This window comes from Choloepus didactylus, chromosome 23 (genome assembly GCF_015220235.1).
Source record: "Choloepus didactylus isolate mChoDid1 chromosome 23, mChoDid1.pri, whole genome shotgun sequence".
Taxonomy (NCBI): Eukaryota; Metazoa; Chordata; class Mammalia; order Pilosa; family Megalonychidae; genus Choloepus; species Choloepus didactylus.
Window position 1 is genome coordinate 27,906,157 of NC_051329.1, and position 63,035 is coordinate 27,969,191.

Consider the following 63,035-nt stretch of genomic DNA (forward strand, 5'->3'; position numbering starts at 1 on the left):
GGGCTGGGTGCACCCATTGCCCAGAGGGGGAAGCTGAGGCTGTGCACAGCAGATGGAGGTGGGGGGGGTGTGAACTCATTTTGCTTAGCTCTAAAATACTTTCTCATTGCTCTCTAAAGAGAAAAAAAATCACATTAAACGTGATGGACAAGAATCTGTTTTGTGGCTCAGATGTGACTTTTGTCTCTCTAACCCAACTTGCCAAATAGATTCATTATCCTCCCCCCTACATGGGACATGAGTCCCAGGGGAGTCACTTTCCCTGGTGACGTGGGACACGACTCCCAGGAATGAGCCTGGCCCTGGCATCGAGGGGTTAAAAATGCCTTCTTGAACAAAATGGGGAAAAGAAAGGTAATAAAATAAGGTTACGGTGGCTAAGAGATCTCAAATAGAGTAGAGAGGCTATCCTAGAGGTTTCTGTTATGCAAACTCCAGCTAGATATCCCAAATGGCCACGGTATGCCAAGTCTTAACCAATATCAGTCCCAAAATACCTAGGTCCCTATCTGAGATTCTATAAAAGGTTCATTCACTAAGTTTATCTCTCATAAACTTAACACCAGAGTATTCCTATGTCAGATAATGCCTAAAACCCAGAGATAACAGCCTCTTTAAGAACAACAAACAGGTGCAGCCCCCTTCCCCATAATTTTGACACCCCTCTTCAATATGAACTAGTTAGGGTCGTCTCTGCCCAGACACCCCTGAAGATGGAGAAAGAGATTAAACGAGAGGAAGAGGTAGCAACAGACAACATAGGATTCAACAAAGGATTTCGAATACTGAATCTTTATATAAATATATTTTTTTAGATGCTGGAGTATTGGAATAGCTAGAAGGAAATAACTGAAATTGTGGAAATGTAACCCATAACATTCTTTGAAATTTGCTCTCTGACTACGTGTTAAATCATATTTTGAAAGTTATCACTGTTATGTATATATGTTAAAGTTCACAATAAAAAAGTATTAAAAAACAAAACAAAACAAAAAACTGGTGGACAGCAAAGGGGCTGAGACTTTGGAGGCTGAAGAAAGAGGCTGAAAGTTCTGTCACTTCTGAGCTAAGAGCTTATTAAATAAAAAATGAAGCTTTGGTCATGGCGATGGCAGCAAAACCTTGTCAATGTGATTCAGACTGCTGAATGATATACTGAAAGTCGTTAAATATGATGTATATATGTTACCACAACAGAAATTTTTTAAAAAAGATGATGCTTGGCACAAAGCTGAAAAAAAAAAAAAAAAAAATGGGGTTGCCAGATTCTATACTCTGTCCTTTTTCCTCTGCAGTGTCCCTGCCCTCTGGGTCTTCTGTCTACTGTCTAGGGGACTTTCACCCTCTGCCTGTTACATGCAGCATTGGCTGAGGGGCTGGGCTGTTTCCTTGAAAATCCTGGAAAAGGACAGCCAGCTCCCTGTGGCTTTGGCGGAGGGCCACACCAAGGGACCCCTTGGTCCTGCTGAGCCTGGTGCCAGCTCCTCTTGGCACGTGGCTGCTTTGCCTCTCAGCAGAGGGTTGTGCAGTTTATTTTGAGACTCTGGGGGAAAGTTGCTTTACATGTTCCCAGTTTGCACCGCAGCAGACAAGCAATTGCTACCAGGAGCCCGTTTGGCTGCGTTTCCCAGTCGGTGGTCATGTAGACCCCGATGACAAAGACATCCATGCCTCTTGTGTGCTATGGTGGGACAGGACTGACCACATGTGGGCCCCTCTGCCTGTGGCTGGAACGGACTGGAAAGGGCCCCCTGCAAGCCGCCCACAGCCTCAGGAAGCACCACGGGCTCTGCGGGCCCTCAAGAAGGGACAAGCCCCTCTGGGTGGGAGTCGAGGGGCAGGTGGCATCAGGGCCAGACCTTTAGCATGCAGGGACGTGATGGGGGGCAGGGCAGGGCAAACACTGGGGAGGTGCATTGGGGAACCCTCTGGAGTGTGGCAAGAAGGCAGGGATGGAGTAGCAGAGAAGGCTGGGGTGGAGAGCAGGGGGCCTTGAATGCTGGGATGAGGAGCTGGGGACAGTTGCCGTGGGCAGTAGGACAAGTCAGGTCCATCGCAGGTCTGTAAGCTGGAGAGGAATGACAAGAGTGAGGTTTCAGATTGAATAATCGGGCCCGGGTGCCAGAAGCCGGTGGGTGGTGGAAAGAGGAGGAAGGGCTGCAACTGATGGATGTTGGAGAAACCACAGGATTTAGTGAGCAGTGGGGAGAGGAGAGGCTGGGATTCTGGAACTTCATGGGGAGGCAAAGAGGAAGCAGAAAGCTGGTGTGGGGTTTGGGGGGGTCGGGCACGGTGGCTTTGGCTTTGAGGTACCGAGAGGGCTCAAAGCAGACATGCCCGGGGTGTGGGAGGGGGCCTGGATTGGAGCTGGCAGTTTGGGGTTCCTGCAGTTGTGGGCTCATCAGGAGACAGTGCAGGGATAACAGGTCCTCAAAGATGGGGGGCAATGGGATCCCTTTCCCCACCTCACCCCAGAGTCTGGAGCTGCCTTCTCTGGCTTCCTGGGGAGTGGGTGCCATCCCAGATCAAAGCCAGCCTCAGACACCTCTCCTGGGGCTTATCGACAGAAGAGGAGGCTGGAGAGGGCCCAGTCGGGGATTTGGGGTGCAGACAGCCACGACTGGGCTCCCCAGCTCTTCCTCCACAGACTGACCTCTGCCCTCTCCGTGGGCAATCTCTGCGCTAGCCACAGTGCCAGCTGCCCTTCCACTCCGGGGACCTGAGCGTGCCCAGCTTTCGGTGTCTGCCACCTCCCACCCACAGCTTCCTAGCAGCCCAGCTGAGGAAACCCCCCAGACGCTGAGGCGGGCAGAAATGAGTGAGCACGGGCCCCTTGCCGTCGGCTGGGTCTGGAGCAGGAAAGCTGGCACTGGTGGCACTGGTTTCTGGACCCGGCTCCCGGCTGTCCGCTCCCCAGCCTTTACTCCCCTCCTCAACACACTTGCCTCTGCCTTCCCCTCCAGGCTGGGGTACGGAGGAGCTGCTGGGGCTGGTCTGCCCTGCTCTTTACTGAGCTCCAACTGTGTGCCTGGCACTCTACTGTGTGCTGGGATACCAGGAAGCAAAGCAGATGCACATCCGTCCTCAGCAGCTCCAAGCTGATGGAGCAGACATTAATCCAAACACCACACTGACGAGGCACAAGGATGAACCCAGAGTGGGGGCCCCCTCCCCCATCTTGAGAGAACTTATTATCAAGTTGTTGAACATAGAGCTCAGGCAGGTAGGGAGGAATTGCTGAGGATGAGTCCTTTAGCTGAGATCTGACAGGGAGGGGGAGTGAGTTAACCTGGCCAAAAGGACAGGGAACAGCATTCCAGGCAGAGGGAACAGCATAACAAAGGCCTTCCAGGAGGAGGGAGCTCTGGGCACTGTGGAAGCCAAAAGGTGGCCAGTGGGGCAGGAGCCCAGAGAGCAAGGGGGAGGGCAGCAGGGGACAGCAAATGACCTTTACTAGATCTTTAGTAAATATCCTGAAAGATAGTGGGCAGCTGCCTGGAACCCTCTGGTTGGGAATTGGGGGCCTGGAGTTCTAGCTAGAGCCCTTTTTTGATTAATATCGTCCATGCCCTCACTATGTTTAGACCCTTGAACACCCTGAGCCTCTGCTTTAGCTTTCTGCCACCTGGAGTCTCTGCCCCTTCTCCAGCAGTCATTTGGGCCTCAGCTCCGACAGACGGACGTCACCTCTTCCAGCAGCGGCCCTGACCACCCACATTGCCTGACTCTTATTACATCACCCTGGCTTTATTTTTGCCGCCTCTCCCTGCAATCTCAGATGCTCCTTTCGGTTCTTTGGCTGCTCTGTGGTCTGTCCGCCCCCTCGGCCGGCAGCTCTGGGCCCACAGGGACTCATGAAATTGCCAGCCAAGTTACAGGGGTGGAGGGATAATGGGAAGATGCACCCCCCACCCCGAGCCCAACATGTCTGCATTCAAACTGCTTCCCCACCTCCACCAAGTTATCCATTAGGGAGTGGAGGGGCTCTAACAGCTGCACCTCACAGGAGACACCTGGGGGGCAATGCTTCACTCACTGGGAGGGGTCTGGGAGCATTTGGCTTCAGCTGCTTTTATATGTACCACTTGCCCCGCAACTGGCCTCCCGTGAGAGATTCTGGTCCCAGACTAGCTGGGCTAGCCTGGGCTGCGTCTCCAGGGTGGACAGGTAGCTCCACAACACATGCAGTCAACACCCTCACCCCCACCCTTGCCCTAATTATCAAGCTCCTGGACAGTGGATAAGAGGGGTGGGGAAAGGAGGGCCCACCCATACTCCCAGAAAAGCCATCCTAGAATGTCAGGCCCAGTTCACTGATGGGGAAACTGAGGCACACCCCAAGAGAGGAAGGTGCTTGTCCGAAGACTCAGAGCTAGGCCTGAATGGGGGCCCCTGACTCCCTGAATCCCTTGCTAACCCCCCACCCCCAAGCCACTTCCATTTGATGTCACATAGTTACCAAGTGGTCGCTAAGTGCTCCTACTAGCCTTTTGGGGCCTCCCTGTTCCTTGGGGAACCCCGTGGTGGGTCCCCCCCTGCCTCCTCTCCCCGCCACCCCTCCATGCTGTGATTCTACCCTTCTGGGGCCCCAGGCCCAAGGGCTGGAGAAGGTGAGTGGGTCACGGTGGCCTTTGACTCCTCCCAAAATACCCCATGTGGGGCTGTCCTCCACCCCGGACACCGAGGCCTGAGCCCACCTCAGCCCCCCAATCCCAGGAAGTGCGGGTGACCAGGGACCGATGGAGGTTGAGTTCATCAGCCTCCAGTGGCCCTTTCTTTGCAGCTGCTGCTGCAATTGTCTCAACCTGTAGGGCCTCTCCAGAGGAGGGACCCTGGGATCTGTCACCGTCTAGTCCATTTCACAGATGTGGAAACCAAGGCTCAGAGATGTTAAGGAACTTGCCTCAGGTCACCCAGACAGATGGGCTGGGGCACAGTTGGGAGTTTGCACCCAGCCGGGCGTGTCTGACTCAAAGTGCTAGAAGCCCTGTGTGTCGCTCTGTGCACGCAGTGTGTGTGTTCCCAAGTGAGCATTTGCTGCGTGCCCACTGAGGGCCGGGCAGCGTGCTGGGGCAGCGGCGTGGTGGTGAGCTCACAGACAGATTCACTCCACAAGTGCTCAGTGCACCAGAAACGCCCGTGGCCCTCCAGGATGAAACACGAACATATCCACACACAAATGCACACTGGAATTACACACACACACAATGCTCTCAGATACTCTCAAACATAAGCCCTCGTGGGGACACTCAAATCCAGACTTCAAGATAAGGTGAGAGAGTTTTACAGGCAACACATATCAACACATCAACACGCACACTTACCCCAGCTGCCACCCTCAAGGGCCTACAAGCAACCCACACCCACCAGCATCCCTTCCTGGACAAGGTGAGGCTCTCCAGCCCCGAACCCCGTGTCGTGGATGCTCGAGGCCTTGCCACCCAGGGACACCCCCTCCCAAAAGGCCGTGTTCCCCCCAAATCCCCTCCCACAAGGCAACAGTGACACAGGGACTTCAGAAACCAGGCAAGTTTTAAATACATGTTGACACAATATTAATGTTAAATACACATCATAAATAAGCCTTATAAATATGGAACAGATAAAAACTGACAATAATCCATAAATTAGTCATCCCTCCAAGGGACGGCCCCCTCCAGGAGGGCACGTTTCAGCACGAGGAAATTCCACGGCGCACCACCAGGCGGAGCCACTGGCGACGGGGACCCAATCCCGCATCCCTCCCGGTGGGGGTGGGTCTCGCTCACCCGGAATCTCGATTTACAGAGGGAAATGTGATGTCCACGCTATGTCACGGAGTCCCAGCAAGTGACGGGCCGAGGGGGCCTTCCGTGATCCCCAACCTACTCGCTGCACAAAGAAGTCCAGAGAGGTAAAGCAACCTGCCTGAGGTCACACAGCGCATCAGCAGCCCTGAGTCCCGTTCTCCGGACCCCCAGATCAGTGCTCCTTCCAGGACCCTCTGGCCCTGCCACAGCTGCCCAAAGTGAGGTCATCCAAACTCTCAGGTGTCCAGCCTGAGACTTGCGATGAGGCAAAGAGGGCCAGCTCAGGTCCTGACCTCCCCGTTGGAACCAAGCCACCACGGAAAGGAGGAAGTCTGGGGACAATAGCACTGCAAGTCATGAGAGGGAAGGGCCCGGCAGGCCTCCGGGGAGCGGAGCAGGGGTGGGGGGTGGGGGGGGTGGCAGTCAGCTTGGCCGTGAGTCAGCCTGTGTCATCAGATCCCTGAATCAATGGAAAGTCGGCCCCGCGTGCCCCAGCCCAGCCACCCCACCAGAGCTGGGGAACTCCGGGGCTGGGGGTGCCTGATGGCTTGACTTGTACCCCCCCACCCCAGCCCGGAGGAGGTAGAAGGGGTCTGTCCTGCTCCCACCCCTTAAAGTGCACTTCTGAGTGGTGAAGGATGGAGGGGAGCAGGTTTGGAGACCCCGGGGAGCCCTTTCCCCAACCCACCCCCATCCTGCACCAGCTCCTCCCATCCAGAAAGCATCCTTCACCACCTGCAAGGGTTGCTCCTCAGGCTACCGAGGTAGCATCCTTCTGCCCCTTCTGGAGGGTCTTGTCCTGTGGCCCCATTTCCACGGGGCCCGGCGGGGGCTGTGCCTCCGGCTCCGGCGCGGCCTCTCCTCCCACTCGCCCAAGACCTGCCCCACGGAGCGCATGAAGCGGTGGTAGCCCTGCAGGAACTTGCAGCCCTCTATCTTGCGCTGAAAGGCATCTGGGGAGGGGGTGAGGGGCAGCGAGTTCCCTGGGCTGGCCTGCGTGGGCTCCGCCGTATCCGAGGAGTTGGTAAGGAGCCGGGACATGCAGTAGATGTTGTTCTTGATGCCGTGGATGAACGGCTTCACCATGTGCAGCTCCGCAACATCCCGGGCCTCCGATGTCTCCAGCTGGAAGGCAGCCAGTCTGTGCAGGACCTGGTCTTGGATGGCATCGAGGATCTGCAGGAAGTCCTGCTTGCTGAGCCCCCGCAGGGCATCCTCGCTGGGGAAGGTCCCTGGGCGCTCCTTGCAGTGCTTTTGAAGCCCTGGCACCTCCAAACCTTGAATGTGAATCTGGGGGTGGGGTGGGGGGTGGGAAAGGAGCATCAGGGGCTGAGCCCTGGAGCCACTTCCCTGCTGCCTCCCCCATGAAGATGGTCTGCTCTGGTCAGTCTTGAAATGTGAGGCCTCCTGGACCACCCTAGCCAATCCTCCCATTGCACAGATCTGGAAACTGAGGTCCTGGGTGGGGAGAGGACTCCCAGGTCCCTGTGGGAAGGGTTGGAGAGGTGCTGAGTGTAGAAATTATGTTGTTAGGGAGGCAACTGGGCTTCATCTCTGTTTAAGTCACTACCTGCCCCGGTGCCTAGAAAAAGCTCGTGGACAGCGCGTAATAAACATATGCTGGACAAACGGACAAAGGCAGCAGGGAAGTGGGAGGCACGCGCCAGGCTGATGGAGCGAGGAAAGCTCGTTGCCCCCTTAGCTTCTTGGGATGAGGGCTGGGATGGTCCACATGGGCCCGGAATGACACGGTGACTCAGTTTCCCCACTCACCCCATACGGAGTGTGTTGGGCAGGTGGGGGGTGGGCTCGATCCTCCCCGGGGCCCCTCCTGTCCTAACCCTCTTGGTTCCCTGCGACTTGGGTGCCACGAGGGGCGGGCCTCACATAGTGGTCCAGGAGCTTGGTGCTGTTGCCCATGATGTCCGCCTGTGCCCGGAGCTGGCCGAGGAGGGCTTGGTACTTGCCTGAGCAGCCACCCATGGCCGCCGTGCTCAGGAACAGGAGTCCAAGGACCACACCTGGGCAGAGAAAGGGGGTGTCACCTGCCTTGTTGGGGAAGCCTTGGGCGGTTCTCTAAGAGGAGAGTTTCAGAGGCTCCATCCCTTTCATCCCAGACTTTGGGTGAGTGAGCACCTGCTGGGGCCACCGCCACCTCCTCAGGACCCGAAATGGGGTGGGAGGGATGGAACGATGGCTACAATTCACCAAGGAGACCAGGAGTGCCTGGACTCGCCAACCCCTGGTGCTAATCTCAGGTGCCAATCCCAGTGGCCCATGTGGGCTGAAGGGTGGTCCCCCAAGATCAGCCACCCCGAGCCCCCATAACAGACCCCACCCTCTGTGCTGGTGGGTGGAGACCTCTGGAGCAGCCTGGCACCTGCAGAGAGCTTTCCACCCAAAGCTTCAGCCTGAAGTGGCTGTTCGAGATCATTGCATGCACATCCCCGTTTTACAGAAGAAAGGGTCACACAAGGTCACACCCCTCACCACCTCCCTCCCCTCTCTCCATAAGTGGTCACTTTGGTCAGGTCCACCGGCGATGCTGGGGGCCTCTCGGAACGTTCCAGGCAAGCCCAGTTACCGCTAGCCCGACCCCCCCTTGCCCACCCACCGGACACCGGCAGCCACATGGTCGGAAGGGGCAGTGGCGCAATGCCCGGAAGGCAGTGACACCATCGTGCCCTTCCTAAGAACTGTCCGGCCCCTCGGAGAAGGCTGGCTGGAGAGGCCCGAGGAGCTGGGCGTCCAGGGGCGGTGACTGCAGGGGACCCCTTGCTGCTGCCCCTGGTGTCTGAGCAGGAGGGTCTGTGTGGGCGATGGCGTGTGATTGTGGGTCTGTGGGTGCCTGCAGGGTGTGTGTCCCGATCCGTGTGCAGGGCCAGGTAGAAGCTGCCGACACGCAGGCCTGGTGCCCGCTAACCGTGGGGCCTGGGTCTGCACGTGGGGCTTCCCGGGTGGTGAGACTGAGGGCCAAGACGACGTCGTCTGGCGCTGTGGGTGGCGCCGTGTGGGCGTGGCTAGCGTGATCCTGTGGGTTCAGGGTCCCCGGGCCTGGCTCACTGCTGGTTCCCATCCCAGACCCACCAGCTTGGGGAAGAAGGAGGCGGAAGCTCACCTGGGCAGAGGAGGCCCCCGCAGCCCCTCGAGACATTACACCATTTCCCTGTCCGGCATCTGCAGCTTCCTCCTCTGCCCAGTGCATATGCCGCTGCCTGCTTCCCCATCCTGTCCCCAGAGCACCCCCTTCCCTCCCTTCCACTGCTGGGTTCTTGGTGGACTCCGCTCTCGGCCTGACCTCCTGGCTCTCTCCCCACTGCAGCATCTTTCAGCCCGGTAGCCGGGCCCCCAGCCTCTGGAGGGCAGAGGGTGCCTGCCCGCTCCCCGCCAGAGCCAGTCAGGGGAGGAAGGAAGTACTTACTGGGCAGCGTCCTCTGCGTGAGCTGCGCCCGCATGCTGGGTGCCCGCGCTCTGGCCCGCGCCTGTTGGGGGTGACACCTCCCGGCTGGGAGCCCGGCGGGCCGGCTGCCACTTTATGCCCGCCGGGGCGATTGGCCAACACCTCGTGAGGTGGGTGGGGAGGGGGAGGGGGAAGGGCAGGCCTTCTGGGAACATGACCCCAAAAACCAAAGTCTCCCCGGGCGGCCAATGGGTGCCGGGTGCGGCGACGTGCCCGCTCCTCCTCCTGTTTTCTTCGAATTCGTTCTTCGAGGTCAGCCCCACGCCCAAGGATGATGCAAACCGCAGCCTCAGCCTTTCTGGGGCGAGCGGGGTGCAGGGGGTCTGCGCCATCTGGAGGGGACTATGCCCCAGGATAGTGGGGAGTATCTGGGAGCCGGGCCCCCAAAGGGCTCCCCTGCCAGGCTTGGTCCAGCAGCCATCAGCCTCCCCAGGACATCCTGGTTCCGGATGAGGGGTGCAAGACGTCTTCCTTCTTGAGCACCAGCCCGCCCTCCCACAGGGGCTGTTGGGACATCTGTAGGCAGAAACCACCGGGCCCTGGGCACAGAGCCAGACCCAGACTGGCAGCCCCGAGATTGTGGGTCTGGCGACAGGACCAGCATCCCCCAGCCCCAGGCTCCTGGTGGTGTCCTACTCCCACCGTGCACCCACGCCACGCAGCCAGCCTTCCCCATCCCAGCCGTTTCTCTGTGGATGGGAGAGAGCCAGCCACTGGGAGCAAGAGAAATGGGAGACCAGGGTTTGAGCCCACCAACATGCTGTGTGACCTGGAGCAAGTCACTTAACCTCTCTGGGCCTCAGAGGCCCCACCTGTAAACTGGGGAGGGAAAAAGCACTTCCCGCTCACCTCACAAGGCCGTTGCTGTCATGGACATAAAAGGCAAAGCCCTTTGAAGGAAAAAGAAAAGATGAAAGTCTTCTTCCAAGTATTGGTTGTTAGGGGTGGCGAGGTTGGGGGCGGAGGAGACAGGGAAGCTGTGAGCTCAGAGGGGAAGCCGGGGAGGGGGAGTTGCCGCGGTGACGGTTGGGGACCAGGTTTCGCTTTCTCTGAAAGATAACAATCGTGGGTCGGTCCTCTGCTTCTCGCAGACTTCTCTGAACGTCGGCATCAGCGTGGAGAGGCCCTGGAGAGGAGATGGTGCCTCCCCAGTCAACCTGCTACTTCACTGTAGGGTAAACTGAGGCCCAGGCAGGAGCAGATAAGGAGGCAGGAGTCTGGCCCAGGCCTGCAGGTCATGCCTGGTGGCCTCAGCACATCCCCAGGCCAGGAAGAGGGTCTTGTCCTGTGCCCTCAGGAACCTGGCTGGGAAGAGGGCCTCAGAGTGCTGGGGAGCGAGGGTGTGAACCTCCAGGGAGGGCTGAGCTGCTCCAGCTACATTGAGTCTGCAGAGCCTGGACCGGGAAAGTCCACCGTTGCCCATCCCCACCCTAGGGCCCAACATGACCCCCAAAGCTGTTGCCCGGCTCTGCACCACGGTAAACACATCCGCCATCGCTCATTTATTCATTCAAGAAACTTCGTTTGGCCCTGCTCTGTGCTGGCCACTCCCAGGGGCTAAAGACCCAGAAGTAGGCTGCCCTTCACCCCCATCTACTTGCTGTTACCCCAACTTGGAGCTCACCGCAACAGGCCCAATCTCCCCATCATCGCCACCCCCATGGCCCAGTTCTTGATTCTTAGCTCAAGACTGACAAGGCCACCAAATTCCTCGACTCGGCACCCACCCCCGCGACGCCGTTTCCTGGGGCTCACGCCAAGCCCGTATCCTTCTCAATTTCACATCCTTGATCTCATCTGAGCCTTGCAATAGCCCCAGGAGGGAGCGCGGCGGGGCAGGGAAGCCTTCGCTAGTTCTAATGAGGAAACAGAGGTGCAGAGAAGTTCAGGGTCTGCTCAAAGCAGGAAAGCCAGATGGCCAAAGAGCTTCTTGGCCCTCGGCTGCAGCCAGCTCCACCAAAACACCCGGCTGGCTCCAGATGGGGCGGCCGGGCTGGACGCATAGCTGGGATCTGTATTCATTTCCTAGGCTGCCGTAGCAAAGCTCCACAAATGGGGGGCTTAAAACAACAGAGGTTTATTCTCTCACAGCTCTGGAGGCCAGGAGTCTGAAATCCAGGGGCCTCAGACCACTGCTCATTTCAAAGGCCCTAGGGGAGAATCCTTCCTTGCCCCTTGTCTTAGTTTGCCCAAGCTGCTATGACAAGTACTACCGAATGTGTCGACTGAAACTGCAAGCATTTATTGTCCCGTGATTTTGAAGGCTAGAACTCCAACATCAAGATGTTGGCAAGGCCATGCTTTCTCCGCAGAGTCTGCAGTGTTCTTGTGCTGGCTCACTGCAGTCTTTGGGGTTCCTTGACTTGCATTTCTGCCTCCGTCACAAGGCAATATCCTCGGTCTCCTCCTGTGCCTTCCTCTGACTTCTGGCTTCTCTTTATAAGGCCTCCAGACCCAACCCCAATTCACATTTAAATAAGACCTTCGATGATCCTATTACAAATGGGTCCTCACCTGACTCACCTTAACATTTTCAAAAACACTGTTTACAAATAGGTTCGAACCCAAAGGAATGGCAATTAAGAATGAAGACCGTGTCTTTTATTGGGGAACACTGTTCAAGCTGCCATACCTCTTCCAGCTTCTGGGGCCCCAGGCACTGCTTGGCTTGTGGCTGCCTCATCCCACTTCCAGCTTCCATTTTCACCTGGCCTTCTCCGCATCTGAGAGTCCTTTCCTCTTATAAGGACACCAAGTCATTGTAGCCAGGTGCCACCCGAAACCAGTACATTCCCATCTCGATCCTTATCTAATTACAATTGCAAAGACCCTGTTTCCAAATAAGGTCACATTCTGAGGTTCCAGATGGACATGAATTTTTTTCGGAGTGTGGTGAGACACTGTTTAACCCATGGCAGGACCTGAAGTCCAGGTGACCTCAAATTGCTTTTAGCCAAGTTGGATACATCCTAACCGCTTGTGACTACACTCAAGGAAATTTGGGGTAGATGGTGCATCTGCAGGAATGGTGCACCGTCAGGACCTACTGCTGGTTTTCAGCTGGGCAAGGGCCAGGCTGGCTGCAGGGGTGCCTCCAGATGGGCTGTGATGCAACCCCCATCTTGCCCACCTGCGACAGTGTAAGTCACTATGGCGATGTCCCCAGTCCACTCTAGTTTACAAATAATAGTAAATCAGACACCACAATCCATAGTAATAATTTCAGCTACTGTTGACCGATCTCCATGCTGGGGGAGGGCAGGCAAGAGCCTTTACCTTATTCTATCCTCCCAGCAATCCTGGAAGGCCATGTTGCCTCCTCAGTTTAAAGACAACACCAAGGGTGCAGGAGGGGAGGTTGCATTGCCTGAGGTCACCCTGGGAGGAGTTAGGAGGAGAGGAGCATGATTTGAAAGACCACGCTCATAGCACTTGCCTAATCGGGGTGGCGGACACGGGGACCGGATTACCAAAGTCAGGGAAGGTTTTGCAAGAGGGCACAGCCAGAGGGTTGCAAGAGGTGAAGGTGTTCAAGGAGGGTCCAGAGTGAGCGGGATGGGGTCCAGCCCCCAAGGTGAGGAGGCCTGGCCAACCCTCTGAGCAGAGTGAGGAGAAGATGCGTCAGTGTTTCTGGTGATGTCAGCACCCAGTGACGTCTACCTCACCACCAGGAAAAGCTTGCAACACGGCCCAGCCGGTATAAATAGGCCCGACCACAGGGCCCGCTGTTCTCCTCTTCCCGCGCCACGTCAGCCTCGTCCGCGTGATTCGTGAGAGGAAGAGAGGCCCAATCTTCTTGGTTCCTCAGAACTGCTGTTTCTGTGCCTTTCTGGCCCACCCTCTGGCTGCTGGGGGCCCTGCCCCTTTAAATGCAAGGACAAGCCCCAGGTGGGCCAGGGAGGCCCATCAAAACTGGGTGACCCCAGGTTGCTGGGCAGGAGGCAGGAGACTAACCCAGGTTCCATCTCAATGCCCCTGTGACCCCAGTGTTCTTGGCCCAGTTGTATCCCCTTTCTGAGCCTCGGTTTCCCCTCTGTAAAATGCAGTGACACAGCTCAAAAATGAAAAGACAAACAACTCGCTTTAAAAATGGGCAAAGGTACCCCACTTCAGTGGTTGCTAACATGACCACAGACATAGGGAACTGGTGGTTTGATGGGTTGAGCCCTCTACCGTAGGTTTTACCCTTGGGAAGACGGTTGCTGCAAAGGAGAGGCTAGGCCTCCCTATGGTTGTGCCTAAGAGCCTCCTCCCGAATGCCTCTTTGTTGCTCAGATGTGGCCCTCTCTCTCTAGCTAAGCCAACTTGAAAGGTGACATCACTGCCCTCCCCTCTACGTGGGATCAGACACCCAGGGGAGTGAATCTCCCTGGCAACGTGGAATATGACTCCCGGGGAGGAATGTAGACCTGGCATCGTGGGACAGAGAACATCTTCTTGACCAAAAGGGGGATGTGAAAGGAAATGAACTAAGCTTCAGTGGCAGAGAGATTCCAAAAGGAGCCGAGAGGTCACTCTGGTGGGCACTCTTATGCACACTTTAGACAACCCTTTTTAGGTTCTAAAGAATTGGGGTAGCTGGTGGTGGATACCTGAAACTATCAAACTACAACCCAGAACCCATGAATCTCGAAGACAGTTGTATAAAAATGTAGCTTTATGAGGGGTGACAATGGGATTGGGAAAGCCATAAGGACCACACTCCCCTTTGTCTAGTTTATGGATGGATGAGTAGAAAAATAGGGGAAGGAAACAAACAAACAAACAGACAAAGGTACCCAGTGTTCTTTTTTACTTCAATTGCTCTTTTTTACTTTAATTATTATTCTTGTTATTTTTGTGTGTGTGCTAATGAAGGTATCAGGGATTGATTTAGGTGATGAATGTACAACTACGTAATGGTACTGTGAACAATCGAATGTACTATTTGTTTTGTATGACTGCATGGTATGTGAATATATCTCAATAAAATGAAGATTTAAAAAAAAAAAAAATGGGCAAAGGGCTCCCCACTACATGGGACATGACTCCCAGAGATGAGCTGGGTCCCGGCATCTTGGGATTGAGAACATCTTCTTGACCAAAAGGGGGAAGAGAAATGAAACAAAATAAAGTTTCAGCGGCTGAGAGATCTCAAATGGAGTCGAGAGGTCTCTCTGGAGGGTATTCTTATGCACTACATAGATATCCCTTTTTAGTTTTCAGTGTATTGGAATAGCTAGAGGAAATACGTGAAATTGTTGAACTGCAACCCAGTAGCCTTGATTTTTGAAGATGATCATATAACTATGTGGCTTACACGGTGTGACTATGTGATTGTGAAAACCTTGTGGCTCACATTCCCTTTATGCGGTGTACGGACAGATGAGTAGAAAAATGGGGACAAAAATTAAATGAAAATTAGGGTGGGATGGGGGAGATGGAATGTTTTGGGGGTTCTTTTTTACTTTTATTTTTATTCTTTTTATTGATTTTTTTGGGGGGGGAGAGTAAGAAAATTGTTCAAAAAGTGATTGCGGTGATGAATGCACCACTATATAATGATACTGTGAACAACTGACTATACACTGGATGATTGTATGGTATGTGAATATATCTCAATAAAACTGAATTTTTAAAAAATGGGCAAAAGACTTAAATAGACTTCTCTCCAAAGAAGATATACAGTGGTCAACAAGCCCATGAAAAGATGTTCAACATCATTAGTTATAAGGGAAAAATGCAAATCGAAAGCACAATGAGGTACCACTTTGCACCCTTGAGGATGGCTAATATCAAAAAGACAGGCAAGATGCAACATGAGACGAAACAGTTTCAGTGGCTGAGAGATTCCAAATGGAGTCGAGAGGTCACTCTGGTGGACATTTTTATGCACTATATAGATAACACCTCTTAGGTTTTAATGTATGGAATAGCCAGAAGTAAATACCTGAAACTACCAAACTCCAACCCAGCAGTCTGGACTCCTGAAGACAATTATATAATAATGCAGATTACAAGGGGTGACAGTGTGATTGTGAAGACCTTGTGGATCACGCCCCCTTTATCTAGTGTATGGATGAGTAGAAAAATGGGGATAAAAACTAAAGGACAAATGGGGTGGGATGGGGGGATGATTTGGGTGTTCTTTTTTCACTTTTATTTTTTATTCTTGTTCTGGTTCTTTCTGACGTAAGGAAAATGTTCAGAGATAGATTGTGGTGATGAGCGCATAACTATGTTATCATACTGTGGACAGTTGATTGTATACCATGGATGACTGTATGGTGTGTGAATGCATTTCAATAAAACTGAATTTAATAAAAAAAATATATAAGGTATAATTAAAAAAAAAAAAAAAGACAGGCAAACCTAATTGAAAAATAGGGTGGGATGGGGGGCGGTGATTTGGTTGTTCTTTTTTTATTTTTATTTTTTATTCTGATTCTGATTCTTTCTGGAGTAAGCAAAATGTTCAAAAATAGATTGGGGTGATGAATGCACAAGTATAAGATAGTATTGTGAACAGTTGATTGTACAGCATGGATGATTTTATGGTATGTGAATATATCTCAATAAAACAGACAAAAAAAAAAAGACAGGCAATAAGTGTTGGGATGAAGTAGGTATATTGGAACTCCCATACACTACTGGTAGGAATGTAAAATGGGGCAGCCTGTTTGGAAAACAGTTTGGCAGTTACTCAAAGAGTTAAAAATAGATTTACCATATGATCCAGCAATTCCACCCCTAGGTAAAGACCCGTGAGAAATGAAAACATATGTCCACGCCAATGCTTGCACAGACATGTTCATGCCAGCACTATTTACGACAGTAAAAAAATGGAAACAGCCCAAATGTCCATCAACAGATGGATGGATAAACAAAATGCAAACATTATGCTAAGCCAGGCATAAAAGGCCACATAGTGTATGATTTCATTTTATGAAATGGCCAGAACAGGCAAATCCACAGAGACGGAAAGCAAATCAGGGGTTGCCAGGGGCTGGAGAGTGACGGCTATAGGGTATGGGGTTTCTTGTTGGGGTGATGAAAATGTTCTAAAAGCGATAGTTGCACAACCTTGTGAATATACTAAAATCTGCTGAATTATACACTTTTAAAAGGTGAATTTTACAGTGTGTGAGTGATATCTCAATAAAAAGGGATGCAGCAGCCAAAGCTCCCTCACAGGGAGGTCAGGGTGACTCAGGAGCTAAGGCACGTGAGGGCCTGGCCCGTAGCAGGAGCTCGGTGACCCCATCGCCTGACCCCCAGTCACCAGGACACACAGAGACACACACTTGCTTATGTCACAGGGCGGCTTTGAGGGCAATTGGGAAACACAGTGTTACATAAACCCGGGGTGAGTGAGCCCAAATCTACAGGCATGCTCCCCAGGAGGTCAGCGGGGCCACCCCCTGCCCCGGGGATCCTGTGGCTTGCAACCCCTGGGGCAGCAGCTTCAGCCTGCCCCTGGGTTCTTCTGGGTCCTGAAATGTCCACAGGTGTAGGAATCCATGTCCTCCTGTGCCCAGTGACTCCCCAAAACTGGGTCCATAGGCCCAAACCCCCATTCAGGGAAGTGCAGGAGAGAGAGAGAAAACTCACTTCTGTTCAATAAGCTCTTCTGTCTGCTTTACCCCATCTCAGGCAAAGCCATGCTGCAGGGAACCCCCAAACCACAGGGGTGGCAGGTGGGGGCTGATGCATCTACTCTGACTGGGTTGACAACAGCCACACCAACCTGGTTACAGCAGGTAAGGCGCACACCTGGCCCTGCTGTCCACTCCCAGGTGGGCCCAAAATGACCCCTCGCCCTCTCTGAGCCCAGATCCTCATCTGTGAGGTGAGGGTGGGTGATATAACCACTGAGGGCCCCACCACCCTACAGAGCCAGGTGGAGTTGCTTGGTGACCCCAAGCACTAAAATGTCACTTGAAACAAAAGAAATGCCAAACAGCAAACGGGCATAAGGAAATCCAATTGAGCGCCAACCCTCTTCCTGATGACAGCATACCATGTCTATTTTGAAACTTCAGTTCTTGCCAAAAACAACGTTTGGAGCCCCAGGTACAGGCTGTCTGCCCAATGGTGATAGTGGCACAGGTTTCTACGTGTGCAAGCTCGGTTGTAAGCATTTCACGGGGACTATGTTGCCACATCCTTGTGCATCTCAGGAGGATGAGGTCCTGTAAGTCTCTGTCCTGTAGGTGGGGAAACTGAGGCCCGGCAACGCCCAGTCATTTGCTGAAGGACATGCAGCTTGGGTGGGGATCAAAGGCAAGTCTGAGCCTGGGAGGCCCTGCTGGAGCACACAAGATTGGCCCAGTGCAGCTTCCAGAACTGATGCCACCACGTGGCTCAACAAAAGCGTGAGCAAACAGCTGTTATTGTGGGAGCCTGGCCGGGCATGGGGGAGGCACGGCCAGCTGGTGGAGGAGGTTTTGGTATTTCTGCAGGATTGGGAAGAAAAGGCCAATTTTTATTGGTAGAGGTGGAGAAAAGAGATGCTGCAAATTCCGTACAAAGAGAACCTCGTGAGCTGACGTGGAAGTGGGGCTGTGGCACAAGAGTTTAGAGAACGGTGACCATGGTGTAGTGCAGGGAGGAGGTCAGGGACACAGGAAGGGAAGGAGGCAGGGGGCGAACAAGCTTCCACTGCAGCCGCTCTGGAGGGGCTTGTATAACACAGGCTGGTCCTGCGGCCCCACCCCCTTGCTTAAGTCACTCCCCTGGTTTCCCACTGCCATTCAGAAAACGCCAGAGTCAGGGCCATGGCACTAGGCCCTGCCCACCTTCCCAGTGTGGCCCAAACCTTGCTGACCCTCTGTCTTCTCTGACCTTCCTCAGTCCCTCAAGGAAGCAAAGCTCTCGCCCCAGGAGCTTTGCACACACTGTACCCTCTGCCTATGGAACTGCCACCTGCCGTCCACAGCCAATCCAAACTTCACCTTTTCAAGATGGACCATCCCCCCACCACAGGCTGGTAAGCCCCCACACCGAGATCCTCTCCAAGTACCAGATACCCTTCTTTGTACATTTTTACAACCGCGGAGTTGTCTCCCTGGCCAGACCAAATTCTGAGAGGGTGTGCACTTTGGTTGTGGCTTCCCCTCATCTCTCCAGGGCACGGCACAGGCACAGAAGGTAGTATGTGCTCAAAAAATCCTTGGTGAATGGATGAATGAATGACCATACAAATGAGGCCAAGCGCTGAAGCCCTAGGACAGGTGGGCAGGAGATCTCAGACGTGTCCCCACCCGATACCAGGAGAGCCTGCAGCCAGCTGTCTGGAGGGTGGGGGCCACCTCTCCACTGGCCGCTGGGTGGGAGCGGGTCCCCCCCTAGAGTCTTTTCCATGCACTGTCCCGGGCCCCTTTCCCCCAAGTGGATCAGAATTCTATCATTCACAATACACAGAAGCATATGATCATCTTTTTGGGAAGTCTCAGTTTGAAAGATGCTGACTTATTCCTTTATGGTAATTTTTAAAAAGCAAATTGAAAATCTTCTCTTTTACCCTCTGCGGATTTCAACATTTTCCTGGAAAACGAACTGAAAAAAGAAAAAGAAGAAGGAAAAAAAAAAAAAGCCACGGCATTTCTCCTGCTTCCTTAAATAATTCATTTCAGAATGAATGCCATATAAGCCGCACCGGATGGCCGCATAGAACTGGGCGGGGACGGTCCTATATTTTGCTAAAACAAGCAAAACACAAACAAAAACAAAAACAAAAATCATGGTGGCTTTTCCTTCCCTCATACAGCCTATATATTTAAGCACCCCTTCGTGTCAAGCAGCAGGCAAGAAATCTGAAAAACAAGTCAGCAAGAAAAGCATCGCTTACAGTCGAGTGAACCTACTTTTATATCCAGGTTTTGACGGGCGACGACGCCCACGCACGCACGCAAGGCACGCAACGCAGCCCACGTGCACGCACGCCGACGCACACACGCAAGGCACGCCCACGCACGCCCACAGCCGCAGAGGGATACGGAAGACCCGTTTGTCAAGCTGTGCGTTTCTCACCCCAGGCTCCAAAAGCGGGTGCCCCACTCAGCCTGACCTTCTAGGTATCCTGGGGTTTAGCAATGAACCTGTGTCCTCAGCAGCACTGATCAAGATCTGTCTGGGTTTGCCAGGGCTACTGGGACAAATTCTATAAAGAGTAGGAACTTACTGACTCACGGTCTGGGATGCTAGAAGTCCAAAATCAAGGTCTCGACAGGCCACGCCTTTTCCCAGGGTCTGTAGCGATCTGGTGCTGGCTTGGCGGCGTCTTCCGTCACGCAATGGTCTCATTCTCCTTCTCTGGCTTATCCTAACGGAATGTGTCGGACAGTCTTCTGCTTGCAAGGACTCCAGCCACACTGTATGGAGGCCTGACCTCATACACTTTGACCACCCTTAACCGATAACATCTTCAAAGTTCCAGTTTACAAATGGATCTGCACCCAATGGACCAGAAGTTAGGACTTGAATGTGTCTTGTGTGGGGACGTGATTCAGTTTCCAGCAGAATCCTGCCCTGGGACTGACACTGGACCCTGGAGACATGCCTCCCTCTCGTTGCTGGAGTTTGGGAGACAGGATGATGCCATCTTCCGCACTCGCACGGGGCGGGGGTGGGGGTCGTGCTGAGGGGATGAGAAGGTGTTGACACAGTCAGAAGGCCCAGCCATCTCCCGGAGCCCCTCGACCCTGCCTGATACCAGCTCCTATTGCTTGGTAATTCCCAGCCCCACGGAAAAAGGCACGAGATTCTTCTTTGCTCGTTGAGCTGGTTTCCTGGCACTGGCAGTTGGGAATCCTGAGTCCTGCAAAACGTGAGAGACAGGCAGGAGTCGGGGTGGGGGTGGGGGTGGAAGGAGGAAGTGGGATGGGCACGGAGCCTTCGCCTGGAGCTGGCTGCCACGGGCATGCTCGGTGCCAAAGGCAGTTAATCGGTGCCCTCGGCAAAGGGTCAGGATCTTTGCTCAACAGAGAAGGCAACTGGAAGAAAATGGGGGGACCAGGCCAGGGTCCCAGGGGGGTTGTCTCCAAATGACAGCACGGGTCCCAGTGGGAAGCCTTGGGCACAGACACTTGCAGGGGTGCTGGTCACAGGCCCCTAAGAAATTACCTGCACCGGGGGCTGTGGCAAAGTTTCCTTTTTCCCCTCGTGGACAGGGAGGCTCTGAGGAAACCCTGGGCATTTATCTTGAGATGAAAAAAGGAAGCACATCTTGCCATTTCAAGGGGAGAAAAAGCCAGGCACACTTGTTCTGTCCAAGTGCCTGCAGAAGTCAGATCAGCCCATCCAAAGAGTGTGTAAGGGACAATTCTTGCTGGAAGGAAGAGAAGTGGAACAACAGGGCATTAAACTTAAGCAAATGCTGGGCACCTCCACAGCCTAGAAGGCAGAGCTTAAAAACATGCAATCCCAGGAAAATCGACTGGGCTGGAAGACAGCTAGGCAGATGGCAAGGGGGCAAGAGAAAGTCCAAAGGGTCCCCCTGGTTTTCTGCCTGTTTGGGAGTCATCCAAAGGGTCTTATTTGCAGATGTAGAAAAGGCTGAATTAAATTAAAACGACCAGGGAGTGCAGCTCAGGACAGGGAGAGGCTCCCAGCCCAGGGAGAGAGAGCAAGCACATGTTGAGGCACCTGGTGGCAGGGCCATTGGACAGATTGGTGCAAGCTGGTGGGGGAAGGGGAAGGGAAGATGGGTGATCAGGGAGGGAGGGGACACGCTATGGGTTTGCGGAGGGGGGCGATCACTTGTATTGGGTGGGAAACTGAGGCAGAGAGACTAGTGGGAAGGCTGGGGCTGTTTATGGTGGGGCAGAAAGCAGGGGTAGGCTTGCCACAGGCTGCAGCCAGAATAAGTGGGATAGGGAAGGAGTGAGTGGAGAGGTAGAAGGAAAACTGGAGAGGCTGCAGCTGAGGCAGGGGGTGGAGCCTGATGGGGGGCACCAGCACAGCCCACCACTCTCCTGGGGACTGCATGGGAGCTGGGCTTTCTAAGAATGGGGCCAGGACTAGGAGAGGTGGCAAGAGCCAGCCAGTCCCTGGCAGACCCCTGATCAGGGAGAGGCAGGGAGACTGGGGGGTGGGGGTGGGGTGGGGCTGTCAGTCCAGGGAAGGGGGGTGAATGGGCGGGCACCCCCAGGCACACATGTGGACACAGGAACATGAAAGACACAGACGCACACACTGACACGCACAGCCCCAGCCCCATACAAAACCAGACATGCAGAAACACAGCTCCAAATGCTAGCATGTGCAGAAGCACACTTGCCCAGATGCACATGTCAGCCATGCACACAGAGGCACACGTGCAGACTCAAATACACAGAGACAAGTACACAGCCACACAGGACACACTGTCACACACACACAAACACACACTTTGCTGCCAAAACAGACTCCCCTGCAGAGATGCCTACACGGAGCCCTCTGTAACTGCAAATGTAGTTCTGTGCTCAGACACCCTAGCAGTACATGCGTCCACTCGGAGTTGGAGCCAGCACCCCCATGTGAGGCAGCTGGGGTTCTGGGAAAAGTGAGATACACACCATGGCCACTGCCCAACAGACCCACCCCACCCAGCCCGGGGTCAGGGAAGAACCGTGGCCAGGCCTCGCGTGCCTGCCCACTCACCCGTTGCCACTGGCAGCAGACACCCGGCCGCAGACGCGACGGCTGAGAGGGCGCGGGATCTTGCAAAATCATTCCTGTCCCTCAGAGTTCAGCTCAAGTGTCCCTTACCCCAGGGAAATTCCCCAGGCCCCTGTGGGCACAGTTAACCTTCTTTTGTAAATCCTGCATCTGCTATGCTGTGTGACCTTGGGCAAATCACTTTGCCTCTCTGTGCTTCTTTTCCCCCTCTGTAAAATGGGATAATAATACAGTGTTTTGAATACATGAATTAACAGGGCATACCACTCTCATGTGACAGATAGTGACACGGAGGCAGACAAGGGAAGCAGTTACCTGTGAACACACTGTCAGTCTGGCTCCCCCTTTGTTCTCCTGCTTCCTGCTGGGACCCTTTCCACCAGGCAGGATCCTGGGGCTGACGACCACCAAGAGATCATGCAGTTTATTCCAATTTATTCCACTTCAGCTTTAGGGCAACTAGGCAAGTCTGGAGCTAGGTGGCCTAGACTGGCAGGGGTAGGCTGAAGACTTTAAATTTCTGCTTGAATGACTTTGAGGAGGACTTATGAGGTCACTTCCTCTGTGTTGGCATGAGGGTCAGAGAGGGTGCAAGCGAGTGGCTGCCTCTCACTGTCCGAGGTTTCCTCATCTCCCGTCCCTTCCCACACAAGAGCTCCCAACGCTGGCAGAAGCCAGACATTGGGCTGATGGTCAGAGGGTTTAGACCGCCTTCCCCTCCCTCCAAAGCTCCCAGGCACCAGGTTCCCATCTTGATGGGGATGAGCAGTCAGTTCCCTGAGGCCTCACCTTTAGACTCGAGTGAGGCTATGCTGATGGGAACAGTGGACAAGGACTCCCGGGGCTGGGAGGTCAAGGATGTGGCTGCCAGCAGGTGCCTCCAGCCCCAGCCCCAGACTGGCCACAACGACTTCCTTTCTCCAAGATCCTCTGGGGGCCTGGTTGGGACAAGGAAGGGGTTCCGTGAACCCTTTCTTCACCTGGGACAACTCAGAGCCCACCTGCCTGACCAGACCCAGGACACTGACCATGTGTGAGGTTCAGGGTCATTCCTCTTCAATGTTGAGGGTCCTCAGGTGGGTCTCTGGGTCTCCCTGACACCCCCAGAGCAGGTCACCACTCCCCTACCCCACCTGCTGAAGGTCGAGAGCAGGCCCAGTGACCCAACGGGTCCAATGCCCTGGGAGCTAAAAGTCCCTCCACAGTAAGGAATGCAGTGGCTATGTTGACCCCCCCAGGACCGGGTCCGAGTAAGACCAGCCCACAGGGGTCAGCCTGAGGCCCCACAGATGTGCCAGTCCTGCAGGCAGCCCCAAGAACTAGCCGAGGCCAGGGAGGGTCCGGGAGAGGACGGAGGTGTTGATGAGTTGTACTTGAAGAGCCAGAATGTCAGGAACATCCAAACCAGGCAGACAGACAGATGGACAGACCCCCAGAGCTGTGCATGGGTCAGGAGCTCCCTAGCTGCAGGCTAGGCAGCTCCGAGAATCTGAGTTCTGAAGCACCTACCTCAAACCCAGGACATCTGCCCACCCCGGCTGGGGCCCAGATATGTCAGGGGAAAGGAACCAGGGGCTCCCCCTTCCCCCAACAAAGGATGATCTCCAAGGGACTGCCCCTTCCTAGGACCACGGGTGATAGGGTCCTAAAGGAGCTGCCGTCTAAGTCTGTCTCCATACACATGGGGAAACTGAGGTCAAGGGAACCTTCGGGGCTGGCCTAGGGTCCCACAGCCAGGCACCCCCTAAATTTCCTGCAGCTCACTCACCTGGGCCAGGGCTCTGCTGCCGGCCCCTCCGATCTGCAGCCCGAGGCCCCAGCGCCCGGTTCTCAGCCAGGGTGGGCGGGTTGCCAGAAGCTGGCCCCTGTTCTGGCTTTTCTGGGGATCCACCACGACCTCTGAGTACGCCGAAGTCACACCCTTCTTCCTTTCATAGCACGGGCGGGTCTGGGCTGAGGGTACCTGATAACCTCCCGGGCCCATCTTGGGCCCCATCAGGCCAAGTGGAATCCCAGCCTCGTGGCAGGCAGGCTCTCAGTGATAGGACACCCGGGCCCAGACGGGCCAAGCCTCTGGTCCAGGTGCACAGCCATCGAGGGCAGAGTGGGCTCCAAGTGGCCTCCAGACCCCGGTATGTTTTCCTGGCCCTGCACCTGAGCAGGGAGAGACCTGGTCTGTGGAGGGCCCTGGCAGTGAGAACGGATGATCTCTTGACCAAAAGGGAAGGCTGTTTGTGAGCGACAGTCAGAGAACTCAGGCAGCAGTCCAAAAGAAAGCAGGCTGCAGCCTGGAAGAAAGATGCTCTCAGGTCCTCCTCGAGGGGGCTTCACCACAGGCCAGCCACACTCAAGGTGGCAGTGGAGGCTGGGGACCCCCCCACGCAGGAGAGTCAGGGAGTCCTTGCCCATGTTCAGAACCTTCTGGGTTATTCCGGAAGCAGCAAGGAATGAATGAAGAGCCCAGGCTTTGGAGCCAGGCGGCGCTGTACAGGATTCTTCCACTTGTCATGTGACCCTGGCTGGGTCAATTCACCTCTTGAGGCTTTGTTTCCTCCCCTGGAAAATGGCAGTGGTGCTGCACTGCTTCCTGGCCTGGGGCCTCGGACAATGAGGTCCCCCCAAGGACCATAACCAGCCCGGTCATTTACAAAGTCCTTTATTAACAAGTCAATAAAAAAGGAGAGAGAGGGAGCTTTAAAAATACTTTTCTTAGAAGCCCCTGGAGGGGGCGGCACTGTCAGAAGGACTTGCCTGATGAGAGGGAAGGCCACCCAGCCAGAGGCAGAACGGAGACCGGGGGGGCCCTGCACAAAGGGGCGGCGCAGACCTCAGGCAGGGACTGTGCAGACGCCGAGGCCACGTGGGGAATGTTGATGGGTTGGGGGCTTCCAGGTGGGAGCCCTGAGCACCATGTTCCCCGGTGTGGGCAGGTTCATGGCAGCGCCTGCCCACTTCATGTGTGGGTGCACACACACGTGTCCATGTGAGAGCCAGTGCCTATCCGCAGCTTGCATACAGAGAGGGGCACGAGGGGCTTCCCCCTGGTGCAGGAACGGGGGCTCATCCCAGGGCTTAAGGAAATAGCTTAGAGAACCCCCGGAAGCCTGGGGGCGAGGGAGGAGGGCAGGGGCTGCCCTGTTCCCCCAGGGGCTCAGGAGCCCAGGCCCTCCTGCCTCCGCTGGAGGACCTCGATGACGTTGCTGATACCATCCTCAGGTACCTGCAGGCAGGTGGGAGGGAGGAGTCAGGGCTGACCCTAGCGGCTCAGCTGATGGCTCCCTGTGTCTCCCCACTCCCGGGCCCCGCCCCCGAATCCCTGGTGCTCACCAGGGCGTGGTCAAAATTGAAGGTGCTGATGTAATAGGCAGAAATGTCAGCCGCAGCCAGGGGACCTGCAATCTGGGCAACGATCCCGCATTCATCTGAGGGGTGCAGAGGGGCGTACCTGAGTCACCTCGCCCCCCCCCCCCACAGGCTCCTCCCAACACATCTGGAGCTGCCCTCACCAAAGCCCAGGGGCTGTCCACCGATGCGAACCATCCTCCAAAGCTCCCCGGAGGAGCTGGTCAGCAGCAGGTCACTGGGGAACCTGGAGGCAGGCAGGCAATGAGCGGGGCACCCCCCATTGCCCCCCGCCCACTCTGAGCCCCTGGGGCAGGACAGCCTGGTGACCTCAGAATGCAACGCCCCGGCCCCTCCCTCCCTGGGTCTGTGGCCTGCCCAGAGTTGGGGGTCACGTACTGTTTCTGCGTCTCAGCGTCCATGACGATGGAGATATAACCCTCAATGAGGGAGAAGGCAAAAAAGGGGATGGAGCTGGGTTCAGGGCCGCCAGAGGCTGCCTCCTTGGGGGCACTGGGGAGGGACAGAAGGCTCAGGGGCTCTGTTGGTTGCCCAGGCCACTCCCGTCTCTTCCCAAACCTGAACCCTGGGAAGGGGCTGGCACCGGGGGGCCTGAGCAGAGCCCCCTGTAGCTGGGCTACTCTGTTCTCCAGTATGATTGCCTTGATAATGAGCTCTGCCTATGCCAAAGATAAAGGACCCCGGGGGCAGGGGGGTCTGACCAGGGCTCGGGCTGGGATGGCTTTGCTGTCACTGCTGGAAAGACCTCCAGCTGCAGGATCAGGGATCTCCCCTAAACATCACTGAGGGCACGTGGGTGTCATGGGCTGCTGGAACCCCACTAACCAGAACAGGACCCAGAGTGGCGGCACCTAAGGGGTGGGCAGAAAGGGGTGGGACAGAGTGCAGTAACAGTGATTTGAGGATGGTGGGGGTGGGGGAGGGGAGGCAGCCGGAGGCCCACCTGTGCGAGTAGAAGAGGACATCGATGAGTGTGGTGGCGATGGCTGGCAGCGTCTCAGGGTCCAGCGTGAGGACACAGAAGCGGTTCTGTGGGCTCTGGATGGGATGCACCGTGGGGCTGGGCCCTGAGGGACCCGGCAGCCGTCAACAGGCGTCTGTGGGTTGGGGCGCCCCCTGGTGGCCGATCAGGGAGCAGCCGGGCCTGGCTTGGAGTCGTGCTCTCCAGGCACACAGGCCTGGTTTCCCCAGGCCTCAGTCTCCCCATCTGGTGAAGCAGACAGCGCCTGCTGGTCTCCCCATGCCCACAGATCCACCTGCACAAGGGAAGGGGCCCTGGCAGGGTTTGGGTGTCAGGGGGTGATTCTCATGCCCTCACCATGCTGGGCACGGGGAAAGCCGTTGCTGGAATCATCCCTGGCTACCGGCACAGGTTCCCCGCCCACCTCGCGGTAAATGTCAAACTCCTGGGCCAGCGTGTGGATCACCACGGACAGGTCCTGCTCCCGCACCTGGGTCGCAAAGAGGTGACACATCATGGGGATCCCCAAGCACCCGTGCCCATCCTGCCCTGCGCCGGCACCTGTGGGAAACTCACCAGGATGAAGTCCGTCTGATAAGTGGACAGCATTAGCACAGAAACGTGGTGTTCAGCCAGCGGTGTGATGACCGAGCGGGCGATCTTGGTGACCCCAGCGGCCTGCACCGCTGTGGCTGTGTTGCTGTGAGATGAGACGTTCAGTACCAGCCATGTGGCTTCAGCTACTTGTAGGAATTCAGATGGGGGCAGCTCTGCGGGCAGGGGGCACATGCCCAGTCAGGGCCTCAGTTTCCCTGTCTGTGCCTTGGAGAGCCCTGCCAAGGTAAGGACAGGTCTGGAGACTGGGGCTGCCCTCCCCACCCCCATGTTCTACATTTGAGAGCCATATATATGCTATGATGGAGAACTATTTCAGGTGCTGGCCCACTGGGAATCAGAACTTCCCAGTTAAAATCAGAGCTCCAGATTCAGACAGACTGGGGATCAAATCAAGCTTCACCATTTACTTGCGGTGAGACCTGGGACTAGATATTTAACCTGTCTGTACCTTAGTTTCCTCATCTGTGAAATGGGATAACAGCACCTACGCCATGAGGGTGTTCTGTGGGTTAACAGAGGCTTTACACTACCTGTACCACCAGGGGTCGCCAGCAGATCAAGCTAGCCTGGGAAAGACTTGCCCCTCCGCAGATCCTGGCTTCCCGGCATTAAGGACAGGGAAACTAAGGCCTGAAGCCCAGCAGTGGGGGGAGGGCCAAGTTCCAGTTGGCTGGCTCCAGGAGACTCCAGGCCTGTGAGGACGGGCCAGGCTAGCAAGAGTGGGAGCCAGACATCAGCCCCAGGGTGCTGGGAGGGACTAACCAGGCTGGCGTCCAGTCCAGAGCAGGGGCCGGGCTGGGGTGACTGCTAGTCGCCCAAGCACAGCCAAGAGGCCCCCAGGACCCGCCCTGGGGTGGCTGCCTGATCCTGCATTCCTTCCCCACTCCTGGAGTTCCCAGACCAGTGGGGGAAGGGAGGGCCTGCACCAGGGAGAAAAGTCCACAGGGGAGTTTTAACAGCTGCAGGAACCCCAGACTCTTGCCCAGAACTGTAACTGAGGCCTCACTGCCACCTGTGGTCTGAGGCTGCTAAATGCCCCTCACACACAGCCCAGTTTAGAAAACCCAGAACCATCCAGAGGAAACAGGCTCAGAGAGGGGAAGTGACTTGCTCAGGGCCCACAGCTGGTGAGCAGTAAGGCCTAATTCAAATCCAGATCCATCTGCCTTAAGATGCCAACTCCTGTGAGAACCCTGTAAAGAAGGGATGACCCTTCCCGTGCTCCCCCTCTCAGCCAAGCCCCCACCTTTGAAGCCCTCTTCGTCCACCATAAGCGTGTAATCCTCGGGGGTCTCGGTCAGGCTGAAGAACTTGCACCTGGTTGGAGGGTAATAGGGGGAGGAGGGAGCGCCTTCAGCCTGGAGTGGAGAGCTCCCAGTGGACTTCGCTCTATCTGCTCAGAACAGACCCCCGCGGGGCGCTACCCCTCCGGCCTCAGTTTCCTTCCCAGTGCAATAGGGTGTGGGTGCCATCTCTGAGATCGTACTCTGTTTTACGCCTCCCGAACTCCTCAGGACTCCTTTCCTGGTCTCTTCACTCACTCCCCTCACCCTCATTCCAAGAGGAAGGGGGGGCTGACCATGACGACAGCCCCGGGAATGTCGGACCTTGGACCCCAAAGGACGGCGCTTTGACCCCATATGAGGTGCTCGGAAGAAGCTCCCCGCAGTCGCCAAGAAGGGATCTCCCTTTTGACACCACCGGAGTAAAGCATTGCCCACCACAGGCTGTTTGCGCCTTGACTGGCCCTGGGAGGGGGCCTCGTGGGGCCGGATAGGCGGCGGTCCGGGGAGGGTAGGCCCAGGGCGGATGGCGGCCGGAGGGAAGGGCCCTCCCCTCCTGCTCCCGCCCGCCCCGCGGCGATCCTAATGCCCCCGACCCTCGCCCGGAGCGACAGCAAAGCCCCCTCCGTCCCGATCTGAGCCCCGGAACCCAGGCGCGCACCGGCTGCGGCGGGGCAGGAACAGCAGCTTGATGAGCGGGTGGGTGTAGAGCCAGAGACCGGGACGGGCAAGGCTCAGCACCCGCACCCGGTGCTCTAGGATGTGCAGCTCCATCACGACCCGCGCCGATCCGACCCAGCCGCCGGCCAGACTCTGGCCGCACTGGGGGCGGGACGGCGGGGGTGGCGCCGGGGGGCTTAAAGGAGCCGCTGCCCTGCAGCGTCCACGCCGCCTGCTGCGCGTCTGACTCGCCCCGCCCCGCCCCGCCCCGCCCCGCCCCGCCCCGCTCCCTAACGGCCACGCCCCGCCGGACGGGCGACCTATCCGGAGTGGCCACACCCCCTCACACGCCGGGATCGCCCCCGGCTTTTTCTGGCCCGCCGGGCCCCGCCCCGGCTGGCTCCGCCCCGGCTGGCTCCGCCCCTTTAGCCTTGGCTCGGGGATCACCGGTTCACCCCACCCCTCGGCGTCCCCCAGGCTCCGCCCCTGCCGCGCCCCCTCCCCGGGCTCCGCCCTTTCCGCTGGACGCCGGCAGCGCCTTAGGGGAAGTCGTTCCTGCCCTTGGAGTTTGAAACTGGGTTTTATGGTTGAAGTCATTGAGGCATACTAGGGTTCGTCTGGGACCAGAGCGCTGCCCGCGACCACCTGGGACGTGGAGGGACGGGAGTCCACTGTGCAGTCGGGGCTGTCCCGTGACTCCCTCAAAAAATGTCCGCGTCGCCTTTTTCCCTCTTTCCTCTCGTCGGTCGGCAGGGTGTAGGCTCGCCAGAGTTGGCCGGGGTGGGGGTGACAGAGACCTTCGTTGCACCAGCAAGGATTGCCTAGGATCATTATTGATATATACCCCTCCCTATTTAGTGAGGCTGGTGAATGCGCTGACAAGGAGAAACCTGGACTGGACTGGGACACCCCCACACCTGTTCTTCTCACCCAGCTTTCAGAGCAGAATGTTCCCCTGCAAGGTCACAGAGGAGAGGGCTCTGAGCAACATGCTATGGGGTAGGGGACAGAAGGTGACTCAGGCTTAAGGCTTGAGGACCCTCAACACTAACCAAGTCCAGAAGTGTTAGGCCAGCAATGCCAAGGCTCAGACTTCAGGGGTCAGATCCACTGGGAGCTCAGGCCTGAGACCTGAGCTCTGCTGAGGCTTCCCAAAGCTCATTTAGCAGAACTCAGCTGGCCTGAGCACATCTCAACTGTCATTAGGTCCAGGGAGGACCCTCAGATACCACAGATCTGACACTCATTAGGGCCACCTTGGACTCATTTCAACCTTAGGACTGAGTTCTCATACCTCCTTAGATCTAAGAAGACCCCAAGGCTGAGCAGGCATCAGCATGAGACAGGGCTGAGCATCCTCAGGCCTCAGATCTGAGCAGTCTGAGAATTAGTCCTAACGAGGCCTCTGACCTGTCAGGCTCCGCGGACCTGAGCAGGTATCCTGCCTTATCTGGAGCCTCCATTATAGGCAGATGGAAGCAGAGCTAAGCTCTCTCTCCTGGGACTCTCTAGCACAGCCAGTTCCTGTGGAACACTGTGCAGCCACCACATCCTGGCCTGTCCCCTAGAGGACAGGGGGGAGGTGGGGCATTTTTCAAAGGCTGGGAAGCACCCCATCACATCAATGGCAGGTGCAGATGGGGTGGGAAACCATAGGGGTGAGGGGTAGGAGGCAGAAAGTGGGTGGCCTGCTCTGATAGACCTGTGCGACCCTTGACCTCCCTAGGCCTCAGTATCTCCAGCTGTGCCAGGACAAGATGTTCCATGCTGGAGGACCTGTGATGCCTGAAAACTCCCAGGGAGGCTCTACCCCTCCTTCTCCTGCTCCCTCCCCACCACGGCCAGGCCCAGCCTGGTTAACAGCCAAGAACAGCTGCTATTGTTTGACTGGAAAAGCTGCTTCCTCAGCAGAAGGGGGACCTCTCCCAGGGACACTGTCCTCGCCCTCACCCTCGCCAGTCGTCAGGTTGTGACTGCAGAGGCTGCCTGGGTCAACTGCAGAGGCAGTTCACCCTGGGACCCTGGTCAGGAGAGGCAGTGGAGGGGCTCTGGGTGCAAATCTGGCCCTGCTTCCCTCCTCAGGAGGTTCCTTTCCCACTTAGATCCTGCTTCCTAATTTGTAAAATGAGAATATACTAACTTACCCAGGAAGGCTGCAGTGAAGAGAAACCATTCAGATCCATGGCCCGACCTGCCCAGCCTGGCACATGGTGGGTGATCAGTCAACTGGAGGACCCAGACTTCTCCCCCCAGTCCCCTGCCTCAGTGGAGGCCTGGCCCGAGCATGTGAGGACATACATGGACTCCAGTCCTGGCGCCACTGCCTGGCCCAAAGTGAGTTCTCAGAACCTCACTGGGGCCTGAAGTGATGTCCAGACCAGGCCTCAGAGGAGAAGGACCCTGAAGCTGCCTCTTTAAGGCGCCCCCTCCCTCTCAGTGATGGGAAGGGACCACAGCTGGGGAACTCGCCCTGCTCTGCCCCAGCCTGGGCTCCAGCCCTCGTGCCCCTCATCCATGGCAGCTTATGGCATGGGCCAAGGGGATGGGATAGGGGAAATGGGGCCCAGGAACAGGGGCTGGTCCTGGCCTTGGCACCCCCTGTGGCAAAGGTGCCTGTCAGAGAGGCCCTGGTGCAGGCTGGAAGGGGAATCTGTACATTTTGAAGCGGAGATGCTGGGCACCAGGTGGGTACCCCTCCTAGTCTCTAGCTGCACACCAGCACTATACACAAGCCTGTTTATTTCTGTACAAAAACATGTTCATGTTCCTATTTTACACAAAGAGCACCCCACCCTTCAGCCCACCCTCTCCCCTCAAGCTAGGGCCCCAGCATCCCCCAGGAGGACAGGGCTGAGTAAGGCCCACCATTTAGCCCTCACTTGTGTCTACCCTGGTTGGACCAGCCCGAGCGCTACTCTGGAGAAAATAAATAAGGAGGCTTAGGCAGAATCTACTGGGCCAGCCAGACTCCATGAGGCCCAGCGGCCAGGCGCTTAGACCTCCAAGGGTGGGCAGTCCCTGGAATGTCAGTCCATAACCGTGTAGGTGTGAGGAGATCCCACCCCAGAGGGCGGACTGTAGGGTTACAAGTAGGTGTCCTCACTCCCCTGGGACGTCAGGCTCTCCTGGGAGTGGTGGTGGGCCAAGTCCTGTGGGACCAGGTCCTTTGGGGGCATGTCCTGTGGGGGGCATGCGTCTCCTGCAGCGGCTGCCACCTCAGCTTCATTTGGGGCCGGGGGCTTGTCCAGCTGCCCACTTGCCTTCGCCTGCTTCCGCTGCTCCTTCTGGACCTGCTTGAGAGGCTTGGGCTTGGTTTTGGAGCCAGGGAGGGGGGCATCCAAGGGCAGGCGAATGGATGGTGAGGGCTGCAGGGCTGGCCGGGGACCCGGCTCCGCCTCCAGGATGGCCTTGGCACCATGCAGCCTGGGCAGAGAGCGGCCCTGCAGCTCACCACGTGTCTCCTGCCAGCGCCGCAGCTGGATGAGGTGCTCTCGCTCAATCTGGCGCTCAGTCACGGGCAACTCCACCACCTGTGGGGCAGCAATGGGCACACGGTCATCAGGGATAGAATCTTCCCCTCTGCCTCTCTGCCTCTCTGCCTGAGCCTGGGATCTCTATCAGTATTACCAGCCCTGGCCATGAAGGCTGACCCAGGGAGGATGGGGTCTGGTCCCTGCAGCTGTCACAAGTCCCTGAGGTGAGTGCCAGGTGAGCCGACACTTGAGAACCACTGCCTCAGAGGAGAAAGCCACCCAACTCGTGATTTCACTTGTCTGACTCCATGGGGGTCGGCAGGGTAAGGGCTCGGCCAGGACATACCTGCTGTCTGCCAACTTGCTGCTTCACTGCCCAGATCAGCCTGGCTACCTAGTATCAAATTCCAGCTCTACCACCTCTGGCTGGGTGACTCTGGGGGAGTCACTTTGTGGTCCTCCCCTGATCTAGCTGTTGGGAGAAGCAAGTACAAAAGTGCAAGGCTGCTTTTCTGTCTCTGCCCCACACATGAGGTCAGCCCTGCCCAGCCTGGCCATGGCCTCACACAGAGAAGCCGGCCACACAGCAGCTGCCTACCTCACTGCAGCCCCTGAGGGACAAAATCCCACAAAGAAAAAAAAAAAAACAGCCCAATGCCATGAATGTGGTACCAGGGAAGAAGAGGAAAGATTACCGGCCACAGCTTCCTCTTCTACATTCCCAAGTGGTTAAGGCTAACAAGCCAACCACTTCCCTGGTGAGGAAGGCCCGACAAACCTAGGCCTCTCTGTGCCCCTCTCCTTGTTCAGACAGGATGAGGAGAGCAACAAGGTCTATCTGCTGTCCTGGGGCTGCTGAGTACACGCCTGGCATGGGTGACCTGCCCTCAGGGGCACAGGGTTGCCAGTCTCTCCAAATCAGCCTCCTCCCTCCTGGTGGTGAGGGGAAGGAGTGGGCCGCACCTCCTGGACCAGGAAGGCCTCCTGCATGATCTTGGGGCTGAGGCTCCGCAGCCGCTCGATCGTCTCGTACTGGCCCTGGCAGGATTTGAGTTTCTCGGGAGAGCCCAGCGCATGCTTCAGCAGCACAAGCCCCACCCGGAAGATGATCTTGACTCCTGCAGAGTGGGCGGGTGGATGAGCACACAGGCCTTCTGAGGGTTCTTTGGAAACCGAGGCCCCGCACTGTGGGTTGGGCTGGAGGCAGGGGTGCTTCCCCCTAGCCCAGCCTGGTACCTTCACAGAAGAACATGTCCCAGACACGCAGCACGGAGCTCCAGGGCAGGGTGCGGGCGAAGGCACACATGAACCACTCCGTCATGTAGAGCAGCGGGTCAATCTTCTGCCGGCTGAGGTGCTTGTGGGCCACGGGTGACACTTTCTGCAGTAGTGAGAAGAGGATCTCTCCGTCCAGCTGGATCGCCTCCTGGGGGGACAGAGGCCACGGGGCCATGACTGTGGGCCCACGGCAGCCAGGGCAGGGACTACTTATGCCTCTGGCCTTTACTACCTGCTGGCAGGGTACCCGCCTCCTGCTGGATGCTGGGGATGCTAGGATGTGCAAACCAGACTCAACTGCACCCGTGCCCCCTGCCACCCCATGGAAATGGGAAAGGCACACATGAATCACATGAGCAAAGAGACTAAGGGTGGGGGGAGAATGGGGCTAAGTGCCCAGAACAAGGCAGGGTCAGGAACGCTGCTGGGCAAGCATGTGCTGGAGGGTCCCTGCCAGAGGTCAAGGGAAGCTCCCTGAGGACTGAAGCAGAGGGAAAGGTGGAGTAATCAGGGTAAGGAGATGGAGGAAGGGAAAAAGGAGGTTCCAGGCAGAGGAAACAGCCCATGCCAAGGCCTTGAGGCAGGAAGGAAGTTGGTGTGCAGGAGGAACTGCAATCTTGCCTGTGTGGCCAGAGTGGCCGGAGGCAGAGATGGAGGACAGTGTGGAGCCGACGAAGCTGGAGCCTGGGAGCCCCGACCCTGGAAGGCCTTGGGACTTCAGCCTGAAAGTGACAGAAGGCTGGGAAGATTTTCACCTGGGGCAGGAGTGGCTGTGGAGAGAAGGGCCTTTGGAGGGGGCCAGAGAGCATCCAGCCTGGTGCAAGTTCTGGGCCAGGCACTCACCAGTTTCTCGCTGTAGTAGCCAGGCAGGTACTTCTCACAGATCTGCACAAGGCACCAGAAAGCTTGCTGTGGGCGAGAGAGACAGGTGAGGCCTTGCTGTCACATGCTCCCTGCCTGCCCGCCCAGGGGCCTGGTGTACCTCAGCAGGCATGTGCATGAGCAGCACGGCGGCAATGGGTGCTTGGGCCTGGCAGTAGCCCTCCTCGGGTCGGTACAGTGTGTAGGCCTTCAGCACACGGAACAGGTCCTGCTGGCTGTGGAGAGACCGAGCGGGGAGGGGTGATAGGTTTGACTCTGCACTCACTGCCCTCAGTTGTGCTCCACTTGAACAGGCCTGTCTCAGAATCTGCACTCCCTGGAGAGGGGAGGTGACCTGCTTAGGTCACCAAGGGGTTGGTCTCCCACAGCAGCATATCGACTCTCACTTGACCAGAGTTGGAACATCCCCATTCGACAGGTGACGGCTGAGGTTCAAAGGGAAGTATGGGTTTCTCACTGGCCTCTCTGTTCCCATGACTGTCTTGGTCCCCTTGCCTTCCACACTTCTTCCCCACTCCTGCATTCCTTCCACCCACCCAACTCCGCTAACCCTCTTCCTTTCCACCAAAATCTGTTTCCAAAGAGGACCAGGCCACGCAAGCTCTAGCACTCTGGGAAGTAAATGATGAATGTTGCTCTGGAGGAAAAAGGATACTGAGAGGACCCATCAGACTCAAACCAAAGAGGTGAATATAATAGTGGAGCTTTGGACACCCAGTTTCTGGGCCCGCAAGGTACCCCAAACTCATTTTACCTCCTCTACCCCACTGAAGGACTGGGCCCAGAGTCCTTTGCCAGCCCACAAATTCCCAGCCTACTCACCCATGGCCCCCCCGGGACACAAACATCTCGTGGAAAGGGAACTGCCGGTGTAGGTCACGCTCAATCACATCCAGCCACTTGGGGTCCCCAGGGGACAAGTCTAGCTCCTGGAAGCAAGGGCATATATTAGGGCTGGAAAGGGCTGGGGGCCACTTTGGCAGGATACACTGTTCCAGGTATTAAAGGAGACCCTCACCAGGAGTGATGCTCATCTTATTCCATCCCAGTACCTGGCCTTCCTGAGAACAAGCAAGCCCAGGCATGGGAAAAGGGGAAGTAGGGAGGGCCCTGGAAACACTGAAGGGTGATCCTGACTCCAGGGAGACCCATGGGCAAGCATGTCCCACTCAGCTACAGCTGCAAATGACTTCCAGCACTTCCCATGGGATGCCTTAATGTGCTCAGTCTCCCCTTCACGTGGAAGGCTGTGCCTCAAAGCCAGAGCCAACTCCTGCTATCTTAGCACTAAGCCAAGTGCTGAGCTGAGCCCAGAGGACTCTGGGCCTCACTGAATCGTCAACCCTAAAAGACAGGGCCTATCATTATATCCTTTGCACAGAAAGGAAACTGAGGGTCAAAGAAAACTCACCTGCCCAAGGTTTCATGTTAGAAAACTGTGGGACCAGCATTGGAAACCAGGTCTGACTCCAGACTCCTCAATCCCATCTCCTCAGTCACCCACCTCCCCATGCAGCTGGCAACTGCAGGGGTACTGAGCTATCGTCACTTATTTAGGAAGATATGTGTGTATGTGTGTGTGTGTGTGTGTGTGACTGGCACAAAGTATTATCTGGAGGGACATCTGTCAAACACTAACTTCAGATCCCTCTCTTGGTGCTAGGGTTTTAATTATTCTTTTCTTTGAACTTCCACAAATATTTTATCGTGAGTACCATTTATAAAAACAAAATAGCAATTACAAAAAGAAAAATCATTTCTGGGTCATTGGAAATATTCTCGAACTTGATTTGAGTGTTGGTTACATGGATATGTGTTAGTGGTCAAAACTCACTGAACTACACACTTTAAGATCTGTGCATTTTATTCTATAAATTCATACCTCAATAAAAAAAAAAAAAAAGAGAGAGAGAGAGAGAGAAAAGAAAAAAAGGAAAAGCAAAAACAAAAATCCAACCCAGAGGGCTGAGCAGAGAAGCAGACTAAGTACAAGTTGACTGCAGGTGGGGCAGCTTCAGAGTAGGCTCTCAGAAGGAAGGCCAGGTTCTAGCAAACACACCAGTGACTTCATACAAGCCCCTTTCCCTTTTGTGCCCTTATAGGTGGATGACCCAGCAATTAATCTAAAAAAACTAGGGTACTTGACTAAAGAAAGTAATGAGGTAAAAAGCTGGACAGAGTGTTCCAGGCTGGAGAGGCTGGGAGGGGCCAGGGAACCTCCGAAGGGGGCCCTTGAGCACACACAGCAGAGGAGACTGGGCAAGCTCTGGAGCCCCACATGCCTTCAAATTGGGCCTGTGGAAGTCCTGTGCACCCCCCCCCCAAATCAGGCCCAGGGCTAGGTACTGTCTGAGCACAAGGCAGATTTACTTATGTCGAAAAGGGAGGAAGGCCCATGAGGTGGGAACCTAAGAACCCAAAAAGTCAATTCCTAGAATATGTTCACCTGGCACCTCAGCAGCCTAAGGTAGGTGCTCAACTGTCCATGGATTGATGATGAGGGGCAGGTGAAGGGCTACAGGGAGAAAGGGTGCTGGGAATTGAAGGCAGGTATGAACTGCTGGCAGACAAACCAGTGACTGCAGACACCTGTCTGGGCCTGCAGCATTGATGAGCACCTGAAAAGTGTTGGCACCATCAGGAGGTAAAACCAGAGAAGAAAACCAAGTAAGAAAAGGACCAGGAAGGCCCTGCCTTGTCCAAGGACAAAGGAAGAAACAGTGAGTACAGGAAAAGATGGAGCCACCAGGGGCTGCAGAACCTGCCCTGACTCCTAAGGCTTGAGGTTGGCTACCTAGGTCTTTGGTGATGAACGGAGAGCCTGAGGGGAGTGGGGGGCTGGGTAGGTAACACGGGAAAAAGGACATGCTGCCATCCCCAGTCCCCTCAACATATCTGTGCCTCTAGGCTTACATCCCTGTTGGGTTCCTCACCCACAGATACGTCCTTCCAGGTGTGCTCCCAAAGGCAGGAACCCCCACTGAACTTAAGTGCACACTGTGCCTCCCAACTAGAAAGCCTTTTGCAGCAAATTTACCTCCCCTACCATGACTCCCTACACATGCAACACATACAGTGCTGCACTCTGCTGCTCACAGTGAGGGTGAGCTTGTGTTTGCTAAACTGGCTTGGGGACTGGCTCTCCCACCCAAGCTCTTGGCCCTCATGCCTGTGCTCTGGTAGCCTGAGGGAGAACAAGGCAACACCAAGTGGGGAAGCTACGGACCTAGTATAGGGCCTGAGCCTCCCTGTCCACTCAGGAGGCAGCCCCCTGAAATGGGGATAATATAGCCACTGATGGAAGAAGACTCTGGAGTCAAGAGGTCGTTCAACTAGGGTTTGTTATTTGTGCTCTGTAGAACAGTCCAATCACCCTGATTCAAAACTGTCCCAGACAGACACCCCACCAGTCTGCCTGCTCCATTCCCCAACCCCATGCCAAATACGGTCAGCAAACAGCTCTGCCCCTCTCCAGGTCAACAGCAGAAACTCCAGGCTGCCCTGCACTGCCCCCACATACCCCTCCCAAAGAATGGGTTTGGCAGGACAGAATTGTTCACTGAAGCATGAAGTATGTCAATAAATAGCTGGGGGCTGGCAGCTCTGTCTGTCTGCCTGTCACGAGTCCCAAGGGCCTGGAAAAAACCCTGATGCCTGGGGCCAAGTCTGGCTGGTAAGCCAGGACAATCCCAGGGAAGCCAACTACATCCCATAGTTCGCTAGGGAAGTTGGTTGGAAGAGCTGCCCAGCCTAGGTGGGCACCAAGAGGCCCAATGAATGGCTCTGGTCAGCCATGGGGGAGGGAGCAGCAGAGAACGTGCTCTCACTGGCCACTGACTAGTTCTGACCTTGAGGATACTGGTTTGGCTCTGCCACCCCCAGGGCTAAAGACTCACTCACAAGGAATCCAAGTGAACCAGTCTGCAGTAGCCTTGTCTGGCTGGCCTTCAGTCAGGCAGGAGAAAGAGTGGAGGATGGGAAGCCAGGAAGTGCTGAGGGTCCTGTGGTCCTGTTGGGTAAGCCCACAAAAGCCCAGAGCACAGGGCCCAAAGCAGTCAGGTAAGTGGTCTGAGTCCCCTCCTGAAAACCAGGAGCTGGGAGGTGGCCCACTAAGCCCAAGAAAGCAAACCTGAGTGCTTATCGGGAGAAAGAGCTGGAATGTGGGCGACAATCTGTCCATGCTACTGAGACCTGCTTAGGGCAGGAGCCTCTGAGGAGGAGGGTTCCCAGGAGTCACAGGTGCAGTATTGGGCCAATATGGCCTTTTGGAGCTGGGCAGCCGGGCACGTGGCTGGTGGTTCCATTGATCGCTCACACTGCTGAGAATCACTGCCACGGGGAGGATGACAAGAGATGTGGGAGGAATGGGAATGGGAATGGGAAGGGAAGAGAAGGGAAGGGAAGAGAAGGGAAGAGAAGGGAAGAAGGGAGGGAAACTCACATCAAACTTCCCAGGGTTCTGCTGTAGCTTCACTTTGCCTCCTGAGAGGTATTGCCAGGCACGGCCCCGCAGGGAAGGTGGGATGCCCTTCTGGCACCGCAGACGGATCTGAAAGTCAAAAGGAGGGCTTTGCCATGCAACCACCCAGAGGCTGCCCACTCCTGTTGGCCAGTGTTTATGGGTCTTCAGGGAGCACAACAGCAAGATCAGAAAAGGGGATAAAGGAGGACTTTCCTACTGTTGTTACAATGCAGATCCTGGGGTCGGGGGTGGGGGGAGTGCCTGCAATTAGACATGTTGCTGCCAGGTGATGGTGGAGTCCCCTTGGCACCATATTCCCTAGCCCAGTGACAAACAGGCATTCCTGAGGTCTACCGCAAGATCCACTTTCTGAATCAAAACAGAACCCAACAAGTTGGGTGAGGTCTGTGGAGGTTACCAGGGAGTGATCTGCATGGTGAGCTGCACAGCTACAGCCACAGGGAAGGGAGGTCACAGCTGACCCAGGGCACAGCCCACGCAGTTCCATGGGGGTGTTTAGGCAGCCATGTGGTAGCACCAGCCAGCCTCGAGAGGACAAATCTCAGCAGAACTTAGAGGGAAGGTGACACCCTTTTTGCTTCGGTCAGGAATCCCCTCCCCTCCTCTCCCAGATCCTGAGCCCCTAGGTTCGCCAGCTAGGGCAGGGGCAGCAGGCCTAGGTGGGAGTCCTGATACCAGCTCCTGCTAAAATGGCACCTGCCTTCCCCGACTCAGACTGGGACAGGTGAAGCAGAAGGTGTTTGGAGAAGCTCATGACCTAAGCTAGTGCTCAATTCGTGCTAGCTGTGTGTATCAGAAAAAGCCTTCCACTGCCAAAACCCAGTCTGAAAAACTATCTTGTTAGGAAACTGAGGCATAGAGTGGGGAAAAAATATTTATGTCACATAAGTGAGTGATCCCACTACATCCTACCTACACCATTCAGGCTGGGGGCCCCAGCCCTGTGTACTCTCCCCTTCACTGGCCTCTTGAACCAGACAGGGAAGCGGGCTCCCCCTGGGCTTGGTGCTGGAATGGGGCTCTGAAAGCAGCTGCCCTGACCATCCTGCTTGACCTCAAGGTCAAGGGCCAAGGAGGGCAGGGATAAGGGCAGGGGAACCACTCCCATGGAATTCAGGAGGGGGATTTCTAGAGAAATTGGCCAATGACATCTACCTCACCCCCAACATGAAGCAGCCTGGCCTGGGATGAAAGGCGATGGGGACACAGGGTAGTGGGAAGAGCACAGGAATGTGGTGTGAATCCTGCTGCACTGACCTTGAGCCAATCACTTTTTTTATCAGCTGTAAGATTGGAAAAATAATAGGTATTCTGCAGAGTTTTTGAGAGGATTTTATCAGAAGGCAGGAAAAAAGGTGCCTAGCATGGGACCTGGCAGTATAAGCTCAAGAAATGGTGACTTCATTTCAACCCTCCATTGCAGGAGAATGCCTGACAAGGAAACCCCAAGGGCTCAGGCTTGTACCTAGTGGAAACTCCCTCAAACAGTCCCATTGGAAACTCTCAAAGGAGCGGGACACTGAAGCCGACTTTCCTGGTGATGAGTGCAAGCGAGAGAAAACTTCCCAAGGGTCAGGGAGAGTCAAGAACCAGGAAAGAGACGGGCCCAGGGTGGTGGGGGAAAAGCAGCAGTGTCTGGTAACAGAAGCCTGGAAAGTGGGGAGAGGAAGGGAGAGGAAGGCAACTTCCTCAGAGGAAGGTTTTCTGCTGCTGTAGGACAAGGGTCTCTCCTTAAGGAAGCCGCTTCATCTGGGCAGGTTTTGGCAAAGGAAGGGTTGCACTATGGCCCAGAGCCATAGGCCCTTCAACCATCCCCCATCCCAGGGCCAAGTTCTGCCTGAACCAGACCCTCGTCATCACAGCCCCCTCCATACTTGGCCTGCCCTGGGGAGTACAGGAACCATCTTCAGTCCACTAAGGTTCCCATTAAGGTTCCCAAAGAGGCCCTGCCCTCACTGTAAGGAGCCGCCCAGGGCTCCAGGAGGCTCCCCAGTCAGGATGGAGAGTCAGGTGACAGAGAGTCTGTAAGGATAACGCTTGAGAAAGTGCTCCAAGCAGAAAGCACAAGGGATTATCATTCTCTGAGGCAACGCCTTGGGAAGGGTCTCTGATGACAGCTGAATGAGGCCACACCCTTGCCTGCTGAAGGGCAGGGGCCACAGATTGAGCAGACCCCAGGGCTGAGCACCATGGGGAAAGGGCTACAAAGGGGAAGACAGCATTCCAGCCATAGCCCAGCCTCTCTGCTGCAGAATTCTGACCTTGACAAAACGGGGTTGGGAGAAAGAGGCACACTCCCAACAGAGCCTGTCCCTTCTCTTGGGACTGGGGATGAGTCTGCAAGAAGTGTTGGGTCTGGGTCACTTCCTGAAACAGGTATTGCCCCTCCTGTGCCATGACCTTCCTGAACAAAAGGAGAGCCCAGGCCTCTGCAGTCAGACAGGAAGAGCTTCCAGGCCAGGGTCTGGTGTGACCATAGTGGAGGTGGCAGACGAGATGCCCTGGAGTGGTCCCATCGTGAGCAGAGAAAAGGACAGGAGATGCCCTCTAGACTAGCCTCTGGGTGGGATGGGGAGAAGCACTCCTGTGGTGATCTCTGCTGGGTAGTGGCAGCCCTCAGGCTCTAACCACAGTACCAGGGAAGCAAAGGGGAAGAGGAAGGGCTGCTGGCCACTCTGCTAAAAGGAGCTCCCCAAGGTTCCCCTCTGGAACCCCTGTTTGCAAGGGAGGCTGGGGCCAGAAGGCCAAGCCATAGTTCCTGCCAGCCATAAGTCACCACAACAGACAGCCGGCGAGTCAGCTTGAGCTCAGGGTAAGAGACTGAGGGGTGAGGAAGCAGGAAAACAGACCCCAGAATTAGACAGAATGCAGTTGAGGAATAGCTGCCCAGAGGGAGAGAGAGAGAGAGAGAGAGAGAGAGAGAAATATTTTCTAATAAGCAAAAAAGAAAAATGAGTGCCCCCAAAGCCCAACTAGAGCAGCAAGCCTGGGTGAGCTCTCCTGCCACGGGCATGGGACTTTGTAGTCTATGAAGGACTTATAGTCATCAGCTTATGGGACAGGATTATCACTCCCACCCAACAGGGGGAAACTAAGGATGAGAGGGTGAAGTGATTTGTCCAAAGTCACACAGACAGCCATGGGCAAGAGAGGAAGGGAGTGGAGTGGGACAAAGCACACATCTGCTCTGGTTCGGCACTCTTTCTGTCAGGCCTTGCAGCCTGGACCAGACCAATGTGTAAGCTTTCAATAGCAGGAAATTGGGTTTGCTCTGTGGATAGGGAGGTTGTGGAGACACAGCCCAGTGCGGAGGCTCTGGACAGACTCCTCAGGCCAGCTGGAGCCCCTCTAGGCCAGGGAGGCCTAGACTCTGCAGAGGGCAGCTAAGGGGCATTGGCACTTGTACTTAAAGGAGCTCCTACAGGAGACAGAGCTAGTGCCTAAGAAAGCCTGACTTTAAAAAGACCATTTCTATAAGAGCTTATTAAATGTGAGGTGGCTTTTCTTTCCTTTTGCTTTGGCCAGTAAAGCAAGAGAGAAGTCAGCAAATTAACCTAGAGGGTGAGGAAGGCACCTTATTTTTGGTGGTTAAAAGCACAGGCTCTGATTAAGACTGCCTAGGCTCATATCTCAATTCCACAGGTCATTTAAGCTATGCCTTATTTATAAAGTGGGGACACTACTACTACCAGCCTTATTGGGGTGTTGTAATGATTATCCAAGACAAGCTCCTGGCACACTGCAAATATTCAACACACATTAGCTATTATTAATATTATAAAGTCCTCCCTGAAAGGTGGTAAACAGCATTTAAGGACATCTCTCAGAAGGGCTGGAGAAAAGCTACCTATAAGGGCTTTTGGCTAAAAATGATATTGAAGTTTGACTCCAGGATAAAGTCTACATGAGTCTGAAGTCATCTGTGAGGGCCTGAGTCAAGGCTGGGCCCTGCCCTTCAGCTGGCTTCTGTTCCTCATTTCAGAGATGGCAGATGGGGGACACCTAAGGCAGCCTGGCAGTTGGAGAAGCCCTGCTCTCCTAAACTGATGAGGTTCCCCCTTTTGCTTCCTCCTTTCCATGCTGCCAACTCCTAGTTCAAGGCCCAAGGCCCAGGCCCCCTCACCTTTTTGTGCTTCTTGGCCATCCATTTGTCCCAGTTGTTGAGCATGTCCAGCCACTTGGACTCCCTCTGCCTCAGCACCTCCAGGGGGACTTCCTCCAGCCTGTGGAGCAGAGGGCAGGGCCAGTGAGCGATGCCAAGAGAAGCAAAGGCCCTGGCTGAGGGCCCAGCCACCAGTCTGGGGCCGCCATTCCTCCCCATGCAGTTCCCTTGGGAACTGCTAACCCATGCACTCCCTAAAGCAGATGAGAGGGAATGCTGCCCCCTCAAGGAAGGCCCACGCCAGAGAAACACCAGGTTCAAGTGCCCACCCACAATGTACAAATGGACGAGGGGTCACCTTGCCTCTCAGGGGCAGAGGCCTAAGTGCCTTCACCTGTGTGCATCAAAGCAAAGCATATCCATCCTGAGTCTACCCAGGAAATGAGCTTCCTCAGAGGGCCTGTGTGCAGGGAGCAGGATTGGACACAAAAACTTGCCAAACAAGGATAGAAAGAACATGCTCACCTCTTGACTCTAGCGAAACCAGTTACTCATAGTTTCCCCAATTACGCCCTGGCCCTTTCCCACCTCTCAGCCTTTGCTCATGCCAGTTTCTGCTGGAATGCTCTCCAAGTTGTCTCCACCTATCAAAATCTTACACACACTTCAAAGCCCTAACACCACCTCTTGGATATGTTCAACACCTATTTACCAAGCAGCCACTGTGTACAAGGTGGGGGTCTCTAGACTGGTCACAGGGAAGCACTCCTTTGACTAGAACAAGGTCCCTGCCCTCATGGAATTGACATTCTAGTGGGCGCTAACAGTGGGGAAAACCTTAGCATCAAGACCCACCCCAGGCGGGCAGGCTTAGCCAGAAGGCTAGACTGAGTCGAATGAGGGGCAAAGAGATGGAGAAGACTAACATTTGTAGTTGGACAGCTTCCTTATTTAGCTTACAGAGCAATGTTGGTTTAAAAAAAAAAAAGTACGCATGCCTCTCTCTTCACATACCCACTCATTCTCTCTCTTCTTAAAAAGTATTTCAAAGTGGTGGATTATGGATGTTTTTAATTTCTCTTTTTTGTGTGTGTTTCTTAGGTATTTTTGTTCAATTAAAAAAGTAATGGACAGTATTAACAACATAAAACATTAATGACAGATGAGAACACAGAGGCTCAGGGAGAGAAAGCAAGGGCTAGGGAGGGAAGCTCACTCGAGTCAAACAGCAAATCAGTGGAAAAACCCAGATTTAAATCCAAGTCATTTCCTAGCCAAAAGTCCACACTCAATCCTGCCTGACCTCCCAGAACGGAGTGCAGTGGGAGGGGGAGCAGGCTTAAGGTAGCTCTGAGGAGGCTCTCAGCACAGGACACATTGGGGATGCGGCTTGGCCCACGCCTCACTTCTCTCTCTGCCGGAAGGAAATGAGCTGCTGTGACTTTTACTGGTTGGAAGAGCAGAGGGAGGGGCCCTGCAGAGCTGGGGCCTGAGAGACACAGAAGGGCATGTCTCTTCCTTCAATGGGCTTTATCTGGGGAACAGCACAGGCCTGAGAACAACCTGGAACTCAACAGCTGAAAAGGCTCTATGGCCTGGGGCAAACGGGCCCCTAGACACACTGCCACCCCTTCTTGAACCACTGCCCCTCTTACAATGCACAGACAGAACCAGGTCATAAGGACATTTCCTTCCCTTCCCTCCCTAACAGGAGAAAAGCAGGGACCAAGCCTGTAGGTTAGGTAATTAAGAAAGGGGCGTCTCCAGGCAACCCCCAAACACACAGGAGCGGAAACCAAAGGCCCACACCATGCTGCCTCCCATCACCTACAATGCACTCGCTTATGCAACAAGCAGGGATGAGCCTTCTAGTTATCTATGCATAAGGGTGTCCACACGAGTAAACAGGAAGTTCTGGCAGTTATGGATGTAGGTAACATCTGATCCAAACTCTCCATCACACAGATGAGAAAACTGAGGCTCATGGAGGGGGAGGCTTTCACCTGGGCGTACCAGTTTCCAGAGAATTCTCATGTGATTTAAAACAAGCTCATCTCACACCTCAACTCTTGGGTCTGTCTTTGTTGGTAAGATATTACTACAGGGCTTTGGAGATACCCATTCTCCCAACTGCAGATACACAGAGGAACACAAAGTTTAGTGTTCTTTTAACTGATGCCAGATAAGAGTTTTGGCAGTTTCAAAGCCCCAACATCAAACCTCAAACCGGCATTTCAATAAAGTACAAAACAAACTACCATATTTCCTGAATTCAAAGATACCACTGATTTAGGCTACATCATTGGTTTGGCAAAACCTTCTCAGAAACAAACAAACAACATCACCAATTAAAAGATCTGTTTTGGTTTTTAAAACCTTAATAGGAAAAATTTTGAGGAAATATCATCTTTGGAATTGGCTTTTCCTCCGACAGCGGGCGTTTAATCCACCCAAAAATGGTGAGAAGGTCTGGCCGTACTCAGCACATCACTTGCTCTCTAACCGTGGGCTATCTAACTGCAGGTAGACTTCTCTCTATGCATGTGATGTGCTCCTGAAAAGTTGCTGGCTATCCATCTTTTAAAACTCAGAAGGTTCATGTAGCCTTCAGTCTGGTCAGTCAGGATATCAGAAGGCATCTGCTCCAACAGCTGTCTAATAAAAGAATCCCTTCTACAACAGCCAAGTCCCTTTCCCTCTTGGAGCCTCAGTTTCCCTTTATGCTTGGGCAGCCTACCTTGTGAACTGACCTTCAAAAGATGCCCAGAGAGGAGCTGCAAAATGCAGGGAGGGTCAGAAGGGGTCCCTGCAAACAGTGTAATGGTGTAGAGGTCCTGGCAGGGGAGGGAGAACATGAGCCACAGTTGCTAGAGTATAAGGGACCAAATGGCCCGTGAGGAATGTGCCAGTTCTGAGGGCCTTGACTTCTGCACTATACTCCTTTGTCTCTACAGGTCAAGCCCTCGTCCTCTAGGCCTGCCCAGATCTCACTAATTGTCCTCTGACCTGAAGACCTTCATCCTGACTTAGAACAGCACTTTCCAAACTTTTTAAACTGACACCCACATTAGAAAACACATTTTATACTGAGACCCTATACATATATATGTATAAATATCTATATATGTGTATATATATATATATATACTCACACATATATATATATATATAACTGAAATAAATTTTATGAAACAATTTACTCTTCCATATACTAATGCACTCTGAGTTGTTTCTGTCCAATTTTATATTATTCTATTCTATTGCATTTTTGTTAATGCTGTTCACAACCCCCTAAAATGGATTTCAGCACTAACTCATTAACGGGTCAAGACATGAAATATGAAATGAGCACTTCATTACCACTTGTTCATATTGCTCAGCATTGCACCTTCCTTTCGTGGCCCAGATCTTGAACTTTTTTTGTAACCGCCCCCCATATACCCCACAGGTGCTTACCAGGAGCCTGCTTGGTTTTCACCATCACATCATGACTCTGCTGCCTAAGGCAGCAACTTGGTCTCCCTAATAGCCCAGTGAGGTGGATCCCTCATAGATTATTATTTCCATTTGAGCCATAAAAAAATTGACTTGCTCAGAGAGGTTGTATGACTTTGACAAAGTCACAAAGCTAATAAGTGGGCAATAGAACCTGGGCTTTCCCTCTGCCACAGTGACTCACATGCTGCTCTGACTTCTTTGGGAAGCCTACAGGGAAATAAGGCCCTTCTCTAGATGCAGCTGTGTGGCTCTATCTCTGGCCCCAAGTTCCTGGAGATAAGGCCCCAGTGTTCTGACTGCCCCAGAGCAGCCTGCCCGTGCACAGCAAATGCTTGGTGAGGCCAATACCTGGATGGGTACAGCTTGCAAGCATAACCTCAGTTGGAGACAGTAAACCTGGGCAATCTGCCATTTGCTAGTTATCCCATTTTCTGAGGGGGCAGAGGCACAGAAGAGACAAAGGGGGGCAATCATGGAGTGCCTGATCTGAGAATCTGCCAGGCTCCCTGGCTGAGCTAGGTTTAGCCAGGCTGTGCCATGCTATGCTATGCCCCGCCCAGGCCATGGCCCAAGGCATCAGGGACACTCTGCTGACCCCATTCCCTGCAGGCTCCCAGTTCCCTAGCCCTCTCCACAAACTCAGAGGCTGAAGGTTTCCAAGAGCTCAGAGGGTCAAGACTAGTTCAAGACCACTGAGAACAAAGGCTGGGGCTCTCTCTTCCCTTGTCCTTCAGGACATATGCTTTCTGCCCAAGTATACCTCAGCCAGTTGTGGTGCCCGTGCCCGTACCCATGCCCCCTATAGTGGAAGATACACCTTGGTCCCAAGGAACCAGTCTAACCCCCTCCTCCTAAGCCTCACTACCCTAGGCAGTCCAAAGAGAAATACACCTCACACAGACAGCTCAAAGTCACAGACCACAGGACTGATTTGCCTCATGAATGACCAGAGTAGGGTCTGTGAAATCAACCAACCCAGCTTCCATTCCAGTTCCTCTATGTATTAGCTGGGAGACCATGGGCAAAATATTTGACCTCAACTTATTCATCTTTAAGTGAGACCATAATACATACCTCATATTTTATAGCATGGCTACAGGGAATAAAGATGTATAAGGGCTCAGCCTGGTGGGTATCCCACAAATGGTAACTGCTAGGTAACTGGTACTGGCAGTTTACCTAGCACTTTCACATACCTGTTCTCATCTGACTGATCCATATAAATAGCCCTTTGAGGCAGGCAGGGCAGGTTATCCCCATTTTACCCATGAAGCAACTGAAGCCCCAAGAGATTAAGTAATTTACTCAATGACACACCAACTATAAATCCTGGCTTCTGATCCCAGCTGTATCACTTTGTGTTTGTGTGAAAAGGGGCAGGTTGTTCCACTCTCTGAGCTCCCAGTTCCACATCTGTAATATGGGAGCAATACCACCTCCTCGGAGAGCAGTGGTAATGATCACATGAAGCTCTACAAGGTTGAATAATCTGCCCAAAGTTTACATAGCCAGGAAGTGGAGGCTGCCACTTAAGCACTAAACTATCCAATAAATATAAAGTGCCCACACATAGCAGGGCCTAGATACTTGTCATTCCCTTCCCTCCTCACCACCCAGTAGAGAGCCACACTCTCTGCACTGAAAGGGCAGGAGTGAATAATGTGAAAGTGGCCTTTCACATGGGTCTCCAGGATGGAGAGGAGGCAGCCAGAGGAAGTCTCAACAAAGTGTGGAAGTCTGGGAAATGGATGGGCAGAGAGAGCATGGCCAATCCCAGATCCAGGGACACCAGGGTAGGGGAGCTTCCTTCTACCCAGAGCTCAAAACAGAAGTGAGAATAAAAACAAGGCCGACCTACTTTGTATGTTAGGTAACAACCTCTGGAGTTCATTACTCTAAGAAGTGATAATGACTGAGAGTATAAATAGCTTCTATGCCAGCTCCATAACAACCTATAATGGGAAACGAATGCTGGAGAGAGTAGTGTGCATATGGCCGACTGTAAGGGAGCTGACTCAGACAGCCAGGGAGGCTTGCAGCCCAGAGGATAAGTGATCTGCCCCAGGCCACACTGTGAGTCGGTGTAGAAAAGGGAGATGGTCTGTGGCCACCTGGTGCTCCCTCCTGCAGCCCTGGCTGCCCCTGCCTTGGAGGTGCCTAGCAGCGTCCAGACTCCCTATCTGAACGAGAGAGAGTCTGGCTTGCTTCACTCTCACACCCCCAGTGGCTTGTTCTGGGCCTGCCTCCCTTTCCCATAAGGAATTCCCTGGCTCTGCTCCTTCCAGCTCTGGGTCGGTGCACAATGGTAAACAGGTTCTCTCCACCCTTCACTGGCCTTGGTGACTTGGGCCACTGCCCAGCTCTCAACTCTGCTCAGCTCCACCCAGCTCAGGTCCTTTGGTTCCTTTAAGCACCAGCATTGCTGTTTTCAAAAAGCACCCTACACTCCCCACCTCACCTCCACCCCTCTTCTAGCCCTACTCAGAGAGGGAAGGGAGCAGACCACAGCAGAAACCCCCAGGGCTTGTCTCCCTGACAACTGCAAAAAGGTATGGAGAGTATTCTCAACAGAAGACATCCCCTTCCCCAACCTCCCCCCACCCCCACCACCACCACTAGGCAGAGGAGTGCTTGAAATTCCCTGCTGGTGACTGGGTCATCGGGTCACAATCTCAGTGCAGGCACCCAGGGGCCACTGTGACTCTGAGTGTAGGTGTGGCCCCTCTCATCATCCTTCCCAAATTAGTAGATCTCATTGGTAGATCTTAGCAAAGTAGTGTGGAATCATTGGTGATATAATGCCCCTTCTCTGCCCTGACTCCTTCAAGGCTCTCTACTGCTTGTCCAACAGAAACCTCAGGCCCTTGCTTTCAGGCCCTCCTGTTCCCTGCACATCCCTCCCTTCTTTCCTAGCCCTATCCCTAAGCACCCTCCTCCCTCTGAGCTGTCCTCTCTAAACCCCTCCCCCCAACTCTGATTCACTCCCACTCATGTTCGAGGCCTCATTCAGGACTCCCTCTCCCCTCTACAAAGCCTTTCCTAACTCCTCCAGGGGCAGAACACAATCAGCACATCATGTTCCACACACAGTTCTCCAGAGCCTATGTTCCAGGTCATGAATCTCTAAAGATGAATAAAATGCAGCCTCTGCCCTTGAGGAGGTCAACTGGGCAGAGAAGATAAACGGTAAGTAAGAAACCAGCGCACACAGTAGAAGTGCTACTACAGAAATAGGTAGAAGGTTCTAGAAGTCTGCAAGAAGCCCCCAAGGTGGGGATGGAGATGTTTAGGAAAGCTTTAAAGGGGAGCAGACTTTTGAGCCAATCCTCGAAGGGTAACGGGAAGAAACTAGTTTGAGAATAGGGAAAGGGTGTACCAGGCAAAAGTCCCAGTATGAACAAACCCCAATTAATAGAAAAGGGCACAGCTTGTTTGGGGAATGTAAACAGCCCTGGGGAGTGGACAGCTTCTCAACCAGATAAGTCACTCTGCTGAGGCAGCATTTCATGAGAAGGGGCTCCTTGAGGCAGGGGCTCCCCCAGTCTTGTCCTCTGCAGTGGGTCAGATGCCTAGCACAGTGCCTGGCACCTAGCTGGAGCTCCATGACTGTGTGCTTTCTGACTCACTAGCTTTGTGATCTCAGACTCTCTGAGTTTCAACTTCCTCAGCAGTGAGATGGGAATCCCATCCTCTACCTTGGGATCGTGTGGATAAGGCACAGCGAAAGCCTGATGAAGGGCACTGCCTATCTGGCCTGACCCCAGCTCTACATCTTCCTCACAGCCAGGCCCATGGCTGAGCACAGATGAGCTTGATGAAGGCCTTTTATAACATTACAACCCTAATATTCAATTACCTTAATTGGACAACTGTTGTAGCACTTACCAGGCACTTACTATGCTCCAGACACTGTGTTCAGCAATTAACTTACATTACTTCATTTAATCCTGACAACCAGCCCATGGGACAGGTCCTCTAATTATCATCCTCCTTTCACAGATGAGGAAACTCAGGCTTTCAGCAAACCAGTAACTGTTCAAGGTCCAGGACAAGCAGGAACAGCACCGGGAGGCATGTCCGGCAGCCTCCTTCCCAAGGCCCTGCCTGCTCTGCTCCTCCTCTTTCACTCAGCTCCAGCACCGAGCACTGTCTATCAGACTGGGTACACAGAAGCCTTGCTCCCAGGGAACCTAGAGCTTACTGGACTCAGAGCCACAAACTGTGTGATGTGGGCAAGTCACTTGACCTGTCTGAGATTTGGTTTGTGCCTCTGTAAGATGGGGACCACGTGATAAGTACATCTAGGAATGAAATGAGGAGATGTAGGTGAGAGCCTCCTATGAAATGGCTTTACAATCGCTGAGCAGGGAGGATGAAGTCAGGACAGTAAGGCCCAGGATGACAGGCTACAAAGACATAGGAGGAGGGTGGTGGAAGCAAATTCTAAACCCTTCCTCAAGTGATTGCCACCACCCGGGAGGGCAGAGGCCCCAGGCAGCCTGAGAGCTGCATGCTTTGGACTGAATCTTTTGGGAGGTCCACCTCTGCTCTCACTTCTGCTTTACCTTCATGGGCCAAGGAGAGGAAGGGCCCTCAGTCAGGGCCTCAGATCCTAGCTTTTGGAATCAGTGCTGCCTGGGAGACCTGCTGCAAATGACTCAGTGAGGAACTGATGGGGGGGATTCCCAACCCGCGCTGGCAGGCCAGGAAGCTCCCAACCGCAATGGGGAATCTGGATCTTCATGCGCAGGCTGCCTTCCTCCCTTAATATTATGCTACAGGCCTGACATGAAATCTCAGAAGGTAATTCACACTCTAATTATAAGAGCCCCCATGTATCATTGGAGCCCTTACTTTGTGGCAGACACTGATGGATGCTTTATAAACCTCACCTCTTAACACTCCACCTACCCCCAATAGTACCACCTGACCCATTTTGAGACTCAGAGAGATCACATGGCTGGAAAATGACGGAACCGGGACTCGAGGCCAGGTCTGCTGGTGTCTCAAACCGGGTTCTTTTTTTCTATGAAGCCAAGATAGAGAGAGAAGGGAAAGCAGCAGCATAATGGAAAAGTGGCTGGCTGAGACGAGTCACCTCTAGACACCCAGGGCCCAAGGCCGAGTCCTGTGAGAAGGAGCAAGAGTTCTCCACACTTACGCTCCAGCCCCGCACTACCCAGCCGCTCCTATCTTCTCTTAGGGTACATGTCTCTGTGTGGAGACTTGGGAGAGAAAGTTTGCCATCCATTTCTGGGTCTTCTAAAGGGCTAGGGTGTGCCACTGTCACAAAACTCAGCAACAAAAACAACCCAAGAAGTCTGTGAAGAGAAGTGTAGACACCTGGGGATGGGCTGACGTACCAAGGCTGGTGGGGGCAAGCATCGGGGAAGGAGAGGTCACACAGTGGCCCCTAGCTTTGCCAAGCTTGATATTTGGGAAGGAGCAGCCCTGGGTCCCAGGCCCAGTTCTAACACTTGCTCAGCCTCAGTTTCCTTAACTACAAGCAGGGTGAAATAATACTTACCCTACTAATTTCCCATTGCTCCTATAAGGATTACTGCAAAGCAATGGGAATGCAAGCACTGTGCAGACTAAATAACTAAACAAATCAAAACAACCTTTGTCTGGACAAAGGACAAGAGGGCCACTGGTCCTGTGCCTGAGGGACAGGACCTCTCACGAGAGGAAAAGAACATGCTGGGAGCATGGGCCTGTGGGCTGTACTGTGATGAGCCCTTACACTTACTTGGCACTTCATAAAGAACTTGCAAAACACTTCTTATACTCCAAGATCAGTCCCAGGATGTTAGAAGTAGAAGAGCTTGTCAACATCCCATTATAACTGCACATATTTTATATGTGGGGGAAACTGAAGCTTAGATCAAGCAACTTTCTCAAGGTCACACAGCTAGTTGGTGGCCCAGTGAGGCCCAGGACTTGGATCTCCTGATCCCCGTTAAGCAGTCTTTGTTCACACTATGCTCCTAATCCGTTCTTTCATTGAGCCTCACAATCCTCTTGTGCATACGCCACTCCTATAACTACCTGTTTCATGTCTGACCTCCCTGCTAGGCTGTAAGTCCTGTGATGACAGGGACCAATTTTGTGTGCCCTGAGCCCAGCACAGGGCCATGTACCTTGTAACTGCCGAGTGAAAACTGGGAGTATTAACCCCATAGCCAAGTGCAGAAATGTTCTTAAGTCACACACCATAAGGGTCAGATGGTGGCGTTGGCAGCCTGACCCCTGGCCTGGTTCAGGGCTCTATTCCACAAGCCTAAATCTACATCTCCCACCAGAATCTCTCATCTCTGAGAAGCAGGTGGTGCCTCTAAGTGCTGGGGGATTTGCCTTCTCATAGGTACTGGACCTGCTTCCACCAGTCCCTAGAGCTGAGGCACAAGCTCTAGGAATAGAACAAAGACTCTAGATCAAACCGGCTCTCGGCTGCCATCTGCTTCCCCTTGATCAGTCTGTCCTCTTCCCAAAGCCCCAAACCTACTGTCCCCGGCTGCCACACCACCTTAAGGTAGATTTTCCATGCCCTCAGACCTCATTCCTCTCTCCTTGAAGGGGAGACTGGCCATCCTTGCAGCCTCCCCTGCCATCCAATGTTTACGAGTCAGACCACAAAGCTTAGTACCACAGTCTCCACTCCTCTCCCACCAGGCTAGCTAACTTGCCCTCCTACTGGAGGGAAACAAAGAACCCCTTAATGTGTCTCGGGTATGCCAGCCATGCCAGGCACCTTGAAGAGCCCAGGAATGTGAGAAAGCAGAGTAAGAAGGAGCCCACTGCCTATTTTAGAGGGAGGCCACAGATGGCCTGCCTTACATGTGACCAGAAGGTCCCTGGATAGGCCCTGTGAGAGGCCAGGGCCACACCAAGTTGTCCCAAGGCTTCCAGAGCCCTCCCACCTCAGTCCACAAAGCCAATCAAGCACCAAGCCCTACTCATTTGCTGGCCTCTTATCCTCACTGTTCCAGACCTCTTCCAGACACCAGAAGGGCTGTCCTGGACTCTCCCAACAGCCTGGCAAGTCTCACTGCCTGCAGCCTGGTTCCTCTCCACACCATCTTCAACATTAGCACCAGACTGACCTCTGTGAAACACAGGAGGCTCAGCCTAACATCCAAGGATAGGCACAGTTTACCTGATCTCCTTTCCCTGCCTTCCATTCTTCTCACTACCTCTCTTCTCGGCATACCCAATTCCTCAAACACCTGGCTTCTGGGGGAACTTTTCACATGCACTCCCCAATGGAATGCCCTTCCTTGTCCCTTCTGAGGCCTGAATCAAATGCCATCTCTTCTTTCTGGGCTCCTTTAGGCAGAGCTGGCTGCTGCTTCATCTATACTTCCAGAGCAACCACATACCCCAGTTATGGCCTTTATTACTCAACATTGTAAGTGTGTTCCATGGGTCTATTTTCCAACCAGTCTGTGAACTACTTGAGGACAACATGACACGGATGTCATGCTCAGCTCTGTATCCCTTGTACCAGTCATGGGGCCTGGAAGAGCAGGTGCTCAATAAATGTAAATAACTTCAGCAACAATGGATAAACTGTCAAAAGTAAGCCCTGGCTTGCCCTCCCATACTACTGAGTCTGCTGCCTACTTCCCTTCCTGAAGAGGAGTGAAGAGCTAAGCCGTGCTAGCCTTCTGGGGAGCTGGATGGGACATGGAGTAGAGTAGGGTGGGTGGAAGGTAGGAGAGATGGGGAAGGGAAGAGAAAGATAAGGAAAGCCAAAGTTGGCTGGTGCCCTGAAATCCTGGATAGGTGGCTTCTAAGGAGCCTAAGTATCAGGAGCATTGATTTGCCTGTGGGGTGGTCAGGACAGTTTCCACCCTACCAGGGGATCCCTGGGCCCCAGGATAACAGCAGATCTAGCACGGGCAGACAAATCAGCTAAAGAAGGCCTCCACCTCCTCAGGTGTGCTGCCTGTAGGATAAAGAAAGGGATCAGTTCAGGGCACTGACAATGGGCAGATAATGGTAGGGCTCTGCTCTGGTGGGTCTGGAAGCTCGACCTGCTTGACAGTGAGGAAGAGACTGGGCAGTGCCATGTATTTGGAGAAGCACAGGGCTGAGAGTTAGAAGATCTGGGATTCCTCCCTGATCTGGCTCCATTGTTAACTAACTGTAAACCTCAATTTTCTCATCTGTACAAGGAGCATAATCTCTGCCTTACCTACAAAGAGACAGTTCTTCCAAAAGACACAGATTAGATATCAAAGTCAGGTGGCCATTATGCAGCATTTTTGGGTCAAGCCCAGTGTGCTGGGGACTCTGGGAGGGCTAGGACCAGGCCTGATCTGGACAGGCTTCTAGGGCCTCCCCAAGGATCTTCCTCAACGGGCCTTTCTCTCTGACTTGGATAGTCATGTACTTTCGCTGAACTGAGATCTGCCTTGCCCTCCACACTGGGATGGGGAGGTAGCCAGGTTCCTGCTTACTCCTATCTGGGTGTGGGGGCCTTGGGGATGGGTGAGCATCTGGCACCCTGTGTGCTGCCACCTTAACAAGTCTTAGTCACTGGATTCAGTGTTGAGAAACAGGTTCCAGTCCTAGTTCTGCCATCTACCAGTGGGAAGACCTTGAGCACTCTCTTCTCTGGACTCCAGTAAGTTAATCTACAGAATGAGAAAGTCAGAGTTCACTGCAGTGTTCAACTTCCTGGACACAGAGGCTGGGCCTCACCGACACTCATCATTACAGTCAGAGATAGGAAGCAGAAAATGAAGACAGGACGTCTAGCTACTCCAAGTTTTAAGAGGGAGAATAACATTCATTGAGTACCTACTGTGTGCCCAGGATCTTTTCAAACACCAGCTTATTTGAACCTTACAACAATCCTTCACAGATGAGAAACCAAGGCTCAGAGAAGTAAAGCAACATGTCCAAGGTCACACAGAGAGTTGAACTCCAGAGCTTGTGTGAGGAGAGAGCACTGAGCACCTTCTTTCCCCTACTCAGTGTAAACAGATTGGGTGGCTGGACCACGGCCAGCCTGATTGGCCCTGTAGAGGTCCTGTTTCAGACCCCGATGCTGAGAGGACAAAACATCAAGCAGGCCCCACCACCTTATCTCTTTCCCACAGCTTAGAGTTTCCTAGCAGGCGGACACACAGGCACCTTCCCAGGGCAGCAGCTGGTACGCTGGCCCCCTCCCTTGCCAAGTCAGGTCTTGTCTGAGGCCCTAGAACACCCACATGGCCACCAAACCGGATTTTCCTTAGAGCTGGGGGAAGGGAAGGAGGAGAGAGAATGGGAGGATCTGTGGTCTAGAAGCTCACATATGCAGCTGCCTCCTTCCAGATGGGCCACCCAGCAACCACTCTGTTGCCAGCTCCATGCTCTTCTGGGACCTGTACTAGCTCAAGGAAGGAGGATGCTCTGAGCTTACAAACTGGAGTGAGTGGTGGAAGGCAGGGAGGCAGGCTCTGGCCTGCTAGGAGGGCTCTGGACCCACCCCAACAAAAACTGGTACAGACCAAACTATAGGGATACCATTTAAGGCAGTTTTATGGTTCCTAAAGTCCCAAGGCCACCATAGTTGGCTAGGAGCAGTGGAGGGCCCAGGGGACAGGGAAATGACTGGCAGAGGCAACACTGCTGCTCCAGATGTTTCTCCCAGGGCCCAGCTCAGATCCCTCACTCCCCTAACAGGAAGCTGAGAGCACAGCTCCTCACCTCATCTGGCCTGCGGCACTGAGCGGAGTGAGGCTGGGTGGGAATCACATGACAATCACATGGGAAAAGAAGAAGTCAGGGATCCACCTCTTGCTCAGGCCATCTCCCTCTGGCCAGGAGGCCTGGTACCCAAATGTTATCAGGTAAAACCCCTTCTTTTCCTTCCTGACTTCCTACTTCTATGCTGCAGAAGGGACCCGTCTGCTCTTCCGATCCCAAAGTATTAGGAACAGTAACAACACTCCCTCTCTCTCCCACCCTTTCCTGCTGAGAACATTCTTTCTCCTCATTCAAGGCCCAGCTCAGTCCCCAGCCAAATTAAAATAACTAATGCTGCCAGCACCCCTATTCATGCCACCCCAAGGCCCTGAGTTAACTGACTGCCTTCTTGCCTTTCTCCACTCACTGGCTACTACTCAGGAGCAGGCAGGGACCATCTCAGGCCTACCAAAGGTTCCCTGAAGAGTAGACTAAAAAGACAGACAAGGTGAAGAAGTGGAAAGAGCCTAGGGCTGGGAATCAGGAGTTCTGTGTTCAATTCTTGGCTTTGCTCCTAATAGGCTAAAGAGTTGAGCTAACCATTTCTGTCAGGTCTCACTGTAGTTATCTAAATGTTGATGGCCAGCTCTAAGGTCATTTCTAACTTTCCAACTTGAATGTCTCTTGGTAAATGTCATTCAGTAAATATTAATTGAGCATCTATTCCACTGCAGGCCTCACATTAGATGCTCAGGATAAAAAGGTGAATAAGTTTGGTCCCAGCCCTGAAGCTGATCAGTCTAATGAACCTGGTAATTATGACACACTCTTACTCTTGCTGCACTGCCCTGTTAGCCTCCTATATTCCTGAGGGAGTCAAAGGTGCTGAGCTAAGCCAGGGAAGGTGAGGGCAGGCTAGGAACTTTCTACCTGGCCAGCACCTTTTCCAAAGGCCACATCAATCAATAGATGGTGAAGGCAGTGGAACCTGCCCTGACTCGGGAGTCAGAAACCCTGAACTCAGGTCTTGGTTCCGCCATTAATATGCTGCATGATATTAAGGTGTCTCCTCTGTGGGCTTCTGTTTCCTCCTCTGTGTAAGTAAGGCCTAAACTGGCTATTCTTCAGATTCCTTCCAACTCAAACAATCTATGATTTTATGATCAACTCTCATCAGGCATCTGACAGTCACCTGAGTAAGGGTAGCCTCTGACCAGCTTTCTTCTGCACCCTCAGCCCCCAATAACTGCTAAAACTGGCTGTCTTGAGATAACCTTCGGTCCAGGATGGCTAAAATGGACCTTTAATCTGGAGCCAGAGTCCCCACCATCTCCACTGCAGCCATCAGTGCTAATGTTTCACTTCTCTGGGATAGCAAATCAACCATGAGACTAGGTTCAGGGCAGTCACCCTGAAACTTCGCATAACTTCCCCTCTTGTGGCCTTGGGCAGGGACTTACTCTTGGCTTTTTTTGAACCACAATATAAACTAAGCAAGGAACATCTAAGCTTTCAGACACCAGAGATTTTAGGATGACCAACAAGGTCAAGAAAGTGAGGCAGGGAGAGAGGAGTGGACCTGGGATTCCACCTCAGCCCCAGCCCTACAGACACCAGTGATGTAGAGGGCGTCTGCAGAGCCACATCCTGGGTGCGGTTGGGGGGTGGGGAAGACAGATGTCTGGCTGCCTGGCTGGGGACTACAGCCAAAGGGAGGTGCTCCCACTGGGGCCTCTCGCTGTCTACAAATACCAGAGGTACTCCCTCATTTTCCTCCTCAATTCTCATACCCTTAGAAGGAAAAAGAAAGGAAATGAACACTTTCTGGGCTACTGCTTATACCAGGCACTGTGCTAGGCACCTCCACATACCTGATCTCCTTTGATTCCCACAGTAATCCTGGGAGTAGACGTTACTGTTGCCCTTTACAGTGAGTCAACAGGCTCAAAGATTCAGGATCTCACTCAAGGTCACACAGCCAGCAACTGTGATTCCTTATCTGGCCTTTTCCCACTATATCACACTGCTCTGCATCCTGATATCTGGTTAACTGCCCCAAGAAGCACATACTAGGATTTCTCAAATCCTAGAATTTACCAACAAATCTGAAATCTTCCTTCCAAGACCCCACAAATGCAACTGAGACTCCTTTCCCAGTTCTCAAGACCCCACCCCTCCCAGGGCCCTGATCCCCTGGTGACTGTTCCCCAGTTCAGTAACACATCCTAAATCCCCTTTGGGGTCTTGCAGACTAATCCCTGAGGAATTGTAACAAAGGGTCTAGTCAGAGTGAGGGATAGATCAGAATGAGGTGTGCTCTCTGAGTTCTGGGCTGCACTAGGTTTAGCCTGCTGTGAATAAGTAGGGAAAAGCTGGACAGACCCAGTAGGTGGGTAGGAGGGACTTCTCCTTAGAGGAGGAGCCTAGACTTCTTCAAGGGAGAGGAGGTCTGGTGAATGAGAAGCTTCAAGGCTGGGGAAAATCCAGGAAGTGACCTTTATGGGGCTGCTTGTGGAGGGTGGGGTTCTTACAGAGAGGCAAGACACTGCCCTAAGTCATGAGAGAGGCTGGGGGAGCCTCGGGCAGTCACAATTGGTCAGCGAAGGGGAGGAAGGCTAGCCTCTGGAGTAGGGTCATGGCTGGACCCAACAGCCCCGACAGGTGATTGAGCATGTGGGACTGTCTGTGATGAAGGGAAGGCACATCACCAGGGAGGTTGGCAGTTCTGTGCAGAGCACTGGTCTCACGTGACAGGACAGCTGTGTGGGAGTGGGGTCTGGAGTCACCAGCCCATGCATATGGTATCTGTAAGGATTGGGCTCAGGAGGTTTTGTGGGCTAGAGTACAGCTGCCCATTTTAGGGCCTCACATTTCTCCACCTGCCAGCTGGGTGCCTCTGGGCTCTGAGGGTGTGTGTATGTATGGGGAGGGGGGGAAATCTAGGTGCGCTAAATGAGCAGGGATCCTCCTTCCTCTCTGCCTGCACATCCCCACAGAGGACCCAGAATCTCTCTGCTGGCTCCTGAGGCTGATGGAGCTGACAATCTGTCCTGGAGGTGAGGCTCTGTCATCCTGTTGGGACTGGGAAGGGGGAGTGTCTGACTGCCTGCCCATTGCAAAAAGCGACAGGGGAGAAATTTCCAGCCCTGGGGTGGGGATACTCGCTGACTCTTCGGTGAGGGGAAGGGACAGATGTCCCAGGGTGGGACTGCCTGTAAGGGTGCAGACCAATGTCAGTCCATCCAGAGATCTGTATCTCAAGGTAAGGGTCAGTCTGTTCTGGGATGGGGTAGGATGGGGCAGGTTGTCCTGAAGTCTGCTTAAGGTCCCCTGGTGTAGGGATGGTGGTGAAACACAACATCTGTTGGTCCGTCTGTATCTACGGGGGTAAGTGGAGAATATCTGTTCATTATTGAGGGGTCGGGGTGGGAGGGCGCCAGCCCTCTTCCTCTGTCAGGGGATGGCAAAGTCAATCAGCTCTAAGGCCGGGGTGGTCGCGGTGGGATGGGGGAGATGTCTGTCCGGCTGTCCCCCGGTTGGGAAGAGGGCATTGTCGACCTGTCCTGGGGGGTGGGTCAGTCTGTCTGGGTGCAGGCTGAGGGGCACAGGGGAGAGGTGGGGTGGGTCGGTCCCCAGGTCGGAAGTGGGCTTTCCGGTGAGGGGCGGGTCGGTCTGTAGCAGGATAGGGGATGGACAGGGAGACGGGTCGTTCTGTCTGTCCCCAGGTCGGAAGTAGGCCGGCGGCTGAGGGGCGGGTCAGTCTGTCTAGGTGGAGGTGGGGGTGGGGCAGGGGAGGGAGGGGTGTCGGTGGTCCCGGGTTGGGACGGCGGCTCTGTCCCGCGCCCGGCCCCGCCCCCCGGCGCTACTCACGCGCCCTCGGCGCCCTGCGAGCCCACGATGAAGCCGAACTTGTCGATGCGGCGCTCGGCGAAGCCGTTGGCCTCCGAGTCGGAGCCGAGAGAGCTGAGCTCGTCGGCGGCTGCGGAGTCGGGGCCCGGGGCCAGGCTCTCCCGGGTCCCCGACAGGCTCCCGCCGGCCGCGGGGGCGCGCGGCCCGTTCTCTCCGCGGCTTTTCGCCATCCCGGCCGCGCCCGCCACCTCAGCCTCCGCGGCCGCCTCAGCCGCCTCAGCCACCTCAGCCGCCTTAGCCTCCCTGCCGCTGCCGCCGCCCCGCCCATTGGCCGCCACCGCCCCGCCCATTGGCCGCCGCGCTGCCGGGGGCGGGGCTCTAGGCCCACCCAGGCGTTCCTCCCCCACGCCCAATGGCCGCCGCGAACCTCGAGCCCCGCCCACCTCCCCAGGCTGGCGCCAGCAGGCCCGACATGAGGGGGCGGGGCAGCCGTCACCGAAGGCGTCCTCCCGGGCTGCCAATCACGACAGCTCACCTGGACAACCTCCTGCAGCCTTTCCGGGTTGGCCCGGACCTGGCCTCTCATCTGCAGCTGCGTGCAGGCAGGTGGCCGAGGGCGTCCGTCATGGATTTCGCATCTGCCTCCTGCGCCCCTGCTCCTCGGAAGACCCCAGGGACGTGGGTAGGGATTGTCAGACCCACTCATTTTTGAGGAACAGGAACTCACCCAGCGGAACGGCCGCCCCAACCCCCTGCCCTCAGCTTCTAGGACTTTAAATTAGCTCGTGGGAGAATTAAGAATAATGACCGACCTTTATTGAGACATGCATGGCCCCAAGCTCTACCTACTTTCTGTCATCTTTTTTTTTTCAGCAGCTTTACTGAGATCTAATTCACATACCATAAAATTCACCATATAAAGTGTACCATTCAAGGATTTTTAGTATATTTAAAGAGTTGTGTAATCATCACATAATCTAATTTTAGGACATTTTCACCACCCCAAACAGAAACTGGGTAACTATTATCAGTAAATCCCAAGCCCCTCCACCCCCTCCTGCAGCCCCTGACAGCCACTAATCAAATTTCTGTCTCCAAAGAGTTGCCTTTTCCTGACATTTTGTGGAAATGAAATCACCCATTTGTCCTTTTGTTTGGCTTATTTCACTCAACCTTAAGTTTTCAAGTTTCATCCATGTTGGAGTATGTACCAGAACATCATTCCTTTCCATGGTATTCCATTGTGTGGATATACTGCATTTTGTTTATCCATTCATCAGGTGATGGACATTTGGGTTGTTTCCACCTTTTAGCTATTGTGAATAATGCTGCTATGAACATTCATGTAAAGTTTTTATGTAGGCATGTGTTTTCATTTCTCTTCAGTAGATACCTAGGAGTGGAATTTCAGGGTCACATGGTAACTGTTTAATTGCTTGAGGAACTGCCAGGCTGTTTTCCAAAGTAGCCACATCATCTCATAACTTTTATAAACGAGATACTTATTAGTCCCATTTTACAGTTAAGGAAACTGAAGTGCTAGGAAGTAAAGTGGGTTCCCTACGTTCCCAGAACTAGCTTACGGCACCGTCAGGATTCAAACCTAGTTCTTACCAATAGCCCATATTGGGAGGGATGGACCAATTTTCCCTCTATGGCCTTAGGCCCCAGCAGCAGACTTCTGACCCCAGGGGTTTTCCATCTCTTGGCATCATAATGATAACCCCTTATTTTGAATCCAATTCTTTATGGTTTACAAGTTACAACCATACTGTCTTCTGACACTCCCCTGCAGACTGGTGGAGACAGGCCCAGAGAGAGGTAAGCACCGGAAGAGCCAGGCCTGAGCCGCAGAGCTTGGGAAACTCTCACAACAAGCCCCAGGCAGAGGGTCTTAAGCTTTGACTGATTTCACCAGCTGTTTCCTTGATGCCATGTGGCCCAGACATTCTTAAAGACTTCACTGGGCAGTCTTCACATTCCATTGGTTTCTGGGTTTCCATAAACAAGCACCAGCAGACATGGGAGTGGGGTGGTGGCTCTGGAACCCAGCAAGGGGAAGTGAGCAAGGATATTTTGGTCTTAAATCCTCATCTGGAAGGACAGTCTTCCTCTCCATTAGCTCCAGATGGAGTGGTGGGCTCTTAGTGCCCCACTGGGGCAGACTGGGCCTCTCAGGAGTGTGGGGAGCCTATCCCAGGGAAAAGAGAGAGGAGCCAGACAGACCTGGAACAGATGAGAAGCCCCAAGGATGATGGACAAAGCAAAGTGTCCATATCCTATGACTCCTTAAGACTGGCCCTAGGGTCATATACCACACATGTTCTTACTCAGCCCCGTTATGGCACATATGCCAGGATTTTCACCCCTGCAGTATTTGGGATGGAGATGGGGGGGGGCGGTTAGGGCACTTCCGTCACTGGGAGACTGGATAGATGTTTCTCATGTTAAGGGCTTGAAGCCCTAGCTTCTAATTTTCTTACATCAGACCATCCAGGACTCAAATCTCTTCTCTGGCTACCAGCCATGTGACCCTGAGCAAATCACTTCTCTCTGAGCCTGTTTCCTCATCTGTAAAATGGAAATACTGAAGGAAAAACAAAACCTACTTGGAGGAGTTCTGCACCTATAATGTGATAATATGTGCAAATACCGAGCACCTGGAGATGCCCAGTAAATGGTAGCCAGGAGTGGTCACACTGACAGTTTGCACAGCACTTGCAAAGTCATTAGTGTTTTGTTTCTCAATCACAGCCTGTGGCTGCAGTTGCAGAGTTTACCTAATTTAACCAGTGGCACATGGCTTGGGAGACTTGGCTTCATGCTTGTGCTCCTCTTATGCAAAATCCCTTCATTTCTCATAACCTGAGTTCTGGGAAAAGAGAGTGCAGGGAAGCTGAGCAGCAAGTGTAAAGCCCTTGAAGGAGCAGCAGCCTCAGAGAACAAGGTGGATAGAGTGAGAAAGTAAGGGGAGGAGGAAATGAATGAATGACGAATGAATAAATTATCAAAATTAATG

The 63,035-nt window shown here is 54.0% G+C and overlaps 3 protein-coding genes across 5 annotated transcripts; all 3 read right to left on the bottom strand.

The window, feature by feature from the left end:
* Positions 1–5,514: 5,514 nt before the first annotated feature.
* Positions 5,515–9,314, bottom strand: OSM (oncostatin M). Its single transcript, XM_037817249.1, has 3 exons — positions 9,211–9,314; positions 7,677–7,810; positions 5,515–7,079 (listed from the first exon to the last, which is right to left on the bottom strand). Exons 1-3 carry the CDS (start codon positions 9,242–9,244, stop codon positions 6,546–6,548), a joined length of 702 nt encoding a protein of 233 aa, XP_037673177.1. The 5' UTR covers positions 9,245–9,314; the 3' UTR covers positions 5,515–6,545.
* A 15,214-nt stretch (positions 9,315–24,528) lies between these two features.
* CASTOR1 (cytosolic arginine sensor for mTORC1 subunit 1) lies at positions 24,529–29,017 on the bottom strand. 3 transcript variants are annotated; one of them, XM_037817238.1, is made up of 9 exons: positions 28,775–29,015; positions 28,077–28,147; positions 26,789–26,982; positions 26,570–26,702; positions 26,195–26,318; positions 25,630–25,743; positions 25,395–25,477; positions 25,216–25,310; positions 24,529–25,108 (listed from the first exon to the last, which is right to left on the bottom strand). In XM_037817238.1, the coding sequence occupies exons 1-9, from the start codon at positions 28,885–28,887 to the stop codon at positions 25,040–25,042; spliced, it is 996 nt and encodes a 331-aa protein (XP_037673166.1). In that variant the 5' UTR covers positions 28,888–29,015; the 3' UTR covers positions 24,529–25,039. The 3 variants fall into 3 exon arrangements, with proteins under 3 accessions (XP_037673166.1, XP_037673168.1, XP_037673167.1); XM_037817240.1 differs by having other exon boundaries at positions 26,789–27,045; positions 28,775–28,839; XM_037817239.1 differs by lacking the exon at positions 25,630–25,743 and having other exon boundaries at positions 28,775–29,017.
* A 2,533-nt stretch (positions 29,018–31,550) lies between these two features.
* TBC1D10A (TBC1 domain family member 10A) lies at positions 31,551–60,314 on the bottom strand. The gene is made up of 9 exons (XM_037816860.1): positions 60,038–60,314; positions 43,013–43,112; positions 38,848–38,955; positions 35,229–35,335; positions 34,507–34,621; positions 34,368–34,433; positions 33,483–33,672; positions 33,210–33,364; positions 31,551–32,303 (listed from the first exon to the last, which is right to left on the bottom strand). Exons 1-9 carry the CDS (start codon positions 60,244–60,246, stop codon positions 31,857–31,859), a joined length of 1,497 nt encoding a protein of 498 aa, XP_037672788.1. The 5' UTR covers positions 60,247–60,314; the 3' UTR covers positions 31,551–31,856.
* Positions 60,315–63,035: the final 2,721 nt, after the last annotated feature.

Excerpts from the sequence above, each read along its gene's own strand:
- OSM (XM_037817249.1), bottom strand. The coding sequence starts at position 9,244 with ATGCGGGCGCAGCTCACGCAGAGGACGCTGCCCA. Across the intron at positions 7,811-9,210 it reads CACGCAGAGGACGCTGCCCA|GTGTGGTCCTTGGACTCCTG; the intron begins GTAAGTACTTCC and ends TTCTCTGCCCAG. Across the intron at positions 7,080-7,676 it reads CCAAGCTCCTGGACCACTAT|ATTCACATTCAAGGTTTGGA; the intron begins GTGAGGCCCGCC and ends CCCCACCCCCAG.
- CASTOR1 (XM_037817238.1), bottom strand. The coding sequence starts at position 28,887 with ATGGAGCTGCACATCCTAGAGCACCGGGTGCGGGTGCTGAGCCTTGCC. Across the intron at positions 25,478-25,629 it reads GACGCTGAGACGCAGAAACA|GTTCCCCAGTGACCTGCTGC; the intron begins GTACGTGACCCC and ends GCCTGCCTCCAG. Across the intron at positions 25,109-25,215 it reads TCAATTTTGACCACGCCCTG|GTACCTGAGGATGGTATCAG; the intron begins GTGAGCACCAGG and ends ACCTGCCTGCAG.
- TBC1D10A (XM_037816860.1), bottom strand. The coding sequence starts at position 60,246 with ATGGCGAAAAGCCGCGGAGAGAACGGGCCGCGCGCCCCCGCGGCCGGC. Across the intron at positions 43,113-60,037 it reads TCGCAGGGCGCCGAGGGCGC|GCTGGAGGAAGTCCCCCTGG; the intron begins GTGAGTAGCGCC and ends TCTGCTCCACAG. Across the intron at positions 34,622-35,228 it reads GTGTCCCGGGGGGGCCATGG|CCAGCAGGACCTGTTCCGTG; the intron begins GTGAGTAGGCTG and ends GTCTCTCCACAG.